Genomic DNA, 51411 nt, shown 5'->3' with positions numbered 1-51411 from the left:
TTCGGTAATTGTTCTACTTGTTGGCATTCCGACTAGCTCGGGGTAGCGTCTCGCATTACGAGAGTTTGGAGATCGGGGTGGAGAGAATTCCTAATTAATGTATTGTTCCGTAATTGTTCTGCTTGCCGGCATTCCGACCAGCTCGGGGTAGCGTCTCACATTACAAGAGCTTGGAGATCGGGGTGGAGAGAATTCTTGATTAATGACGGTAAAAGAGGAGAGAGAGAATTGACAAAACCAATCAACTACTCGTAACTCTTTTCGATGAACATGATGGCTTGTAGAGAACTTGTTTTTACCATCGGAACGCTCCTAGAGTAAAATAATAGATAACGACAACGAAAGGTCATTAGATGATGAGGTTTATTAATTAGCGTTGTCGTGATGTGGCAGGCCCGAAGGTGGGAAAGTGGCTAAAAAGAGGATAACGAATGGAGTGAAAGCGTGTGTGAAAAAGTAAGAGAGAGACAATGTGTACCATGTGGGAAAAGAGGCAACACAAGGGAAGCGACAAATTGTAAATGTATAAATATAAAATTAATAAAAGTGAATGACCTAATGGTTTAGGGCCATTCAATGTGTGTAGAAGGTGTAGGGTTATTCGACTTAATGCAAATGAGGTGCCCTCCTCGTATAAAAGGATGAAGGGAGCTCATTTTAAGGGGTTCAAAATTTGGAAGAGATTTCGGGATTCTAGGGTTTCTTGAGTTCTTTTTCTTCTTCTCTAACTCTTTTTGGTTTTTCTTGTTTGAGGAGTGCTCTTCTTCTCCCTTCTTCTTCGTCGTGGGTGGTTACTGTGTTCATTGTTGGTGGTTCGTGTGTTCATCGTTTGGTGTTCGTGTGCTCATGTGCTCATGTTATCTTCGATGTTTGGGTAAAGCCTTCGTCATGTTGTGAGGGCCTATACTATATCACACCATTCATTTCCTTACGCTTGTTGAGCTCATGGTTAACTTGAAGTTGCCACCATTGTAAATCCCCCCCTTCCCTTTGTAATCGAAAACCCCATTTTATAAAGGGCATTCTTTGTACTTGTAATCCAATATTTTGTTACATCGGTTAACCATACTTCTAATATTTGTGCGTTACCCTTCTTGTCATGTGTTCGATTACGGAATCGACGCTTCGATTCACCTTCACCACTCGGCCACAACCGAGTAATCGCGGATCAATGCAGCAGAAAATAGGAACCAAACGAAGAAACAAACGCGAACACAAGGATTAACGTGGAAAACCCTAGATGGGAAAAACCACGGGAGTACAAGACTCCAAACCAACACTATACAAAAGAAGTATACAATGGCGAGCTGCAAGGCGACGACCTTGAGCTCGTTGTCCTCGCCACAGGCGGCGGAAATACATAGAGGCGTCGACCTCTTCCTCTCTCTCTCTCTCACGGCTGCTCTCTCTCTCTCACGGCTGCTCTCTCTCTTCACTCCTCTAGAGTGGAAAAACAGAAAAAAAGGGTAGCAACACTAAAACTGTTTGCCCTAAGTCATATTTATACATATATGACTTTAGGGCTATTTACAACTATAGCCTCAGAGGGGCCCTTAGCAGACATATTCACGGATATGTCCCTGCATCCGGATTTCTTCTTCGGGTACATTCGTCATCCGACTCCGAAGTCGGGGTCTTCATCATCCGGTTCCGAAACCGAAACCGGGCTTGTCGGCATTGGCCTCCGACATCCGACCATCCCATCCGAAGGGACCGAAATCCCAACAAACTCCCCCTTCACTTCGGCATGGGATGTCTCTCCAATCCGATCCTCTTCCGGCATGCTTCCAGCTTGTCGGGTGTGAGCACCTTGGTCAGCATATCCGACCCGTTCTCGTCCGTGTGGATCTTTGTCAGCACGAACTCCTTGTCTTCTATCCTTTCCCGGATCCAGTGATATCTTCGCTGGATGTGCTTCGTCCGGGAGTGATAGGCCGCGTTCTTCGCAAGGTGGATTGCACTCTGACTGTCGCAGTAGAGTCGGTACTCCTCCTGCCGGATACCGAGCTCTCTAATGAAGTCCTTGATCCATATTACTTCCTTGCCGGCTTCAACAGCTGCCATGTACTCCGCCTCCGTGGTTGACAACGCAACCGTCTTCTGCAGCCTCGACTGCCATGAAACAGCTCCCCCTGCATACGTCATCACATACCCTGATGTGGACCGGCTGGTATCTGCATCAGCCGACATATCCGAATCGGTGAAGCCGTCGAGTTCGGGCTTACCGGAGCCGAATCGGAGGCACACGTTTGTCGTGCCCTTCAGGTATCGGAGTATCCACTTGGCCGCGTTCCAATGCTCTTTGCCGGGATTGCTCATGTACCGGCTCACCACTCCGACTGCATATCCTATGTCCGGTCTCGTACACACCATGGCGTACATCAAGCTCCCGACGGCTGAGGCATACGGCACTTTCATCATATCCTCCTTTTCAGCCTTTGTCTTGGGACTTTGCTTGCTGGACAGCTTGCAGTTTGCCGGGAGGGTCGATCCGACCGGTCTTGCTTCCGCAATGTTGAACCGGTGAAGCACCTTCGTCACGTACTTCTCCTGTGACAGCCACAACAGCTTCTTCTTCCGGTCCCGGATGATGTGCATCCCTAGTATTTGTCTCGCCGAACCCAGGTCCTTCATTGAGAAGGTTCGGTGAAGAGCCTTCTTCAGCATCCGTATCTTGACCTGGTCCCGTCCGACGATCAACATGTCGTCCACGTACAGGAGGAGTATTAGAAAGTCTCCTCCTTCGAACTTCTTCACAAACACGCAGTGGTCGGACTGCGTTTTGAGGTACCCTTCGTCGGTCATGAAGGAGTCGAACTTCCGGTACCATTGCCGGGGAGCCTGCTTCAGTCCGTAAAGGCTCTTCTTCAACCGACATACCAGGTGCTCCTTTCCTTTCTTCTCGAATCCTTCAGGTTGTTGCATGTAGATCTCTTCATCGAGGTCACCATGAAGGAATGCCGTCTTCACGTCCATCTGTTCTACCTCGAGGTCCATGCTTGCCGCTATGCTCAGCACCGTCCGGATGGAGGTCATCTTCACTACCGGGGCAAATATCTCGTCGAAGTCGACGCCCTTCTTCTGCTGAAACCCCTTCACCACGATCCTGGCTTTGTATCTCGGGGGGTTTTCGGCATCTCCCAGTTTCAGCTTGAACACCCACTTGTTACGGAGTGCCCGTTTTCCTTTCGGCAGCTCCACAAGTTCATATGTGTGGTTCTCATGCAGGGAATCCATCTCGTCCTGCATGGCACTCAACCACCTGCGGCTCTGGGTGTCATGTTTTGCTTCTTCAAAGCTCTCCGGCTCCCCCTCGTCGGTTAGCAGCACGTGCTCTGGTTCCGGAAATCTCCGGGGGGCCCTTCTCTCTCTTAGAGGATATCTCCGTTCCGGAGCTTCGGTAACCGGTTCTTCCGATTCTTCTTCATCCGAATCCATTTCGGGATCGGGGCCGGTTCCGGTATCATTTTCATCTTCTTCGGCCGGTTCTGTTTCTTCACCGTCTTCGGCCGGATCCTCGAGTGCTAACCGGTCCCTTGCCGGTCGGGACTACTCCTCGTAGAGTTGATCCTCACCGGTCGACTTGGAGCTCTTCATCTTCTTCTCCGATTCCCAGTCGGCGAGTGTCTTGTCCTCCATGAAGATGATGTCTCGACTCCTGAATATCTTCTTGTCGACCGGGTCCCACACTCGGTAGCCGAACTCGTCGTCGCCGTAACCGAGGAATATGCATGGCCGGGTCTTTGGATCTAGCTTTCCTCTCCGGTCCTTTGCCACATGCACGTATGCGAGACACCCGAACACCTTCAGATGCCGGTAGGATACTTCCCTACCGGTCCACACTCTCTGCGGCGTGTCTCCGTCCAAAGGTACTGAGGGTGATCGGTTTATCACATATGTCGCCGTCGACATTGCCTCAGCCCAAAACCCCTTGGGTAATTTCGCATGCGCCAGCATACTCCGGACCCTCTCCATTATGGTCCGGCTCATCCTCTCGGCCAGCCCGTTCAGTTCCGGCGTCTTCGGCACAGTAAACTCGAGCCGGATTCCCTTCGAGCGACAGTACTCCTGGAACTGTCCCCGGTATTCCCCTCCGTTATCCGCTCGTATCGCTTTCAGCTTCTTGCCGGATTCTCTTTCCACTCTCGCGTGGAGATCTTTGAAGACGGACAACACGTGGTCCTTTGTCTTCATCGGTGCCGTCCACAGTCTTCGGCTATGATCATCTATGAATGTTACGAAGTACTGGGCTCCGCCATGTGACTTCGTTTCTACCTTACACACATCGGTGTGCACCAACTCCAATGGTGCTCTACGTCTCGTCGGTGGCCTTGAGTGGAAGGAGGTTCGGTTCTGCTTACCGGCCAGGCAATCGGTGCACTTCTCCAGGTGCACATGCTTCACTGGAATGAGGTTGTCTTCTGCAAGCCTCTTCATCCCCTTCACACTCATGTGGCACAGTCTCTTGTGCCACAACTCACCGGCAGTGTCGGCTGCCACATTCAGCTCTTCCGGACATAACCGGGCATTCATCAGGTACAGTGTGTTGTCTTTCCGGGCCCGAGCCACTATCAGGCTCCCCTTGCTGAACTTCATCACGCCGTTCCGGATGCTACCTGTGTAGCCTTCATCGTCCAGCCTCCCGGCCGAAATCAGGTTCAATCGAACCTCCGGAACGTGTCGGACATCCTTCAGCAGCATTTTGCATCCGGTCGGGGTTGTCAACCACACGTCTCCTATGCCGGCAATCTGGCACGTACCTTCATTTCCCATCCGAACACAGCCATGCTCACCGGCTGTGTAGGATGAGAAGTATCTTCTCTCCGGGGTCAGATGGAACGATGCTCCGGAATCGACCACCCAGGTCGTCTCATCGCCGGCAATGTTTAGTTCACCTTCTTCGATGATGACCATGATTTCTTCCTCACTTGCCGCGAGTGCCGTCGTTCCTTTCCTGTCCTGCCCTCGCCGATCCGAACCTCTCCGGTCCGTGGCTCCCCGGTATGCACCGTTTCTCTCCGGTGACTTCTTCGAATCGGTGTCGTCGGCTCCGTTGTCTTTTCGGTAATGCCGACAATTCTTTCGGAAGTGCCCCGGCTTCCCACAGTGGAAGCATGTGGGCCTTCCTCTTGACTGCGACCGGGTCCCCGACTTCTCCCGTCTTTGCGGACTCCGGTTCCATTGTCTTCCCCGATCCGATTCGGTAAGCAGCGCCTTCGGGTCGGAGGCCGGTTCTTTATCTCTCCGACGCGCTTCTTCATTCAAAATACTCGTCTTTACCGTTTGCAAGGACAAGTTATCTTCTGTGCAGGAGGTGCTGAGAGTCACCACCAAGTTCTCCCAGCTTTCCGGCAATGTACACATCAGGATGATGGCTTGCATTGCATCCTCCAACGGGAACTTGATCGCCGCAAGCTGATTCACGAATCCCATGAACGTGCTTACGTGTTCCACCATACTCTCGCCGTCTCGATACTTGAGGTTCACTATCTTCCTCATCAGGGAGGTCCGGTTCAAGGCATTCTTCCTCTCGTAGAGGCCCGACAGCTTCTTCCACATCTCATATGCGTTGGTGTCGTTCGCCACATGTTGTAGGACGCTTACATCGACATATTGTCGGATCGTCGCTACGGCTTTCCGGTTCAGGAGCTTCCACTCCGACTCAAGTACCCCTTTCGGTATTTCCGACCTGTCAATCGGTTCGTACAGGTCCCGAACAATCAGAAGATCCTCCATCTTGATCTTCCAGTCGGCGTAATTCTGCGCATTCAGCACCATCATCCCCGGCTGCCCGCTGCCGCCGCCTTCCATTTTCTGCAGCAGTTCGCTCTGATACCAGTTTGTTGGGAATCGACGCTTCGATTCACCTTCACCACTCGGCCACAACCGAGTAATCGCGGATCAATGCAGCAGAAAATAGGAACCAAACGAAGAAACAAACGCGAACACAAGGATTAACGTGGAAAACCCTAGATGGGAAAAACCACGGGAGTACAAGACTCCAAACCAACACTATACAAAAGAAGTATACAATGGCGAGCTGCAAGGCGACGACCTTGAGCTCGCTGTCCTCGCCACAGGCGGCGGAAATACACAGAGGCGTCGACCTCTTCCTCTCTCTCTCTCTCACGGCTGCTCTCTCTCTTCACTCCTCTAGAGTGGAAAAACAGAAAAAAAGGGTAGCAACACTAAAACTGTTTGCCCTAAGTCATATTTATACATATATGACTTTAGGGCTATTTACAACTATAGCCTCAGAGGGGCCCTTAGCAGACATATTCACGGATATGTCCCTGCATCCGGATTTCTTCTTCGGGTACATTCGTCATCCGACTCCGAAGTCGGGGTCTTCATCATCCGGTTCCGAAACCGAAACCGGGCTTGTCGGCATTGGCCTCCGACATCCGACCATCCCATCCGAAGGGACCGAAATCCCAACACATTCGTGCCTTAGGATTCATTCGGGCTTGCCCATGCATCTCCCCTCAACAAAGACATCTTTGTTCGACTAGACGAACATTCATGCCTTGTGATTGATTCAAGCTTGCTGATGCATCTCCCCTCAACAAAGGCATCTTTGTTCGACTAGACGAGCATTCGTGCCTTGGGATTGATTCGGGCTTGCCCATGCATCTCCCCTCAACAAAGGCATCTTTGTTCAACTAGTCGAACATTCATCCCTTAGGTTCGATTTGGGCTTACCCATACATCTGCCCTCCACAAGGGTATCTTCCTTCGAAGAGGCCTTTGTTCAACGAAAAAGGTTGACGAGGCCTTTGTCCGACGAGAAAGATCAACGAGGCCTTTGTTCGAAAATAAGTTTTGGCTGAGACCTTTGGTCAAGTAGAGAACTTTCGACGAGCTCTGATCAACAAGTTTGTCCCTTGGGATTGATTCAGGCTTACCCATCCATCTCCCCTCAACAAGGGTATCTTTCTCTAACTAGTCCCTCGATGAGACCTTTGTCCAATGAAAAAGGTCGACCAACCTTTGTCTAACAAGAAGCTTTCCCTGAGACCTTTGGTCGAGCAGAGAATGTTCAACGAGCATTGATTGACAAGCGCAAATCCTCGACTTCCTCTTCCCTTTCGACTCCTTGGTCTAAGACCCCCTATGGTCCCACTCAAGTTGCACGCGTACGCACATCATCGTGACAATGTGTTGTAATTTCCACATGTCACCATATTGATTAGATGACATTTAAGATTCAACGACACACATTTTGATCATTTGGAAATGGATGTCGCGTTGCTTCCATATCAACATGTTTCCCACACACCAATCACCTTATTTCCCTTCAAGTTCAAGAGTCCACTCACAATTCCTCTTCGTTTATATTGTCCGCAACATTTGTAAGTTGATATGGCCAAAGTGTTTGTGCCCTATTTCAATATCGAAGAACATGTCTTTTTTTTCTTTGGAAAATAGCATAAATTTTGTTAGGTTACTAACAAGGATGAACATCTACCCTTATCTCATCTACCCTTATCTTTTTTTCCCAAGTGACCTTGCAGACCCTTGTAATTGAGGTTTTCAATGAAGTTGTTGAATCAAGCTAGCATGCCTTGATTCACAATTTGCCAAATCGACATTATACTCTTTGTAATAGTGGGAGTAAGCAATATAACCTTGATGACCTCTAGCCTCCATAGACACTAAATGGGATGTTATTGATGTGGCACATCAAGTGTGTGGTATTGCCCAAGTTATCGTATGGTGATTATACAAGATTATGTGCTAGTGGGGAAGAAATCACTTGATCTCTATACGAGTGAGAGAGATGGATATGAAAAATTCAAGAAGGCAAGTTTGGTTGAAAGAAAGAGATATGATAGAACAATGTGTTTGTCATGGGAGAATAACGTATTGAGGATAACATAACTTAGGGATATATATCCACTTCAAACAAGCTCTTAAAACGAATAAAGATCATAATGTGTGAGATAATATTAAATATATTAAAACATTGCTCAATGGGTGTTGGGTCTATATATATTATGTAAGCCCTTGCATGGCCGCCAAGTGTTGTTACACAAGTATTAAGTTTTTCTACATGGCTAGCAGGTGGCATATGACTGTTATGAAAACGATTGCTAATAAAATAGCCTACAAGCTAATGTTAGATGCTCTAGGATATATAAAGAGTGAGTCTGGTTTGGGCCCACTAATCCATTTTGATATTTTAGTTTGATTTTGCAAATACTTAGTTTGTTATTTCGTGGAATTTTATAAATTATCATAAACTCTACTTATTTCACAAAGTCATTTTCATTTAGTCGGGTTGGTTAAGTTGGTGTCTACAAATGATCAAAAACCATTCTTCATATTTTATTGTATGATGCATCGAGTCCACGAACCATAGGTCATTCCCCCAATGTCATGTTGCCTTCAATGTATGGTGTGAACCTCAAAACCGCCTCTAAACTAACCATTCTTCCAAGGGACAAAACTTTAAGTAAATAAAGAAACATTTGAACATATGTACAACGAAACAGTTCAAAGTGTACCTATAATTTATGAAGCATTGGAAACTCCATGAACAAATACATTGATCCTTATCTAGAAACTTAGGCAAATACATGATTTCCATGTAGTGCCATGTGTGCACCTATCCCAACATGGTTGGACTTGTGCAAAAACGCTAAATGTGGGTCATGGATCGTGAGTTGTAATGGGTGGGAAAAGACAAGGAAGCTTGAACTACTATCCTAGGTAAGTTCAATTTTAACAATAAGCAAAGGGTTCAATTTGAATTTTGATCTATTTTTTCATTTACTTTTTTTAAGCTTATGTATGTTTCCTAGCTAAGTCTATCATGATATACCCATTTCTCCTTTGCTCCAAGTGTATAGTTCATAATCCGTATGTCTACATCAATGCATCTCCTAACACAAGTTCCACCCACACATGGACAAGATGCAACATGCTTTCATACGACATTGTTAATGATTGTCGTCATACAATTTGCTTCATGATTTATCACAAACATTTTGTCGTAATTGTCATAGTTGAAGTTGACAATGTAAGCCGTGAGTTGCTGAATGTGGTTGGACAACAAGCTTGCCACAAAACCAAAATTCCAATTTGTTTTGGTGGTTTTCTTTGAGACTCTCCCTTCTTTTGGAGTTTCGTCTTCTTCTCCCACTTTCATGCTAAGTTTGGGTGTCCACATGTTGTGTCAAGAATGGTGGCATGCTCCTCTTGAACAGAACCTTGTTGGTGATAGTTTCATCTTCTTCAAACTTCACAACACATGGACTACGACAGAGCTCTTCCACCACAAACCAACTACAATACAGTTGCCAAACCCTAAACCCTAAACCCTAAACCCTAAACCACAACAATGCTTAACAACTTGTTTTTCTTGAACGACGACATCAAGGATAACACACAAACAACTAAGAGGCTATAACGGAATAGTTAGGAACAATCTAATAAACAAGAATGAGCATACTGTGTGATATCCACCCATTCTTTAAGTCAATCGTGGTCCTGAAAACACGCATGCCACAAGGAGTTTGTGTGCTTGAGCTTGTTATCTCAACGATTGCCAATGTGATGATGAAGATTATTAGAAACAATTAAAATGTGTGCATAGGTTAGTGAATCCATAGCCCTCTAATTGTTTCGGAAATGTAGGTTGTGCATGTGTCTAAATTATATTAGTAGTTACATTATAATTACTTCTACATTGATGCATATCTTTTTCTTTAACCACATGAACTCACACCCTTACTTTAAATTGGTTGTTTGAAATCAATATCGATATAATTGGTTACTTTATGATCATTGCTTCAATTGATAAACGGAAGAAAATAATATACTATCTTATTGTAAATTGTGTCCTACAAAATTATTGTACAAGATTCTTCCACAAATGACCATAACACATTATAAGTACAACATGCACTCCTATGTTGCATACTTTAAAATATACCAAAGCAATATTATCAACTACAGTCCTATAAAGTTTATATAATTGTTTATTAAAAAGGGATTCCAGACTTCTTCAGTAAGGTAGATAGAACAAGTGGAGAGCATCATACATCATGTGTTGCAAGTGTGAATAATCAATTGTGTAAACATACATATATATACATGTTAACATGTTTATGATAGAATATCTTATTGGATTTTCAAAATGCATGATGGGTTACATCGAACATCACCACAAGGATTTATGAAGCTCTTTGAAATTTGAAACTCTATTCAAAGACCATTTTAATTAAGTGGGGTTCAAGCCATGTTATTTCCCTAGAGATTCAAAAGAGGATAAAAGAAACACGAATTGTATTAGTGCTTTTCCTTACGATGTGAGAATCTTGTCATTGTGATCATGGGAAAAAAGGGAACAAGATAATGATAAGATCATGTGCGTCATCATGTACTTGAAAGGGGAAATCTTGTAACGGTCATTAAAATTGTGACAATATGTTGATTCCCCTAAACACTTCGATAAATTCCAAAGCTTATGTTACTAAGCTGTTCATAGATGAGTAAGGATAAGAAATAAATATTAGTTTTCATTGGTTCGCCTAACTCGACATTGACATGAACCCAATGTCCAATTGCACTTTGGAACATTTTGAAAAATTTAGAGGGCAATTTGTGTTGTTTGTACTATCTCTTACCAAGTGTCAATGCCACATGGATTACTGGTGTTCAATCTCTTTGTTCATAGAGCAAGAGGGTAGGAAACACACCAAGAACCATGCATACTATGTGCAAACATTTTTAGGTATGTACATACGTAATATCTTATGGACCACAAGAAGCATTCATGATTGGTGTGAAAGTTATAACATGCCTAGAGAAAACACACACATGGTAACAACTTTTGCCAATATGACCAAGTATAGCATGCCAAATATTGATTGGTCTAAATACAAGCATGAACAAGTTGTGTTTTTACATATAGTGGATTTTTTATGCCAATGGTTTTTGGCCAATCCTACTATTTACTTTTTGGGCCCCTTTTGGCTTCATAAAAATTACACAACAAAAATGCCCCCCCAATGGGATCGCATGGGTCATGCGATAAGGAACCTACATAATTTCACATTATACACTTGGCTAATATTCTCCGACCTCAATTTGAAGTTTTCAATGAATTTGAAAGAGTGGCATTCAACCTAAATACGGTGAAGAACTTATCGCCACCATATAGAAATAAGAGGGTATCAAATTATGAAGTCATATAAGTGATGATAATCTTATTTCATCTAGAGACCCTTACTACACGCTATGATTACAAGCGATATATGTATGAGATGTGTGTGTTTGTGTGTTGTGAGGTACTTTGAAAGCATTTTAGCTCTCATCATATGGGTAAGTTTGAGAGAAAGTGTTACGGGGTCATGAAGATTGTAGAGGAGATGTTGGCTTTGAGGTAGATTCTCCCGCCCTATATGTTTGTCATGTGGATTGACGTATGTTAGAGTGGCAGAGATGCAAATATTTAGAAGTAGGTCTCACCAACCCTAATCTACATACTCTCCTAGCTATTAATCTCCCTCTTAACATTATTATGGACGTGACAAGTTGGCGAACTTTATAACATTCTAGCTCTAGTTTAGTAATAACCAATGAAGCAACAACCCTTTCCCATAAATGGGTGGCCTCATATACACATACACCTCACAAAACCAAATTGAATGCCTAGTGACTAGAGTATTGACTAGCTATATACCTTATCCCCAAATGGCAAGTCACCTTAACAAGTGAGTGGCATTGGGAATAAGTGATGCTCCAAAGGGTCAATTCCTCATGCACTAGTACACTTTTGCCTAGCATGCACAACAAGACAGTGTGTACATGCATAAAGAATCATTAGTGCATATTGTTGAATCTCATTTGAATACCTCTTATAGAAATTGTAAATTTGTTTGACCTTCGAACGAGCTATATGAGAATTTATAACATAGAGAATTTCTCTTTGCCCAATACCTCTCATGGATTGTGGAAGGTACACGAGTTCTTGGTAACAGCTTGGCAGCATGGTTCCATTTCTAAACTATTTCGATTCGGAGAAACTCTTCATCCCCTTTTACAAAAGTGTTTGTACATTGTTTAGATCTTGTTATTATACCTATTACAACAATTATAAACTTCTGAATTCATTACATGGAATTTATCTTTGCGCAATACTTCTCATGGTTTGTAGAAGGTATACAGGTTCTTGGAGAATAGCTTAGCAGCAGTGGTTCCATTTCTTAGCCATTTGAATTCGGTGAAACAATTCATCACCTTTTGTAAAAGTGTTTGTACATCATTTAAATCTCATTTGCATGCTACAGATACTGTAAACTTGTTTGAACTTCAAACAAGCTATCTGAAAAATCATGACATAGAAAATTCTTTTTGCCCAATCTGTACAGATTCATACCTACACTACCTTATCACATATTGTACATGTACCCAAATGAGGGAAACTCATCTTCTGAGTTAGTACCATGGTTGTTAAGTTGTGCTCTAGCATATCATCCAATACTTTATAAACTCTTTTTGCTGGCACATTAGGTTAAGGACGGGAGTACTTGGATTGATCAATTTTTCAACTCTTTGTTTGAAGTTCCTTTTCATCTCCCTATTGGCCTTTTTCCCACATATTTAGCCAAGGATTGTGTATATTTTAAGGCAAATATGTTATATCGTTTCTTTGAACATGCATGATTACACCTTTCCTTTTGATAATGTATTTGCATTTCCAATAGAGAAATTTGAGCGAATGTTATCACCTTGCACCAACCCACACATGACTTCCTGGATTCTTCAAAGCACGTCTCATGCCTTCCAACATCTCTGCATCTTTTTGCATGCCAATATTGGCATAAATATCGGCCATCATCACATAAGCAGCACCACAATCACTACCGCATCGCACCGACTGATCAAAAGCAAATATTCCAAGCCTTGAATTGCTCCATTTTCTACAAGCACCTAGAAGTGCAAGCCATATTGCACTACAATCACAAGACGGCATTGTTTCAACCATTGACATTGCCTTGTCAAACTGGCCCACACATCCAAAAACAGTAACCATACACATATGGTGCTCTAGAGTTGGTACAATGTTATATTTCCTTGTCATACTTTCATAATGCCTTTCAGCCTCCTCTACAAGCCCCGAGTGACTGCAAGCACTCAAAACACATAAAAAGGTGATGTTATCAGGACAGAGGCCCTCAATTTGTAACTTATTTAAGCATTCTACTGCAATTTGGCCTTGCCCTTGCTGAGCATATCCTGCTATCAATGCATTCCAAGCAACAATGTCTCGAATAGGAAGGTGTTCGAGCACTTCAGCTGCTTTTGGAAGAGCACCACATTTAGCATACATATCTACCAAAGCTGTGCCAAGCATTGTATCTTTATCGAGCAAGTCCTGACGTATAATCTCCTCATGAATTTGTTTGCCCTTGTCAATAGATCCTGTAATACCGCATGCCTTCAAAACGCAAATGAAAGTGGACGCTATTGGAAAGGAGCCCTCATTTTGCATCCGTTCAAAACAATCTAAAGCTTCACGACTTTGGCCTTGTTCAGCATATCCTGAAATCAGAGCATTCCAAAACTTTGCTTCGCCAATAGGAAGCTCTTTGAGCAGTTCTGCAGCTTTTCCATGAAGACCACATTTGGCATACATATCCACCAATGCAGTACCAAGAATAATGTTTTTATCCAGCATGCCTCTCCTAACAATCTCATTGTGAATTTCTTTGCCTTTGTGAAGAGAACCTATGGAACTGCATGCCTTTAACATGCAAATAAAGGTGACTACATCAGGAGAGAAACCTTCATTTTGCATTTGCTCAAAACATTTCAATGCTTCATGGCCTTGCCCCTGTTGGGAATATCCTGAAATTAAAGAATTCCAAGAGATGACACTCCGGAAACTTATGTTATCATGACATTGTTGTGCTTTTGCAAGCATACCACATTTTGCGTACATGTCCACCAAAGCACTGGAAAGCATGAGGTTTTCCTCTAGCAATCCCTTATTCACAATTTCATAATGAATTTCTTTGCCCTTCGCAGCATCTCCTGTGCTTCCACATGCCTTCAAGATGCAAACATATGTGATTACGTCTGGGGAAATGCCCTCAATTTCCATCAATTTAAAGATGTTCAAGGCGTCATGCTCTTGCCCTTGTTGGGCATGTCCTGAAATCAACGCATTCCAAGAGACTACCGTTCGGATAGCAAGATTATCATGCAACTGTTGTGCCTTTACTAGCATACCACGTTTGGCATACATATCCACCAAAGCAGTGTCCAGTATTATGTTTTCCCCTAACAAGCCCCTAGTAGCAATCTCATCCCGTATTTTTTCTCCCATGTCAAGAGCTGTGATGCTGCCACAAGCTTTCAAAATGGAAACAAAAGTTACTTCATTTGGAATGAATCCCTCATTTTGCATCTGTTTAAGACACTCGAGAACTTTGTGACCTTGCCCATGTTGAGCATAACCACCGATTAAAGCTGACCACGAGACAACATCTCGAATAGAAAGGTCTTCAAACACTTCTTGTGCTTTAACAAGAACTCCACATTTAGCATACATATCTAGCAAAGCAGTGCCAAGCATCATATCGCTCTCCAACAAGCCTCTACTCAGAACCTCCCTGTGAATTTGTTCACCCTTACTGATAGCTCCTGTGCAAGCACAAGCCTTCAAGATGCAAATGAAGGTAACTGCATTTGGAGACAATCCTTCATCTTGCATCTGTTTAAAACAGTTCAAGGCTTCATAACATTGCCCTTGTTGGGTATATCCAGAAATTAATGCTGACCAAGAGTATACATCTCGAATGGGAAGCTCTTGTAGAACTTCTTGTGATTTTCGAAGCATGCCAAATTTAGCATACATGTCCACCAAAGCAGTCCCGAGAACCACACTCTTTGCAAGTAACCCCAGACAATTGATCTCATCGTGGAACTGTTTTCCCGTCCTAAAACAGTTTATGCTACTGCAAGCTTTCACAATGCAAACAAAGGTAATAGTATCTGGAGAGAAACCCTCTCTTTGCATCTGATCCAAACAGTTCATTGCTTCATGCCCTTGCCCCTGTTGCACATACCCTGATATCAATGCATTCCACGATATTACACTTCGTTTGCAAAGTTCATCGTGAAGTTTTTGTGCTTTTCCAAGCACACCACATTTTGCATACATATCCACCAAAGCAATTCCAAGCATAACATTGTTACGCAACGTAGCTCTCTTCACAATCTCTTCATGAATTTCTTTTCCTTTGTCTATAGCTCCAATACTACCACATGCCTTCAAGACACATACATATGTCACCACATCCGCTGAGATGCCCTCACATTGCATCTCTTCAAAACAAGTGATTGCTTTCTCACCTTGCCCTTGTTGCGCATACTCTGCAATGAGAACCGACCAACAAACTACATCTCGGGCTTGAATCTCTTTCAGCACTTGTTGTGCTTTTGCAAGCATACCACATTTAGCATACATGTCCACCAAAGAAGTGCCAAGGGTGATATATTTCTCAAGAAATCCCCTGATAACAATCTCATCATGAATCTGTTTACCCATAACAATATCACCAATGCTAGCACACGCCTTTAAGATAGAAACAAAGGTGACTTCATCCGGATGGAAACCTTCATTTAACATTTGTTGAAAACAATTCAATGCTCCATGACCTTGTCCGTGTCTAGCATACCCTGAAATAAGTGTATTCCAAGAGACAATGTTTCGAACATGAAGTTCTTCATGTACTTCGTGTGCTTTTTCCAACATACCACATTTCACATACATATTTATCACACTACTAGCTAGATAAGGGTTCTTTTCAATTAAACCCCTCTTCACAATCTCCAAATGTATTTTAGTTCCTTTGCCTAGATCCTTCTTCTTGGCACAAGTCTTCAGTTGGGCCACAATTGTGAAATCTTGGTCATAACTTTCCTTGAACCTGTCCTCCTCATGAATTCCTTCTGGTTTTCTTCTATGTGTGGACAACGTGGCGACCCTGTTCCTAAGCTCATCAGGTTCTTGAATCCTTCTGTGGCATTCCAGAATTCACACACACTCTCTCTCTAAATGCATACATAGATATAGATATAGATATAGATACATATATGCAGATACATATACGTATACCCAAACATACATAATGAATACATGTATACATATATACACGTATACAGACATATATGTGACATCCAAATGCACACATACATGATCAATAGGCGTATAAATATTCACACATATACGTACATATAGCATAACATAATTAACATGACATGTATGTATGCATGTATGCATTTTCAATACTGCATTGCCCACCTGAGAGGAAACCCAAAAGTGGTTCTGATCCATCCTTTCAGTAGAAACATTACTTGAATAGTCTCGCCACGGAAGCTGCATCTCTCAGAACATGAGTTCTATTACATGAACCCAACATTCACTCAATAGAAGAAGACAATACATTCCTCTGTTTCCAATCCTCCAATTTAAATCTTCAGTATGTATATATAATATACATGTAACATCACGATCAAAATTCATTCCCATCTACTTCTCCAAAATAATCTTCATGAAGTTTATTCCAAATTATTCCCTTTTTAACTTCCAAAACTTCCCTTACAAGTTTTGGTGGCAATTCAAACGATCGAACCTCAGTAATGTTTAGTTGATGATCCAAATCGTGGGACAACACCAAATCTTCATAAGTTTGATGTCATTGTTCATGTTAGGGGGAGATTTGGGTCGTACAACATCAAAAATGTTTGTTAGGTTTGACGAGATCTTCGTTAGGTTTGACGGATTATGACATCAAATCTTCGTTAAGTTTGAGGTCAATGCGCTAACACAATTGCAACTAGTAAAGTAGTATTGTATGATAGGACTCTTTAAAGTCGTTGGTTCAACATCAAATCTTCGTTAAGTTCGACATCATTGTTTCATGTTTTAAGGGCAATCCAGATTATCACACCATTGAATGTTACCCAGTGGGACAAGTATGACAAGTGTGAAACGAACCAAAGGGAGTCGAGCACTAATAGTTGAATGTCAAGGAAGAAGTGGGTGAAAAAACACCAAGGGGAAAGAACGTTATATATATCGAGGAGTGACAAACACAGAAGGATGCGGGAAATCTCAGAGTAGACTAAGCCTAGGTCTAGATTAGAAGAGTGAATGAGTGTTACCGATTCTACTCAGTACTCTATATGTAATTGCATGCTACAGTAATCAAATATACTTATATACTTTGTGGGCAATTTCTGTGTCTGTCTCATCTCGATATATCTCTATCTACCTAACGTTCGGTCTGTGTAAGACGTAATTATGAATTGTTTGTAGCCAAATCCGTTGTGTGTCATTCTCATTATTTGAAATGATCCGATCAACGTTCGTTAGTACTTGTGACCCGAGTCTCTATGCACCATGATTCCTTGACCCGATTACTTAGGAGGAGCAATCAAAGGTGTTCTCCAGGAGGGAGTAACATTGAATCATCATAAGTTTGATGACATTCTTCATGTTAGGGGTAATTTAGCGTGCTAACACAATTGCAACTAGTAACAGTCTCAAAGTAGTTTGTGTGGTAGGAGTCTTCAAAAGAGTCATTTGTAATTAAAACAAGATTGCTAAGACAACTATTTGCCCATCGTCTATTTCATAAGTTTTAAGTTTTTGTACCTTCATTCGCTCTATTTTCATAACCTCCAAAACTTCACATAACTTAGTCATCGCTCTATAATTGCTTGCCATAGTTGTCATAAATACTCTTTTTTGTCCACTATGTTGGATATCATGCAAGTAACAGGGGGTTCCAAACATATACCCTTTGTGAATTGATATTGTTCTCTTATTGGTTGAATGCAGTTTCTTGACATGTCGCCTTTAGTTTGAAGTTTAAACCAACCATTGGTTTCTATCTTCCTTATTTCCATATCATTTGCTAATATCATTTTTTTTGTAGTTTCAAACCTAATCCTCTTCAATTTCCTAAATAAAAAAAACTGGACCCAAACATGAAGCTTATGGTTTCACATAACTATATAATACTTAATTTTGTACCGTATTGTTAGAGATTATTCCTAATGTAAGCATGAAATAAAGAAATAAGTGATAGATAAATAAGAGAAAGAGAGAGAAAGAAGGGTGCCAATCCACCCAACCACCCCTAAGTGAAGGGATCGAGACAGACTCGAACCTTGATCGGCATCCCATACCACCGCCATGACATCGAGTCGTACCTGGCACTGGCGTGCTCGCTACAAGAGTCTGTTCACCACAAGGTCACAGTCTTGACGTAGTCGAATAAGGTGACTAATGAGAGTAGCTAGGACTCATATTTATAGCCAAACCTAAAGCCCCCAAGTAAGGTCACACTTGGCCCTTATGGGTTGTCTTGATTCTTAGGATTAAATGTAATCCTCCCATTCTTTACACTCTCGATTAACCCTCGCAATTTATCCTTGTATGTAGAATACCATGGTACAACTTAACACAAGATAAACTATGGTCATGCTAGTAAGACATATGATTCCTAGTTCTCTATCTCTAGGACAATTCATCATCAAAATGATTCGTCTAAACTAGTGGTGCATATGATCATGCAAACAAGTCTAGATACTCATTTGTAACTTCCCCAACATCATTGCATAACATAAAGTAAGGATGTCATTGCCACATGGGCAAAACTAAATAAATAAATATAGTAAAATGATGTTGTTGATATGTTGCATATCCTCTTGACGTTTAGGGAGTTACATCTAGGGGGAGGTAGACTCATATGGCACTTGAAGCCTTTGTTCTCGTATGTTAATGTATTGTGCATTCATGCAGATTTAAGCTTAACCACATGTTATTTTGAATTAACGGGTAACAATTGATATATCTAATGTAAACTAAGAATTTTAATTGTGAATGTGTTTGTGATATATCCATATGAGACACAAATGCCAAGGCACATGAAGTATCCACTGATGGGATGATACACACTAGTATACTACAACAATTAAAACTCCAACTAATCACTTCCTCACTAAATGAATTATGATTGATTGTTGATTGATTACATGTTTAAATTACTCGTTTAGTATGTATGACTTCTTGCAATCACACATAATGAAAAGAAAATAATGTTCTTCACCACGTGGAGAAGAGAGGGACATGGGCCCAATGTAGTGTATTTATATGATTAGCTTAAAACCCCAACATCGTAAATTTTAGAAGGAATGGAAAAAGCAAGCATGTAGTTTAGAGTGTGTCTCTGACCATGCACGCTTTTAGGAGTGGCTAATTCTACTTCATATTTCCTTCCTAGTTTCTCTTTTGATCTAAGTTTACCATGGAGATGAGAAAGATGAAGTATACAAGCACAATCAACTCAATGCAAGACATCATCCTTTTTGCACAAAAAACATTACTATATGAGCCATTCCTTTAAGTGGTATACAATTTACAAATGAAATTCCCTCATCAAGTGAAAACCCTAAACTCATCCAAATTAGAAAAAACGATAGTTTAAGAATGAGATTCTAGCTTAACATCATTTCAAAAGCGCCTAACCATAACATCATTTATATTCATTATATCGTAAAACAATTCCATGTCATGGTCACTAAAAATCTTTTGTTACTTTTGTGTAAGTCTATTGGGATATCTATCGAGGGGGTATTTATGAATCAAAATCCACCATCAACCAAAACATTAAACTCGTTTGTTCTTAAATAAGTTCAAACTTCAACTACTTCAATAGTTGAGAAAGGAATTTCAAACTTGAGGCCATTTGAACTTTGAACCAAGTGTTACCATAACATCATTGATGCTTTAAAAAACTTCTTGTATGTGCAACATTTACAAGACCCCAAAAATTATGAAGACCTAGGTGCCATACTCCAAGGAAAAGGTCGGGCACATGTTTGCTATGTGTTGCATTATTTTCTCAAAGAGAATTTTATATTACAAAGGTAATCTCTCTTATCAAGAAGGAGACGCATATAAGATGTATGTATCAATCCCATGGGTCAATTTTGGCCTCCTTGATGCCAATAATTCTAATTCCAATATTGTTAGCACATCTAAAGAAAGAATATTGTAAGCCCACTGCCCAAGGACAACCAATAAAATGTGTAGTGGAGAAATTAGTGTTGCATTGGAGAACTTATCCGACTAGGATACAAGCCATATCAAACAGTGGCCACATAGTGCCCAACTAAGAGTGTTGCAACCAAGATTGCTAGAGAATTAACCAAGCAAGGAATATTTGTGTACTCTAATCATCATAGTAATCCATTCAATGTGTCTCTAGTATTGAGCACAATCATAGTTGCGTCATATTTTTGTTTGCATAAAATTTGAGCATGTGCGAGGCACTTGCTTCTACCTCAGCATGACAATGTTACATGGCTAGATAAAAAAATATCTGGTTAAACCTATGTAATTCCAAAGTGAAAATGTCATGAATATTGATAAACCTTTGGATGTTTCGATCTAATAGTCCATAGTTTGGGGCTTTGATGTGATCATTACGTGTGCTTCACCAAATATCATGTTGTAAGACCAAAACATAACATGGATGCATCTTTATCTCTATGGTTCGCTTCTCTAGGAACACATGATGATGTAAGTAGACATGGACAATGCTACGAAGAAATTGTATTGACAAATTAATTTAATCATTAGAGTTTGCTTGATAGAGGACTTCAAATTATTAGACGCATTCAAACTAACTCAAACCTTCAACTTCATGCAAGGAATGACTCCGATCTAGCCTCTCAGTCCAGTCTTTAAATGCACACATACATAACCTAACTAGCAAAGATGATGATAGTGATGTACACATGTATCAATTTGCATACACATACATTATATATATGCATTAGTAAAAAGAATGTATGTATAATTGTAAAGCTTGACAAGATACGACTCAAATCTCCCAACACGTGGGGTTTACAACAAGAGACCATACCACTAGGCCAATCTCTTAACCTAAACACCATTGAAAAAGTGTTAATAATGTTAAAAGAACACTATATTTCACCATCTTCAAAATCAGTAATTTTGTGCCTCATTGATTCGACCTTTTCGGCATCTTCTGGCATTCCAGAAATGGCATAAAGATTTTCCATAAGTACATAGCCTCTCAGTCCAGTCTTTAAATGCACACATACATAACCTAACTAGCAAAGATGATGATAGTGATGTACACATGTATCAATTTGCATACACATACATTATATATATGCATTAGTAAAAAGAATGTATGTATAATTGTAAAGCTTGACAAGATACGACTCAAATCTCCCAACACGTGGGGTTTACAACAAGAGACCATACCACTAGGCCAATCTCTTAACCTAAACACCATTGAAAAAGTGTTAATAATGTTAAAAGAACACTATATTTCACCATCTTCAAAATCAGTAATTTTGTGCCTCATTGATTCGACCTTTTCGGCATCTTCTGGCATTCCAGAAATGGCATAAAGATTTTCCATAAGTACATAGGCCACAGAACAACTACGATCTAGTTGTAGTGCTTGATCAAAAGCCAATGCTCCAAGCTTTACATTTCCCCATTTCTTACAAGAGACTAATAGTGCAAGCCAAATATGTACAGAGTCACAAGAACATGGCATTGCTTTCATTACCGCAATAGCCTTATCAAAGTGTCCAGCAGATCCGAAACCAACCACCATGCAAGCTTGATGCTCAAGTCTTGGTATGATGCCATATTTTTGGTCCATATTCTTAAAATATATCTGAGCTTTATCCAATAGACCTGAATGACTACATGCATTTAGAACACAAAGAAAAGTAATGGAATTTGGTGAGAGGCCATCATTTTGCATCTTTTCAAAACACTTTGCTGCTTCGTGACCTTGACCTTGTTGGGCATATCCGGAAATCAACGCATTCCAAGAGACTATATCTCGGACATGAAGCTCATCAAGCACTTTCTGTGCTTTCTCGAGCGCACCACATTTGACATACATATATATCAAAGCATTGCCTAGTGCAATATCAACCTCCATGAGGCTTAAGCCGACAATGTCATCATGAATTTGTTTGCCCTTGTCTATGGCCCCAATGCTTCCACATGCCTTTAGAACGGAAATGAAAGTGGTTGAATTTGGTGAGATGCCTTCATCTCGCATCCGTTCAAAACATTTCAATGCTTCTTGACCTTGCCCTTCTTTGGCATATCCTGAAATAAGTGCCGACCAAGAGACGACATCTGGAGCATATAGCTCATCATGCAATTGTTGTGCTTTCTCAAGCATGCCACATTTGGCATACATATCCACCAAAGCCGTGCCCAGCACAGTATTTTTCTTCAACAAACCATCCCTCATTATAATATCATCATGGATTTTCTTGCCTTTAGTGAGGTCTCCAATGCTTCCACATGCCTTCAAGGCGCATGAAAGGGTGAATGCATCCGGGGAGACACCTTCAGTTTGCATCCGCTCAAAACAATTCAATGCTTTGTGTCCATGTCCACATAGTTGTGTATACCTTGCCATAAGTGTGGACCAAGAAACAACATCTCGGATCGGGAGGCCTTCAAGGACCTGTTGTGCTTCCGACATTATACCACATTTGGCATACATATCGACCAAGGCATTGCCAACCACAATACTCTTCTCGAGGAGATCTATACTCACAATCTCCTCATGGATTCGTCGGCCCTTGCCAATCAATCCGATGTCACCACATGCCTTCAAAACACCGGAGTAAGTGATAGCATTCAGAGGGATGCACTCATTTCGCATTCTATCAAGACAATCCAAAGCATCATGGCTATACCCTTGTTGGGCATATCCCACAATCAATGCATTCCAAGATGCTAATCTACGGGCACAAAGCTGTTCATGAACATTCCTGGCTTTTGCAATCATACCACATTTCGCATACATACTAATCAAACTGCTACCCACATAAGGGCTTCTCTCCAGTAGACCTTTCTTTGCCACACTAGAATGCAGTTGAATGCCTTCTTGCACATCCTTCTTCTTGCCACAAGCTTTCAGCAATGATACAAAAGCTAAATCTTCCTTATACAATCTCCTTTTCATTCTGTTTTCTTCATTTTGACTGTGACAAATACATCATAGATAATAATAGTACAAAAAAGCCAGGTCACTGTTAACCACATACAATTTATGCATCTCATCTTGCCCTTGTCATCACGACTGAGATTTCACAGCAGCACTAGGGTTTCAAAAAAAAAACCTGATGATTAAGGGTTCCTTAAAAAACCTGTCGAATTTACAAACTGATGACTTGAAACCTTAAATAGAGTTTGAGAACCTGCTGATATAGAACGTATTAGAAATTTCAGAAACTGATAATGAAGCCCATTAAGTTTTTCAACTCAATGAATTAGGCTTTCAAGGATTGATGAATTGAAACCCAATTGGGATTTTTGATCGATTAGGATTCCAAACGATGCTGATGTGAAACCCAAGTAGCTGAAACCAGATAAGGGTCTCGAACAAGTACCGTGAAACCGTTAATAGGGCTCCGCGCAGCTATTACACAGAGACATAAATAGAAGAAATTACAATAACTGATCTTCTCTAGTTCACCCAATGCAGCTTCCCCCCAGAAATCTCAGAAAGATTCGGCCATGTTTGATATAGCTATGATATTGAGAGAAGAAGAAGAGATGGCCATGGCTATGGCCACATATCCTTCTCTGTAAGAACACAGAATAAGGAACAGAGAGAAGCAGAGCTATGGCTTACTTCTTAGAATGTTGCTTGGCACCATTAATCGAACAACCATTGATTAGCATGGACAAAGCAGTGATTAATGATATGATTAGCATTAATCACACCTCCTTGATTAGCGATAATAAACGACTGATTCGGTGGCACTAATCACGAAACGCGGTTCACATTTAAACTCTTTATTGCAACCTTAATCAAATGTTGATTACCACTAACCTAATATAGATTATTGTTAATGATCGAACAAACGATAATGTTTAAGGTGTTGCAGTTAGTTGGAACCAGAACCTGCCGACAATGGCCATTTGGCTATGCATAGCAAATTGCACATTATTCGTAAAGTCGACCAATCGGGAAAGGAAACCAGGGGAAAGGAAACCAAAGGAGCAATTCACGGCCAGAAGCTAGTGACATGGTTAGTTGGAACAAGAAATCGCCGACGGTGAACAAAGGGTTGGTTGGGACGATGGTGGTTATGACTGTATGTATATTCTCTAGCATGCAAGGGCTACACCGCTTGCTGTAGGGACATTAGGGTGCTCGATCTATAATATATGTATATAGATAGGTATGTGTCCTAAGGAGTCCCATAGTACATAAAATTCGTGTTCGTCTGGCATAACATTCGTTTTCCTACGTTGGAAAACGAATGCGAATGTTATTCAAACATTCTTGTGTTCCCCCACCCCCCCCTCATTTTTTAGGCTTATTTACCTCATAATAAACAGTTAATCCAAAAGTATGGTATTTATCATTCTTTGAAGCGTGTTTTTCTTACGCGAATGAGAATGCACATACTATGCTAAGGACAACAAAGAACTAGTCCAAGTTCGATGTATGCGGGGGACAAGCATCGGATGGACACACAATAACTAGTCCAAGTTCAATGTATGCGGAGGAGAAGCATCAGATGGACACACACAGATTGTGACATTGGTAATGTATATGTGTTTTTTATCGTAGGGGGTTGGCCCGTATATGTATATATATAGATATATGTGCGAGGAAATTGCAAATCAATGATAAAAGTTAAAGTCGATGAGCATGTCGATATTTGTCGCTAGCTTTTTTGCATGTGACAGTGTCTCGAGTGTTGATGTCCTCCTCCTCCTCAACTTTGCCTGATCGGCCACCTCTGACTGGTTGGCCAACCGATTGATTGACCGGCCTCCTGTCCGACCTATTGATAGGCAATCCGCTCGATCGATACTTCTCGCTAGTTTTTTTTTGTTTGCGCGTGTTTTTGGTTCTTGATGCGTGCAGTGACGACCTCCATTCTCTCGTCTGTACGCCTGGCCGGTTGACCGATCGATTGACCATTCGTCTATCCAATTAACAGATCGATTGATGTGTCCGTCTGCCCGACCAAACGACAATCCACCCGGTTGCCTGGTCGATGGACCGTCTGTTTGACTGAATGACCAATCGATCGGCCGTCTTTCTACCCGACTAACCGATCGATCGATCGACCGTCCGCCCGCCCCACCGACCCATCGACCATATGCTGCCACGTGGCACTGCTGAATATATGGATGGAATGAGAGTGTAGAGCTGAGGAACATTCCAGAAACAGAGAGACAGAAAGTCAGAGAGAGAGAGAGAGAGAGAGAGAGAGAGAGAGAGAATGAAAGCCATGAGTGGTATGGCAAACGCCATAGCTTCTTCTTCTGTTTCTGTTTCTGTTTCTGTTTCTTCTTCTCATCAGCGAGCCCACCTGCTCCCCCTCCTTCTCCCTTCTGCTTCTCCTCGCTCTCTCTCTTCCTCTTCCTCTACCTCTCTCCTTTCCCCTCTCTTCTTGCAGAGGAAGCTCCATTGCCATAGCCACCTCTCAGTTTCTTCGTCTTCTCTCAATTTCAGAGCCCTGGCGAACACGCCTGAGCCCGTGGAGGTCCTTGTGAAAGCTGCAGCCGGTGAACCGGAGAAGCTCGGTGATTGTGAGTTCTCCTTCCACTCTTTTTTGCTTCTTTCCGAGCTGTGTTATAGCCCTGCAAAACTATAGTTAGGGTTTTGAATCATCCATTAATAAAACCTACTTGGGTTTCAACACAGTCAGGTTCTAGAAACCAAACTCATCAAATGAGGTTTCATCATGAAAATCATGAAATCTTGATTCATTAGAACCCTGCTAATTGTTTTCACATGATCAGGTTTGGAAAGAACCTTAATTTCCTCCGGTTATCGGGAGAACCCTAGTTAGTTTATACATCTAGAGATTTCAAATCCTTGTGTCTTCATAACGTCTCTTTTCTTTCTGTGGATTTAGGTCCTTTCTCTCAAAGAGTTCTTCTAACCCTTGAAGAAAAAGGAATTCCATATAATGCCAAATATGTTGATCTCACCAACAAACCAGATTGGTAAGTGTTTCCAGCTCAATAATCAATGTTTAAAATAGTTTTTTTCTCCAATTTTTTATGAATCCAATTCAGTTGTGTGGTATGGATTGATTAGTCTGCCTATCTCAGCTCGTAGAAATCGATCCTAGGTCCCAAAAGTTTGCGGCAATTACAACGAGCCTAGTTTAAAATGTGGTCTTGTAGAAATCAATTGTTAAAAATCTGGCGAAATTACAATTTGTAAATTTAAAGGTGTGGCATTTTTTATTGATTTATTGGTAATCCTAGTTCAAATTTGGTGCAATTGTGTTGAATTTAGTTAATGTTTAAAATATACCCTTATGGATTGATCCCATTAACCGTTCAAAACTTGCTAAAATTTTAATAAATCATTTAAGATGTGATGCGGTGGATTGATCTTTGAATCAATCTATGCTCCAAGAAATCAATCCTAGGTTTCAAATCACATCTGGAATTATGATAAACCTAGTTGAAATGTGGTGCCGTGGATTGATCTGTCCCCAGAAATGAATCATGGTTCAAATTTTGCTTCAACTATAATGAATCCAGTTCAAGTATGGTATGGTCTGTCCCCAGAAATGAAACATAGCTCAAAATTTTCTGCAACCATGATGAATCTAGTTAACCTTTGGTACAATGAAATGATTTATTCCCCACTTGAGGCCTCCAGGAATCAATCCAGGTCAATAACAATGGATCTAGTGAGATTTTGGTGCTATGGATTGGTCGTTTCCTTGAAATGAATGAACAATAAATCTTGTTAAAATGTGGTATTATGGATTGATCTGTCTCTCAGGGTTTCTAGAAATTCATCCTGAAACTAAATCTTGCATAAATGTGGTGATGTAGACTATTTTTCTCTGTCGTTATAGGTTCTTAGAAATCAATCCTGAAGGGAAAGTGCCTGTCATTAAGCATGAAGGGAAGTGGGTGCCTGATTCTGATGTTATCACAGGCATCATTGAAGAGAAGTTCCCTGAACCCCCACTTAAGACACCAGAGGAGAAAGCATCTGTGTAAGAACTCGAGCTCTTTTGGTATCTCCTTTCTTTGTATTTCCCTTGATGTAGGAATACCATGTATTTTATTGATTTGAAGACATGTGATTTTGGCTTCTTTAATTAGTCATTAGAATCTAAAAATCTCCTTAATGGATTATTATGATTGCCTATTAAACCAAGCAACTGTTGGCCACTCAATCGTTTTTAAGTAAAGCGAACAAGATAGGTGGCAGCAGCTTATGTGCTTCAAACGGGAAAATGTATATTTGCCTCAGAATGTCTAATAATGTGTTCTGTTTAGAGATATGCTTTCTGGATTAGAAATATGTTTTGGAACTCAGGTATCATAGAAACAAGTATAGGTTGGTGTTCTAATTGGGTTCTATATTACACAGAGGCTCCAAGATATTTCCTAGTTTTGTCAAGTTTCTCAAGAGCAAGGACCCAAGCGATGGATCAGAAGAAGCGTTGGTTTCGGAATTGAGTGCATTCAATGACTACTTGAAGGATAATGTGAGTTAATTCTTAATTATATGCTGGTTGTACATCCAGAATCTTAGGTAACTCATTTTCTAGGTGTAGATTCCAATCGTCTGATGATTCCTTGGAGGGTAATTGAGTGAGTTCTGTAGTGTATGGCGATTGAGCACGAATAACCAGATAAAATCACTTGATTAGGTGTGTATAGTCAAAATTACTTACGTCAATTGCTGATCAGGAACCGTAGGTGCTTATCATGAAGTGTAGGAGTTCAAATTACCAGTTAAATTTATCCATTGATCGGATGTGTAGAGTTGGCAAAAGTATGTGGGAATTTTCAACTCAAGTTTTGTCTTCTTAAGGCTGATGTTGGGTGTTGCAGGGCCCTTTTGTACATGGTGGGGAAATAACAGCCTCAGATTTGAGCCTTGCTCCGAAGCTATTCCATTTGGAAGTGGCATTGGGACACTACAAGAAATGGGCACTTCCAAGCAATCTGACATACTTGAAAAGCTACATTGAGGTGCAACTTGAGGATGCTTTTTCTTCTTTCCCTTTATGATGCTAAAATGAAAATTTGTACTTCATATCATCAAGTTATGTTTTTAATGGGTCTTTTCCATGATGCTAATATGATGATTATTAATAGTAAACCTTTTATTGCATACATATATGGGAAATGGTGATTCTATGGTTTGTGGTGGTTGATCTTTCAGGCACTTCATTCTAGAGAATCCTTTGTGAAGACCAAGCCAGCCTCAGAACATGTCGTTGCTGGGTGGCAGAAGCATGTGTCATGAGGAGAGTGTAAAAATGTTATGGTTTAACATCAAAGAGTTGTTTCAGGTGGATATCTTCTTTCAGGGTTCCAAGTTCTAATACATACTTCTTTTTTTATGTAGGTGTGCCTATTACACTCATACGTATAGATTTAGATTTAATTTGATGGTTTGTAAGCATAATAATATCTAAATCACTCTGTGCTTTTACAGCTGCGATGGATGATCCTTCTTTTTTATGGAGCTTGAATTGTAAATGATTGTATTTGTTGCAATGTATTACGAAACTTTGGAAATCAAAATAGATGTGAATATTTGTGCTTCGGCTCATTAGAGCCCTTGACAAAAACAAAGACTTGAGAAGATTGAAAACTTCAGTGTTGAAGGAACTTTAGTTTCTATTCGGAAGAAAGAATAAGAAGACTTTGTTGAACCATTACACTTACGAAAGAAGTTGAATCATTACTATTATTGGTTGGGTAATGACTATTCGGAAGAAAGAATCGAAGAAGACTGTCTTGAACCATTACACTTACGAAAGAACTTGAATTATTACTATTATCGGTTGGGTAATGAAATGGGGATATACATCATCAAGGCAAATGTTTAAACCATTATATCATGAAAAGTAAGATTATTTATCAGATAATAAATCGAATGAATTGTCTAGTAAAACTGTCACATGATGCATTTCCACCATCGTTGATCTTTCTATTTGAATAACTTTCTAGCATTAACGAGAGTTAATACATATTATAGCTAGCAGAAATGTGTATATACATAGTGACATGGTTTGTGATGCAAGTGAATATATTATATGATGCCAAAATTGCATGCAATCTTTAGCTCCATCATGAGGCACTACTTCTAGTGGTTCCTATTTGCAAATGAATGTTTATCTATTGCTTTAGGGTTTATATAAGCCTGAAAAGCATCATTCTGTGATTGAAATAGTAGAGATGAGGGATTCTAGCTTGTGCTATTCGGTACTTCACTTTCTTCTCCTCCTAGTGGGTAATCCATGTTATAACTAGAAGAAATGCATACATCCTTGGACAATGATATACTTTAAGATTACAAAGTGAGTTTATTTTTAGGGACTTGATTTGTGATGCAAGGGAATACATTATATGATGCCAAAATGACATACAATCTTTAGATTCATATGGCATTACTTCCAATGGTTCTAGTTGCAAGTGAATGTTTTTATCTATTGCTTTATGTAAGCCTTAAAAGCATAAGTTTGTGATTGAAATTGTAGAGATGAGGGAATCTAACTTGTGCTATTTGGTGCTTCACTTTCTTTTCCTCTTAGTGGGTAAACATCCATTGCCTTAGTATCTATTGGAGTTTTACCAACATCTTAGCCATGGTTATGTGGGAGACATAAGTGTTCCCCCCCTAAATCATGTTGCCAATTGCTTGGATGTTAATATTGTGGTGTGCATGTGTTCCTTTGTGCCACCCTTTTAGCTCACCCTTTTTAGGATGCATGTACCCAAGTTGACCCACCCTTTTAGCACACCCTTTTTAGGATGCGTGCACACCCTTTTTAGCCAAGCCAACCCAAATGGGTTCCGTTGTATCAACCATAAATTGATTAAGAAGTAAGAAGCTAAGTAGACTGGTTTTGATCTCTTATGTGCATTTCACAATATATCCTCCTAGATTTTTTGTTGGTGAATTTACTTTTAGTTGCCAACTTGATTTTGCAGTGAAATAAGTGATATTTTCGGAAGGCTATTGCAATGCTTAAAATTGCATCCATCAAGGTTCAACCTCATCAAAAGACTATTGTAGAATGTAATGCTTTAATCTTCTAATATGAACAACCTTTTCATAGGTATTGACAAACTTTTTTGGTGGCTTCTTACCAACTTGTGATATTGAGTGTGATGCAATGAGTTTGTAATAAAAATTTGCTTCCATAATTAATTAAAAGATCATCATTGTTTCCATCCATCGATCATCACATTGATTCCATCCATGAGTTATAATGTCATGACTTTTATGAGTTATTGATTTGTAATTTAGATGTGTTGATATGGTCCTACATGTATTCCAAATGTACATCATGCATGGGCGATTGACATAATCTTCTCTTTTATGTCAATCTATTGAGTAATCAAAGTAAACAACAATTTGCTCGGAGATGTAGAAATGAATAAACCTTCAGTAACTAATTAGAAATGGGGATTTTATAGAGATCGTCATGCCATGAATATTGACTAGAAATATGAATTTTGTGTGACCTCAAACCGTAGAAAGAAACAATAATGAGAGAAAAATAAGACATGACAAATAAACAGTTAGCAACCATCTTGTTGTCCTTACTTCCTCTTGAATTTGAGATTGTGCTTGGGGTTGTTATATATGTGCCATAGAGTCAAGTGGCCTCAAATGTTTACTATCCAATAGGTTTGGCATAGGGTGGTTTGTATAAGGGGAAGTTTATTGTGTGCATTGTGTGATGAGCGATCCTAATAATAAGTAAGAAACCTGCAAGTTTGATGAATAAAGTGGCAATACTTCGAGTGATTTCTATTGGTGTTGCTTGGCCAATAAATGCTCCCCGAGTTTGACAAACGTAATTGTTGATATAGAGCCATGATAAGGAGATCGGTAGTTTTGAAATTGAAGACACAAGGTTTTCTTTACATGTTCCCCTTAATGAAAAAAGAAACTTACCAGTGGGTGCAATTTATCTTAATAAGTTCCTTTCATATAAGAGTTCCATCAAGATCTCAAAAGTGCGGTACAAAAAGTGTTGAGATATATCACACAAAACTGCAAGGGATGGGATTGATGATGGGGGTATGATAAACGTTGTTTTCCTAGGATATTCAAGTGTTAGAGATTTCACGAAAATTGGAGTGTAGTATAGGAAGGAAAAACTCATGAGAAGGGGCTAGCTTGGGTCGGACCTTCCGATGATTATTATGTTTGAGTTTCAGAAACATTGCCATTCACTTGGGCGAAACATGTTTGTGCTTTGGAAACCCCGCCCATCACTTCGGACGATACACGTTTATGCTTCGGAAAACCCTGCCCATCACTCGGGGCGGTATATGTTTGTGTCTTGAAAACTTGGTCCCATCACTAGAGTATGGTGTAGATAACAATTGACAATGGTTCGGTTTGGTTCGGTTCGAGAGTGTCAAACTTAGACCGTTTAAAACCGAACCATTTAAAAAAATTGAAACTTAAACCGAACGGAATTGAACCACGAAACTGTGTAAACCAAAATAGTTTAATTGAACCATTACAAAAAATTCAAGCTCAAACCAAACGGTTTTAGAGACTTTCAAACCTTTAAACCGTTAAAACCACGGTTTCACGGTTCGGTTTTGGTTTTCACAAAACTCAAAATTTCACATTTTAATTTAGAAAATTTAAAAATTTAAAAATTTCAATTAAAAAAAAACCATTGAAACCATTTGAACCGTGGTTTCAAACATTTAAACTGGAAACCGATAAAGGCTCGGACCGAACCGAACCGAACCGGTAAACCCCCCAAACCGAAGCGTTTACAAAAACCTGAATTAAACCGTTAACCCACGGTTTCGGTTCGGTTCATTGCCGATGGTTAGGTGCAGGCAGTATGTATGTACTATGTATAAAGAATAGGTGAAGAAGAACAAGACAAATTTGAGTAAATACATAAATAAACAAATACTTACGCCTCTAAGAGAGAAGAAAATCATGGTACTATATGCATAGATCGTCACCTTTTTAAGATATGATGAGAAACAGAGGTTTTTTGATGCAAAAATGTCACAATTTCATGAAGAAGACCACACTTTCTTGTCCTTACTCAAAGCTTGTGCAAAGAAGAAAGACATACATAGAGGTAGTTGGCTACATTCAGAGATCCTCAGAAGAGGCTTTCTTGAAAGAAACCCTTATCTTGGAAGCTCCTTAATTAGTATGTATGCCAAATGTGGCGTCCTTTCGAAAGCTCAACAAGTGCATGACGAGCTTCGGGTTCGAACCTTAGTCTCTTGGAATGCCCTCATCTCGGGATATGCCCAGCAAGGTCAAGGTCTTGAATCTCTAAAATGTTATGAAAAGATGCAAAAGGAAGGTCTCCCCCCAGATTCCATCACGTTCACTTGTATATTGAATGCATGCAGTCGAATTGGAGCTCTTGAAAGAGGCAAAGCGATTCATCGTGAAATTGCTAATATTGGTCTTTTAGAGAAAAATGTGGTGCTTGGTAATGCATTGGTGGATATGTATGCTAAATGTGGTATGCTTTGCAAAGCAGAGCAAGTGCATGATGAACTTTGTCATCAAAGTGTAGCCTCTTGGAACGCACTAATTGCCGGGTATGCACAACATGGGCATGGTCATGAAGCCTTGGCTTGTTTCGAGAGAATGCAAAGTGAGGATGTTTCCCCAGATGTGGTCACCTTTACATGCATCTTGAAGGCTTGTGGCGACACGAAAAGTATAGACAAAGGCAAAGGGATTCATGATGTGATTGTTAGGAAAGGATTCCTTGAGAGGAATGCCGTGCTTGGCAATGCTTTGGTCAATATGTATGCCAAATGTGGTGTGCTTGTGAAAGCCTTGCAAGTGCTCGAAGAACTCCCCATCCGTAATGCTATCACATGGTCGTCGATAATTTCGGGATATACTGAACATGGACAAGGAAATGAAGCATTATATTGTTTTGAACGAATGCAAAGTGAAGGTATCTCTCCAAATGCAATCACCTTCACGTGCATTGTAAAAGCTTGTGGAAGTATTGGAGCTATTGATAAGGGTAAGGAAATTCACGATGAGATTGTGAGAAGGGATTTGTTGAGAAGAGATATGGTACTTGGAAGTGCCTTGGTGGATATGTATGGTAAATGTGGCATGCTTGCAAAAGCACAAGAGGTGCATGATGAGCTTCATGTCCGAAACATAGTCTCTTGGTCAGCACTAATTTCTGGTTATGTGGAGCATGGAAAAATTCATGAAGCACTTAACTGCTTTGATCAAATTCAACATGAGGGCCTTTCTGCTAACGTGGTCACGTTCTCTTGCATCTTGAAGGCTTGTGGTGACATAGGGGCCATTGAAAAGGGCAAACAGATTCATGATGAGATTGTAAGAAGGGGATTGTCGGCCATTAATATTACGCTTGGAAATGCTTTGGTGGATATGTATGCCAAATGTGGTGTGCTTATTGAATCACAACAAGCTCTTGAAGAGCTTTATATTCGTAATGTAGTTTCTTGGTCCGCACTAATTTCTGGTTATGCCCAACAAGGGCAAGGCCATGAAGCACTAAAATGCGTTAAACGTATGCAAAGCGAGGGTCTCTCTCCAGATGAGATCACTTTCATTTCCATCTTGAAGGCTTGTGCTAGCATAGGAGCTATCAACAAAGGCAAAGAAATCCATGTTGATATTATCACCAGGGGTTTGTTGGAGAAAGATACTGTACTTGGCACTGCTTTGGTGGATATGTATGCCAAATGTGGTGTGCTCCCTAAATCAAAACAAGTGTTTGAAGAGCTTCCTATTAGAAACATAGGGTCTTGGTCTGCATTGATATCTGGATATGCACAACAAGGACAAGGTCACGAAGCACTAAACTGTTTTAGAAGGATGCAAGATGAGGGTATCTCTCCTGATGCAATCACTTTTTTATGTGTTTTGAATGCATGTAGTCACTCAGGGCTGTTAGACGAAGCACAAATATATTTTGGAAGGATGAGCGAAAGATATAGTATCAGACCGAACTTAGAGCATCATACGTGCATGGTGGTGGTGTTTGGATATGCAGGACTATTTGAGAAGGCAATATCAGTGATTCATACAATGCCATGTTCTGATTACTCTAGTGTTTGGCTTGCTCTTTTGGCTGCTTGTAGGAAATGGGGAAATGTGAAGGTTGGGAGATTTGCGTTTGATCATGTGATACAACTAGATGATGGCTGTCCTACAGCGTATGTCTTTATGGCTGACATCTATGCAAGTTCTGGCCTTCAAGAGGATGTACAAAAGATCGAAGCCATGAGATCAGAAATCATTGCCCTGAAAAACAATGTAAATAGTTTCTCAATACATCTTGAAGGCTTATGTTAGAGCTATCAACAAAGGCAAAGAAACCCATGTTGATATTATCACCAGGGTTTGTTGGAGAAAGATATCATACTTGGCATTGCTTTGGTGGATATGTATGCCAAATGCGGTGTGCTATCTAAATCAAAACAAGTGTTTGAAGAGCTTCCTATAAGAAATATCAGGCCTTGGTCTGGATATTCACGAGGACAAGGACCAAGGTCACAAAGCAGTAAACTGTTTTAGAAGAATGCAAGAAGAGAGTCTCTCTCCTGATGTGATCACTTTTCTGTGTGTTTGAGTGTATTTAGTCACTCAGGGCTGTTAGTCACTCAGACCGAACTTAGAGCATCATATGTGCATGGTAATGGTGATTCATACAATGTCATGTTCTGATGACTCTAGTGTTTGCACGCTCTTTTGGCTGCTCATAGGAAATGAAGAAATGTGAAGGTTGTGGGATTTCTGTTTGATCATGTTATACAACTAGATGATGGCTGTCCTACAGCGAACGTCGTTGTGGATGACATCAATGCGAGTGCTGACCCTCAAGAGGATGTACAAAAGATCAAAATCATGATCAGAAACCATTTCCCTGAAGAACAATGTAAATAGTTTCTCAATTGATAGAGACAAAATTATTGATCCATTTTTTTGGAGGGGATAAGAACTATCCTCAACTTACAGATGGTGAGCTGATGTCAATATCCATTTTATGTTTCAATATTTCTTGGGCTCTCAAAAAGAAAAGATATTGCTTTTCATTGTGTGACGAAGGATATATCCCAAGTCAATGTTGGGATGGCTCATTAGTTTTTGTGATATCTTATCGAATTGTGTTAAGAAGGATGTATCTCAAGTGAAACTTAGTGTGGTATCAATGTTCTTAGACGTCCTTGTTGATCCTGATATATCATGATTGTGATCATCAATCCTTATAAGGACATCTTTTATCCCCACTTATGATTTTTCATGATTGATCATACCTCCTAAGTCAAATTAAAGTCGATTATTTGTTTATGTTGAATGATGCCATGATATTTTTATCATTCACAACATTCGAAGGAATTTGAGATTGTGGACCTATCATGATGCTGCAAGTCGGTGCAATATGGTTCGCAATGCATATTTTGCGGCTATCAATCTGATGGATTTATGCTTACACATTGGGAGTTGATCAAACCAACTCTTTCTTTCTAAACGATTGAGTTGGAATCAGGATACCACAAAATCTACTATTTGCATCGAAACAAAGGGACACAATAATCTAATAAAATTAACACTCGACTAACAATAGGCATTAATATAGAGAAAGAAAAAATCTAGCATGGATGAAGTATCAAAAGATGACAGGACCAATGCTATCATTTCAACAGTAGGGTGGTGTAAAATGCCTTTGTAAAGCCAGTTCCAGCATGTAAGTACAAGATAATTGTTTGAAATAATTAATAAATATACAAATGTTTTTTACAGTTAACATAACATTGGAATTGTTGGTCTGGATTAGAATCTGCAACCCCATGGTTATAAAAGAATATATTTACCAATGCAGAACATCGTATTTATACAATTTAGTTGTAATTATAATTTGTAATGTAGGATTTTTTATTCCCAAACCTTATCCTTTGTTTGGAGTCAGCCCTTCACATGCATGCATATGAAATGCTACAATCTTTGCTCTGATGCTCATATGTAACCAAATCCACGCAGAATGTATCCATCACTATGTCAAGGAAAAAATATTTCTCTGCATTTTGAATTTGCTGTTCGTGAATATATTTGCTCTTGATTCTCATTTAATATACGTTGACAATGTTTTGCATGCTTAACAAAAAAATGCCATCAACATCCTCAGATCCACTTCAATTAAACCAAATACGTTTTTATTATCACTGAGCATTTTTTAGCTCCATGGCTTTAATCTTGCTTGCATCTTCTTGCATGCCAGAAGCCGCATAAATATCAGCCATGAGGACATAACCTGCAGCACAGTTTTTATCTAGATGTATTACATGATCAAAAGCTAATCTCCCAAGCATGATATTTCCTGATCTTTTACAACCACCTAATAATGCAAGCCAAAGCAGAGGATGCTTAGAAGGAGGCATGGTCTTTATCACCGAGACTGCCAAGTCAAAGTGACCTACACATCCAAAAACCAACACCATGCAAATATGGTGCTGCAAGTCTGGTGTGATTCCATGTTTTGTGCTCATATTGCTGTAATATGTATTGGCATCATCAATTAACCCAGTGTGATTACATGCATTTAGAATTGAGAGGAAGGTGATGGCATCTGCAGGCACACCCTCCCTCTGCATCTGTGCAAAACAAGTTAATGCTTCTCGCCCTTGTCCTAGTTGGGCATGTCCTGCAATTAATGTCGACCAAGACACCACATCTCGAACGCAAAGTTGGTCATGTACTTCTTGTGCTTTTGCAAGTATGTGACATTTCATGTACATATCCACCAATGTAGTGCCAAGCATGACATTCTTTTCGATAAAACCCCTATGAACAATCTCATCATGAATTTGTTTGCCCTTGTCAATAGCTCCTATGGAGCCGCATACCTTCAAAATGCAAGTAAATGTAACTTCATCTGAGGTGATGCCTTCCCTTTGCATCTTTTCATAACATGCCAGTGCTTCATGACTTCGCCCATGTTGAGCATATCCTGCAATTAGTACATTCCACGAGACTACACTTTTGATACAAATTTCATTGTGCAATTCTTCTGCTTTAGTGAGCATTCCAAATTTAGCATACATGTTTACCAATGCATTGTTAAGCTCAATATCCTTGCCTAGGAGACCTCTACTCATAACTTCATCATGCATTTCTTTGCCCTTATCTATAGATCCTGTGCTACCATAGACTTTTGCCATGCAAGTGAATGTGATTGCATCGGGAGAGTGGCCTTCACCTTGCATCTTTTGAAAACAGTCAACTGCTTCATGAATATGCCCATGTTGAGCATAACCTGCAATTAATGTATTCCACGAGGCGATACTACGAATGGGAAGTTTATCATGAATTTGCTGTGCTTTTGCAAGCACACTACACTGCACATACATATCCACCAAAGCAGAGCCAAGATCAATATCTCTCTCTAACAAACCTCGACTAGCAATCTCATCATGAATTTGTTCGCCTATCTTTAAGTCTCTTATACTACCACATGCCGCCAATACAGAAATCCAAGTAATCGCATCTGGAGAGTGGCCCTCTCTCTGCATTTGTTCAAAACAATGAAGTGCTTCATGGCCTTGTCGTTGTCGTGTATACCCTGCAATTAGAGCAGACCAAGAGACTACACTCCGAACACGAAGTTCATCATGCACTTGTTTTGCTTTTATAAGCAATCCACACTTTGCATACATATCCACCAACGCAGTGCTGAGCATGATATCTTTCTCTAGCAAACCCCCTCTCACAATTGCATCATGAATCTGTGTGCCTATGTGAATAGCCCCTAAACTTCCACACACTTTTAAGATGCAAGTGAATGTTACAGCATCTGGGGAGAGACCCTCAAGCTGCATATGTTCAAAACAACACAATGCTTCATGACCTTGGCCCGAATGAGCGTACCCTGTAATTAGCACAGACCAAGACACTGAATCTCGAACACAAAGCTGATCATGAACTTCTTGTGCTTTTATATGCAATCCACACTTTACATACATGTCCACCAAAGCAGTGCCAAGCTTTACATTAGTCTCAAGCAAGCCTCTAGAAACAATCCGATTGTGAATTTTCTTGCCTTCTATGATTGATCTCATGCTGCCACATACCTTTAAGACACAAATAAAAGTTACTTCATCGGGAGAGAATCCATTGCTTTCCATGTGTTCAAAACAATCTAGTGCTGAACGACCCTTCCCTTGTCGGGAATATCCTGAAATCAATGCATTCCAAGAATCGACGCTTTTTATGGGTAGCTCATCATGTAATTCTTGTGCTTTTCCGATGAGACCACATACAGCATACATACTGATTAAAGTTGTTGCTAAATAAGAATTCTTTTCAAGAGGCCACTTTTCCCGAATAAGGGCATGAAGTCGAGTGCCTTCATGTAGATCCTTCTTCTTGGCACAAGTCTTGAGTAAGGCCACAAATGTAAATTCTTCATTTCTAAGCTCTTCATAATTTTCCTTTGCCTTCCCTCCATGGGTTACTATGTCTATTCTTTTTTGCAGTTCTATAGAAACCCAAGAGGGTTTGAACCATCCATCGATCCACAAACACTGGTGAGTGATTCTGTGTTTAAAGTCTGGCCATCTGAAATGTGTCTGTATCACAATGGTATTTTCTGTTTCTTTAAATCATAAACCGAACATCATTCCCAAAACCCTCTCTAAAACCTAACCTCTAATACTCCCTCATTCTGGAACTGGGGTTTGGCTGAATATCGAGAAGACAAAGAGAATATGTGATCTATGTTGCATCCATATACCATAAACAGAAGAATATATCACTTTGGAATGCCTAACATCTGAGGACACCGGTGTGATTTTCAAGAATTCCTACAAAGCTGCATTGACTTTCAAACAGAATAATCGCCGACAACATGAGGAATGTTGCAAACACTTGACCACTATGTCATTTTCGTTTAAACTTATCCCCTAAATCTCTCTCTCTCTCAAAATCCTAAATCCTATATATCTCTGTCTCTAAAACCTAACTGTAAGCCTCTCCCTCTCTCCCAACCTAAAACTATTGTTGTCTTAGCTCCTCAAAATCTCTTTTCCTCTCTAAACCCTCAAACCTCTCTCCTAAACCTAACCAACACAAAACTACCCTAAAACCATTGCTGTCTCTAAACCCTAAATCTCTCCCTCTCTCCGAACTGTAAAATTCTTGCTCCCTATTAACCGTCAAGCCTCTCTCTCCAAGCAAGACAGAACAAAAACAAACCAGCACACAGCAGAACAGAGCAGTTTAGGTAAGTGCCATTTTCCCCTCACCTTGTATTAGAGGAACTACTGTATGTGTAGGCGATGGCTCACCTTGTTGAAGGAGCGATTGTCATGCCATAGGTGAGGCTCTCTAAAGTAGTCTTTCCACAGAAGCTCCAAGGTTAAGCTTCCATTTGAGCTCCCCTGTTTCCCCACCATGACCAAGACCAAGACCAAGACCAAGACCATCCATAGAGCTTATCAAGGGCCTTGTCTATCTCTCTTTTCTGAGCTCCTCTATCCCATCATGACCATGACCATGGCCAAGACCATCCATAGAGCTTATCAAAGGTCTTGTTCACACTCGTACATCTCTCTTTTCTGAGCTCCGATGTCCCATCATGACCAATACCAAGACCAAGATCATCCATAGAGCTTAGTAAGGGCCCTGCTCGTCTCTCTTTTTGAGCTCCTCTATCCAATCATGACCAAGACCAAGACCAAGACCATCCATAGAGCTTAGTAAGGGCCCTGTTCGTCTCTCTTTTTGAGCTCCTTTGTCCCATCGTGGCTATGGCCATGACCATGATCATCCATAGAGTTGATCAATGGCCACGTTCACACCTTGGTCCATCTCCTTTTGTGATCTCCTCTCTCCCATCATGACTATGACCATGATAATCCATATAGTTGATCAAGGGCCATGTTCACACCTTGTCCATCTCCCTTTGTGAGCTCTTTTGTCCCATCATGACCATGACCATGACCAAGATCATCCATAGAGCTTATCAAGGGCACTGTTCACACCTTGTCCATCTCCCTTTTTGAGCTACTCTATCCCATCATGACCATGACCATGACCATCGATAGAGCTGATCGTAAACCCTCTTCACACCTTGTTCATCCCTCTCTTTGAGCTCCTCTATCATCCACCATGACCATGATCATCCATAGAACTTATCGTGGGCTATGTTCACACCTCGTTATCTCTCCCTTTTCTTTTCCGCCAGGAGTAATGTATTCATTACGAAAGTCAAATAGAATATGACATCCTATTGGCTTACATACAAAATCAATCAATCAATCAAGGGTTCCCATGACATCCTTCATGTCTATGTACATCTCGCATAATGGACCTACCTATATTGTCCCATGTGACAAAGGCCAATGCAAATGACAAATATGATGATGCCATGCTAGCCTACAAATCCTTGATTCCTCTTATGACCACCTCCTTGAAGTTTCTAACAAGGAAAACTATCATACCAACATTTACCTTTTAATCACTGAATGTGTCTTTGAACCCCGTATTGAGCATAACAAGTAAAGGGATTCCATATACGCTAATTAGGCCATAATGAGGACATGTTGCCTTGCCAAACTACAAATCCCTAATTCCTAATGTGACTACTTTCATAAAGTGTTAAGTGGCACAAGTAAGAGGTGCCTTACATTGAACCACTACCTTATTGGCATAGACTTACCTTGAGGCATATGTATTTCTATCTTGCAAGGTTAGGATCCAATAATCAATATGTAATGCAAGTTTAACCTAGAATCATAGGTTGAACAATGATGTCAATTGTACACATAAATTGTGAACAATGTAGCATTTAAGACTAAGTGAACTGTTGAGAATCAAGCCCAACTTGGTCTAGTGTGTGAACTCACCTTGAGAGTGAATAGACACTCCAACGGCCGAGAGTCACCATTATGTCACCACTTTGTATTCTAGCATTTAGTATGAGTCATAGAATCATATTCTATGACACATAACTTATGAGCTTTCGCATTCCCCATGCTCCATGAGTCTTGTAGTTAATGAAGAGAGAGGGTGACTATATAAAGCACCCTCCTCCCACCTTGTATAATGTCGAGTCTTTCTCCTTTGTTAATATACTTTTACTTTGCGTATTCTCTGTGTCTTACTCCTTGTCTCACTCTCTCTCTCTCTCTCTCTTTCTCATACACACACACACACACACACACACAATTCACACCTATTCCGCTACACAAGAATCATACCCGATTATTTACATGGTATTAGAGCGGTTTGGTAGATCCATCTATCCCATCTGTGTGTGTTGAGTTCTACACCGATGTTCAAGAAGAACCGACTCATCGCTATCGTAGCTTCGCTACATAGCTCGCATTTGAAGAGAGAAGAAGAAGAAGAATCAACATAATGAATACTCAAATGGGGAGCGCTCTCCCTACCAAGAAGTTGGATCGAAACAACTTTGCATCTTGGGAGTACAAGATGCACTAATACCTTGTCGGACAAGGCTATTGGAGCTACATCAAAGGAGAGCACGAAAATCGACCCGCCGAAGCGGCTCCCGGATACGCGACATGGGAGCAAGCCGCAAGCCGCAAGCCGCAAGCCGCGTGATGTATTGCTTGGCAACATGTGTTCACGATCACATGCTTGGCTACATTCGCGAAGCCAAGGCGCTGAAGGAGGCATGGGAAAATCTACGAAAGATTTTCGCGGCGAACACAACCGCAAGAAGGCTTCAACTCCGCCAAGAGTTGAACAACATTCAACAAAGGGACATGTCCATCACGACATACACCTCGAAGATCAAGGAGCTTTGCGACTCGCTCGGCTCGATAATCATAAATATCGATGATGATGAGATGGTGCAAATATGCCTCGGTGGCCTCGCACCACGGTTCGGCACGATGCGAACTGCCGTTCTAGCACGGGAGAAATCTCCCTCCTTCTTCGAGCTCCAATCAATGCTATTGGTCGAAGAAAACCACGTGCGTACAAGGAGCAATGAGTCGGAAGGCCACATGCTCTACACGCACTCGAACAGAGGAAGAGGACGCGGACGAGCGAGAGCCCGATTCGGCCAAGGACAAGGCGGATGAGGTCTGACCTATGACAACAACTCCCAATTTCGGCCGCAAAACGGAAGTCAACGAGGAACCTTTGCAAGAAGGGGGAGCTTCCACTCCGGCCCGAGCCGTCAAAACGCAACCGAATGCGGATATTGCGGAAAGCTCGGTCACCACGAAGAAGAGTGCCGAAAGAAGATGCGTGAATCGGCTTCCACAAGTCAACAACTCACGAATTACGTGCACAATTCCGATTACGAAGAGTATAGCAGAATGTACGGGCATAACTCTGACTACGAAGATCGTGGTGGAATGTATGCACCCAACTCCGACCGTGGCGGAATGTTCATGATGAAACATAGAGCAAACTCTATGGCGGCCTCTACCTCAACTAGTGCCCTCAATTCGGAGGACATATGGTTTGTTGACTCCGGAGCCTCAAACCATATGACATCCCATAAAGAATGGTTTCTCGAACTTCGAGAGCCGGAGCGACTCGGTTATGTCGAAACCGGAGATGACACTACGCTCCCGATTCGGCACATCGGCAATGTTCCATTCAGCGAAAGAGGTAAGCAAACATACATTAAAAATGTCTTGCATGTTCCCACCATCACGAAGATTTTGGTCTCGATCGGCCAAATGGTTGAGCAAGGGATGCAAGTACGATTTGACCAAGAAGGGTGCCTCATCGAAAAAGAGGGCCGAATCATCGCGCATGGAAGAAGAGAGGGCCGGATGTTCATTCTCTATTCACACGAGATGAAATCCGCCATGTTCGCAAAAAGCACGAAAGCCGACTCCGACATAGAGCTATGGCACTAGTGAATCGACCACATCAATCTCAACAAACTGAAAGTAATGAAATCGAAAGGTGTCGTTGTCGGACTTCCGACATTCAAAGAGAAGGAGATTGAAGGTGTATGCGAAGCGTGCCAATTCGGCAAGCAACACCGACACCCATTCCTGAAAGAGTGGAACGTGAGCAAAGGTCTACTCGATGTAGTCCATTCCGACGTATGGGGACCGACGCAAATGGCTACATTCGGCGGATGCCAATATTACGTGCTCTTCATCGACGACTTCTCTAGGCACACTTGGATCTACCCGATGCGGCAAAAGAGCGAAGTGTTCGGACACACTTCAAAAATTCAAGAATGAAGTCGAGAAAGCCGCGGGCCGACATGTACGATGTCTCCGATCGGATGGCGTCAAGGAGTACTTCTCAGATGATTTCACGGCGTATCTCCGAAAGGAAGGAATTCGGCGAGAATTCACTTGTCGACACACTCCACAACAAAATGGAGTAGCCGAGCCCATAAAATCGGCACATCCTCGAAGTAGCGCGGGCCATGATGAACGAGAAGCATATGCCAAAGTCATATTGGGCCGAAGTTGCAAATACGGCCGTCTACCTAATGAATTGATGCACAACATCCGGAGTGCACGAGGTCACTCCGCACAAAAAATATTTTGGAAAGAAGCTGGACTTATCGCACACCCGGATATTCGGCGCGATAGCATACGTGCACATACCCGACGAAAAGCGGCAAAAGCTAGATCCAAAGTCGGAGAAATGTATCCTCGTAGGATACTCACTGGAGCAAAAGGGGTACAAGTGCTACAACCCCTCAACTTGAAAATCTCGAGTAAGTCGAGACGTTGTTTTTGACGAGTTTGCATCTTGGTAGGCACTAGAGACAACTTTGACTCCGACTTCGCTCGACCCGGAATCCGCCGAACAAGAGATAGAGGATGAAGATCGCCTTACGCGCATGTTCGAAGAAAGTCCGATCACGACCCGACTGAGTGGACCACAAGAGCCTTTTAGCGATCAAAGCACATCACGGCCTAGCCCGAAGATGGACAAAGCCAAGGCGAAAATGTCGGAATACGAAGACGATCGCTTCGATGACGATGAGTCGACTCACTCACTCGACAGTGAGTTCGGCGGCTTTGATGTACCAATCAGAGCTAAGAAAGCCCTCATCTTTGCAAATGAAAAGCTTCGTCGCTCCACCCGTGAAAAGAATCCAGTTAGCCGATTCGGCTACAACGACTACATGGCATATCACTATGCCTTTATGATGAAGGTGGCGACAATACGCGAGCCGGAAACATTTTCCGAAGCAGCTAAGGATCCGCGATGGATCGAAGCCATGAACGAGGAGATGCATGCACAACGCAAGAACGAGACGTGGGATCTCGTTCCCACCTCACCACACAAAAAGGCGATTAGATGCAGATGGATTTACAAAGTGAAGTACAACATCGACGGTTCCATTAACCGCTACAAAGCGTGACTCGTAGCGAAAGGCTACGCACAAATGCACGGAGTTGACTACAAAGAGACCTTTGCTGCGGTGGCAAAGATGACGACGGTACGGACTGTAATTGCGCTTGCCGCGGCGAAAGGGTGGCACCTCCATCAAATGGATTGCAAGAACGCCTTTCTACAAGGCGAATTAGAAGAGGAGGTGTACATGATACAACCACCCGGCTTCAACTCAAGCACCCATCCGAAAGCTGTATGCCGAGTCAAGAAGCCAGTCTACGGCCTCAAGCAAGCACCGCGTGCTTAACGGCCAAGAGTCACCATTATGTCACCACTTTGTATTTTATCATTTAGTATGAGTCATAGAATCATATTCTATGACACATAACTTAGGAGCTTTCACATTCCCCATGCTCCATGAGTCTTGTAGTTAATGAAGAGAGAGGGTGACTATATAAAGCACCCTCCTCCCACCTTGTATAATGTCGAGTCTTTCTCCTTTGTTAATATACTTTTACTTTGCGTATTCTCTGTGTCTTACTCCTTGTCTCTCTCACTCACTCTCTCTTTCTCATACACACACACACACACACACAGTTCACACCTATTCCGCTACATAAGAATCATACCCGATTCTTTACATGAACAATGGACAAAGAACAGAATCAATTATTGGTTAATAATTACATAGAAAAGTGAAATGAGAGAAATCATTACAAGTATCTCTCTCTCTCTCTCTCTCTCTCTCTCTCTCTCTCTATATATATATATATATATATATGATGTATATATATATATATGATGTATATATATATATATGATGTATATATATATATATATAGATAGATATCCATCTATGTTATATCAAGCTAAATTATACATGATTGGTTGGTTGCTATCTTGTAGTTCAACTTTGAAGGTTTAAATGTTAATAGGCAAACTTGTCATCTGGCCATGTACATACTTGTCAATAATATGGGACGTTGTCGTGACATGGCGTGTCTGAGGGTATAACGAAATGAAAAAGTGTTGATGTGGACTTAGGGAGATACTACAGTAAGTTAGTAAGTTGGGTGTTTTCTCTCTTTTGGGGGCCTTGGGGAAAAAGGGGGATGGTTAGGTTTTGTGTTTTGGGGGAGGAGAGAGCAAGAGAACGCTTGGGAATCTAGGATTTTAGGATTTGGTGTTAAATTTGATGGGTTTTCTGATTCTTCTGTCTTCTTCTCCAATTATTTTCTTAAAGATATTTAGGGCGGGGAATTTCTTGGTCTTGATGGGTATGTAAGAATTTATTAATTGATTTGGTGGTTGGAAAAATGATATTTGTGGGTGGTCAAGAGTTAAGAGACAACAAAACGAGGGTGCGTGGATCCTACAACAAAAGGCAACATACTAGTTGTTCGTTGGCGGGCCTCACCGAAACTTGACCAAATGTTTTTTTTTCAATACTTATAAACTTAATTCATATTAATCTTACTTTCTCATTCCTTATGAGAAATGGGTTTACTTATATTATTTGGAAGTTGTTTAGATTTTTTCCATAAACTTCAAGCTTATTAAAACTTGGAAGGTTTTATTGATGCCCACTCTTTATTCCTACACTAAACTTTCTTAAGAATAACTCTACTAAAGTTTATCATGAAAATAAAGGGTAAAAAATAGAGTTAAGTGTGGAAGGGAGATGGCAATGATGAGAACAATCACAAGGAAGTAGGAAGACAACCATGTAATTAGAAAAAGAAAAAATAGGTGTGAGTGAAACATTACACATGTCCTAAGGTAAGATGCCCTAGGGTGGTAGACATGCACCTCATGATGACCATCACGTCCCATAGAATCAACCAACAAATAACTCAATAGAGGGGAGAGTGGTATAAAAAATGCAATTTGCAAAACGGTTATGAATTAAGCATGTGGGATTAGTGGAAACACACTTTCCCCAATGCACGATGATAATTATTATCATTGGTACAATTTCACATACTACAAAACATGTCATGCAAACATAAAGAAGAAAGAAAGAAAAGAAGTTGTAATACAAACTTTCATTCAACCAAGAATAAGTCATTATAGAAAAGAAGAGATATTGAGAAAGAAGAATACCGGGTTTGAAATGTTATTTTGAGCTTGAGAAGACCATGATGAGCCATGCTAGATCCCCATCGCTCACACAAAAACATCACAAAAAATTTGCTAGTAAACACTTTGATACTAATATTAAAAATTTATTACTAATCAATAGACCAAATTAAAGTATAAGAAAGGTAAATAGATTGGACATAAGAAACCATTCCTGTCGATCACACTCGCGCCATGATCAATACATAACTAGCCTACCACTCCTCTCCCATACCGACAGATATTAAGATGACTAGAACCTTGGAATAGGTAACACGATTTTAGCGACAAAAGCCTCAAAACTTAGAATCTTGATATGGAATGTAGCATCCAATTGTAAAGTGGATATATCATTTCTTGTTTCTATTTGAATGAAAAATTGAAAATGTGGAGGCTTGTATACAACAGATACAACCGGTTGAGCCAGACAACAGTAGACAACTAGGCATACATAGAGAATGAAGTACACAGACACATGGAGAGAGATTGAGTTAGCAAACAACAAACTTCTATTGAAAAAATAATAGTGCTCAATACATGCAATGTGCTCATCGAGCAATTTTTATACAAGCCCTTGACAATGGGCAGACACAAGTACTGACAAAGTACTTAATACTCACTTATGAGCTTAGAAACTAAACATAGTATTATATTCCTATTACTAAATTAGGAATATAGAACCTAACTACTTCTTCAATTGGTTTGGCTTTTGGCTTCTTCAACCACCTCGGCCTTTCAGCCTTTAGCTGATTTTGCTCATGTTGAGCTTGTCACTCAACATTGAAGCTACAGGTAAAATTTATGCTCATATTTTTTTATGATCAAAACATATTTTCCAATTCCCTCTTAATCAAATGTTATCCCTCCTTGTCTTGTTCATTGTCTTCCTTTTCTCACCCATATCACGGAGTGTACATTATAGTTTCCCAATTTTTTATTCTCTAAGTATCGTTCTCCCAAGTTTCAATGAGAATTATAATATCTTATTCATTAATAAACTCATTTGTGCTAATCCCACAATCCATAGGCATCCATTGCAATTCCAAAAAACTTGTCATAGAAGATGTGAGTTAGTCTCATAGGTTTTGTAGGCCCTATTGCCTTTTATTATTATCTTTGGGCACATATCCTTCACCTTATTTTTCCAGTTTTCTTCATATACTTAACTACAACCATAATAAGGAGATAGTACAATCTTCACTTCAAAAAACATTACATACCTTTGAGGTAAACCCAATTTTCCTCAAGTATGATTCCCAACTTGGTATCGTCCCGGTATCGTTGACCATTGTGCATACAATAGGACGTTCTCCCAAACGAGTAACACCATGTTTTCCAACTTAGTGTTTAGAACAATTCTTTCCCCTTGACTCTAGGCTCCCTTCAACTTTGGGGTTCCCTCAAGTTTGGGCTCCCCTCAACTCTGGGCTACATTCGACTCTAAGCTCCGTTCGACTCTATGCTCTGTTCGAGTTTAGGACCTATCCTCTGTGCCATCGCAAACCTTGTGACCTCCATAATCCAATATCCACATGGTCCCGCCCGAGTCACCATTATGTCACCACTTTGTATTCTAGCATTTAGTATGAGTCATAGAATCATATTCTATGACACATAACTTATGAGCTTTCGCATTCCCCATGCTCCATGAGTCTTGTAGTTAATGAAGAGAGAGGGTGACTATATAAAGCACCCTCCTCCCACCTTGTATAATGTCGAGTCTTTCTCCTTTGTTAATATACTTTTACTTTGCGTATTCTCTGTGTCTTACTCCTTGTCTCACTCTCTCTCTCTCTCTCTCTTTCTCATACACACACACACACACACACACACAATTCACACCTATTCCGCTACACAAGAATCATACCCGATTATTTACATGGTATTAGAGCGGTTTGGTAGATCCATCTATCCCATCTGTGTGTGTTGAGTTCTACACCGATGTTCAAGAAGAACCGACTCATCGCTATCGTAGCTTCGCTACATAGCTCGCATTTGAAGAGAGAAGAAGAAGAAGAATCAACATAATGAATACTCAAATGGGGAGCGCTCTCCCTACCAAGAAGTTGGATCGAAACAACTTTGCATCTTGGGAGTACAAGATGCACTAATACCTTGTCGGACAAGGCTATTGGAGCTACATCAAAGGAGAGCACGAAAATCGACCCGCCGAAGCGGCTCCCGGATACGCGACATGGGAGCAAGCCGCAAGCCGCAAGCCGCAAGCCGCGTGATGTATTGCTTGGCAACATGTGTTCACGATCACATGCTTGGCTACATTCGCGAAGCCAAGGCGCTGAAGGAGGCATGGGAAAATCTACGAAAGATTTTCGCGGCGAACACAACCGCAAGAAGGCTTCAACTCCGCCAAGAGTTGAACAACATTCAACAAAGGGACATGTCCATCACGACATACACCTCGAAGATCAAGGAGCTTTGCGACTCGCTCGGCTCGATAATCATAAATATCGATGATGATGAGATGGTGCAAATATGCCTCGGTGGCCTCGCACCACGGTTCGGCACGATGCGAACTGCCGTTCTAGCACGGGAGAAATCTCCCTCCTTCTTCGAGCTCCAATCAATGCTATTGGTCGAAGAAAACCACGTGCGTACAAGGAGCAATGAGTCGGAAGGCCACATGCTCTACACGCACTCGAACAGAGGAAGAGGACGCGGACGAGCGAGAGCCCGATTCGGCCAAGGACAAGGCGGATGAGGTCTGACCTATGACAACAACTCCCAATTTCGGCCGCAAAACGGAAGTCAACGAGGAACCTTTGCAAGAAGGGGGAGCTTCCACTCCGGCCCGAGCCGTCAAAACGCAACCGAATGCGGATATTGCGGAAAGCTCGGTCACCACGAAGAAGAGTGCCGAAAGAAGATGCGTGAATCGGCTTCCACAAGTCAACAACTCACGAATTACGTGCACAATTCCGATTACGAAGAGTATAGCAGAATGTACGGGCATAACTCTGACTACGAAGATCGTGGTGGAATGTATGCACCCAACTCCGACCGTGGCGGAATGTTCATGATGAAACATAGAGCAAACTCTATGGCGGCCTCTACCTCAACTAGTGCCCTCAATTCGGAGGACATATGGTTTGTTGACTCCGGAGCCTCAAACCATATGACATCCCATAAAGAATGGTTTCTCGAACTTCGAGAGCCGGAGCGACTCGGTTATGTCGAAACCGGAGATGACACTACGCTCCCGATTCGGCACATCGGCAATGTTCCATTCAGCGAAAGAGGTAAGCAAACATACATTAAAAATGTCTTGCATGTTCCCACCATCACGAAGATTTTGGTCTCGATCGGCCAAATGGTTGAGCAAGGGATGCAAGTACGATTTGACCAAGAAGGGTGCCTCATCGAAAAAGAGGGCCGAATCATCGCGCATGGAAGAAGAGAGGGCCGGATGTTCATTCTCTATTCACACGAGATGAAATCCGCCATGTTCGCAAAAAGCACGAAAGCCGACTCCGACATAGAGCTATGGCACTAGTGAATCGACCACATCAATCTCAACAAACTGAAAGTAATGAAATCGAAAGGTGTCGTTGTCGGACTTCCGACATTCAAAGAGAAGGAGATTGAAGGTGTATGCGAAGCGTGCCAATTCGGCAAGCAACACCGACACCCATTCCTGAAAGAGTGGAACGTGAGCAAAGGTCTACTCGATGTAGTCCATTCCGACGTATGGGGACCGACGCAAATGGCTACATTCGGCGGATGCCAATATTACGTGCTCTTCATCGACGACTTCTCTAGGCACACTTGGATCTACCCGATGCGGCAAAAGAGCGAAGTGTTCGGACACACTTCAAAAATTCAAGAATGAAGTCGAGAAAGCCGCGGGCCGACATGTACGATGTCTCCGATCGGATGGCGTCAAGGAGTACTTCTCAGATGATTTCACGGCGTATCTCCGAAAGGAAGGAATTCGGCGAGAATTCACTTGTCGACACACTCCACAACAAAATGGAGTAGCCGAGCCCATAAAATCGGCACATCCTCGAAGTAGCGCGGGCCATGATGAACGAGAAGCATATGCCAAAGTCATATTGGGCCGAAGTTGCAAATACGGCCGTCTACCTAATGAATTGATGCACAACATCCGGAGTGCACGAGGTCACTCCGCACAAAAAATATTTTGGAAAGAAGCTGGACTTATCGCACACCCGGATATTCGGCGCGATAGCATACGTGCACATACCCGACGAAAAGCGGCAAAAGCTAGATCCAAAGTCGGAGAAATGTATCCTCGTAGGATACTCACTGGAGCAAAAGGGGTACAAGTGCTACAACCCCTCAACTTGAAAATCTCGAGTAAGTCGAGACGTTGTTTTTGACGAGTTTGCATCTTGGTAGGCACTAGAGACAACTTTGACTCCGACTTCGCTCGACCCGGAATCCGCCGAACAAGAGATAGAGGATGAAGATCGCCTTACGCGCATGTTCGAAGAAAGTCCGATCACGACCCGACTGAGTGGACCACAAGAGCCTTTTAGCGATCAAAGCACATCACGGCCTAGCCCGAAGATGGACAAAGCCAAGGCGAAAATGTCGGAATACGAAGACGATCGCTTCGATGACGATGAGTCGACTCACTCACTCGACAGTGAGTTCGGCGGCTTTGATGTACCAATCAGAGCTAAGAAAGCCCTCATCTTTGCAAATGAAAAGCTTCGTCGCTCCACCCGTGAAAAGAATCCAGTTAGCCGATTCGGCTACAACGACTACATGGCATATCACTATGCCTTTATGATGAAGGTGGCGACAATACGCGAGCCGGAAACATTTTCCGAAGCAGCTAAGGATCCGCGATGGATCGAAGCCATGAACGAGGAGATGCATGCACAACGCAAGAACGAGA

At 41.3% G+C, this 51411-nt stretch overlaps 5 protein-coding genes across 6 annotated transcripts; 2 read left to right on the top strand and 3 right to left on the bottom strand.

Moving 5' to 3' along the window:
- Window positions 1–12175: 12175 nt before the first annotated feature.
- Window positions 12176–16501, bottom strand: LOC147862148 (pentatricopeptide repeat-containing protein At2g33680-like). The gene is made up of 2 exons (XM_087322754.1): window positions 16319–16501; window positions 12176–16034 (listed from the first exon to the last, which is right to left on the bottom strand). The coding sequence occupies exons 1-2, from the start codon at window positions 16366–16368 to the stop codon at window positions 12734–12736; spliced, it is 3351 nt and encodes a 1116-aa protein (XP_087178880.1). The 5' UTR covers window positions 16369–16501; the 3' UTR covers window positions 12176–12733.
- A 4725-nt stretch (window positions 16502–21226) lies between these two features.
- LOC147862147 (pentatricopeptide repeat-containing protein At5g16860-like) lies at window positions 21227–23718 on the bottom strand. The gene has a single exon (XM_087321964.1). It carries the CDS (start codon window positions 23061–23063, stop codon window positions 21384–21386), a length of 1680 nt encoding a protein of 559 aa, XP_087178090.1. The 5' UTR covers window positions 23064–23718; the 3' UTR covers window positions 21227–21383.
- A 1613-nt stretch (window positions 23719–25331) lies between these two features.
- LOC147862146 (putative glutathione S-transferase DHAR1, cytosolic) lies at window positions 25332–28658 on the top strand. Its single transcript, XM_087322797.1, has 7 exons — window positions 25332–25654; window positions 25984–26074; window positions 26947–27090; window positions 27471–27588; window positions 27938–28078; window positions 28272–28401; window positions 28548–28658. Exons 1-6 carry the CDS (start codon window positions 25345–25347, stop codon window positions 28353–28355), a joined length of 888 nt encoding a protein of 295 aa, XP_087178923.1. The 5' UTR covers window positions 25332–25344; the 3' UTR covers window positions 28356–28401; window positions 28548–28658.
- Window positions 28659–31972: 3314 nt separating this feature from the next.
- LOC147862145 (pentatricopeptide repeat-containing protein At3g09040, mitochondrial-like) lies at window positions 31973–35894 on the top strand. The gene has a single exon (XM_087322161.1). The coding sequence runs from the start codon at window positions 32106–32108 to the stop codon at window positions 34413–34415; it is 2310 nt and encodes a 769-aa protein (XP_087178287.1). The 5' UTR covers window positions 31973–32105; the 3' UTR covers window positions 34416–35894.
- Window positions 35895–35912: 18 nt separating this feature from the next.
- LOC147862144 (pentatricopeptide repeat-containing protein At5g27110-like) lies at window positions 35913–39825 on the bottom strand. 2 transcript variants are annotated; one of them, XR_015530012.1, is made up of 4 exons: window positions 39782–39825; window positions 39699–39740; window positions 39404–39561; window positions 38543–38831 (listed from the first exon to the last, which is right to left on the bottom strand). XR_015530012.1 is itself a non-coding variant. In XM_087322160.1 (2 exons), exons 1-2 carry the CDS (start codon window positions 39539–39541, stop codon window positions 36281–36283), a joined length of 2544 nt encoding a protein of 847 aa, XP_087178286.1. In that variant the 5' UTR covers window positions 39542–39561; the 3' UTR covers window positions 35913–36280. The 2 variants fall into 2 exon arrangements, 1 of the variants encoding a protein (XP_087178286.1); XM_087322160.1 differs by lacking the exons at window positions 39699–39740; window positions 39782–39825 and having other exon boundaries at window positions 35913–38686.
- Between the last annotated feature and the right edge of the window lie 11586 nt (window positions 39826–51411).

This window comes from Azolla caroliniana, unplaced genomic scaffold, assembly GCF_043228905.1.
Source record: "Azolla caroliniana isolate FFs.n. ecotype wild unplaced genomic scaffold, voAzoCaro1.0.p SCAF_7, whole genome shotgun sequence".
Taxonomy (NCBI): Eukaryota; Viridiplantae; Streptophyta; class Polypodiopsida; order Salviniales; family Salviniaceae; genus Azolla; species Azolla caroliniana.
This window is presented reverse-complemented; position numbering and strand designations above follow the sequence as displayed.

Excerpts from the sequence above, each read along its gene's own strand:
- LOC147862148 (XM_087322754.1), bottom strand. The coding sequence starts at position 16,368 with ATGTTTCTACTGAAAGGATGGATCAGAACCACTTTTGGGTTTCCTCTC. Across the intron at positions 16,035-16,318 it reads ACTTTTGGGTTTCCTCTCAG|AAGGATTCAAGAACCTGATG; the intron begins GTGGGCAATGCA and ends GGAATGCCACAG.
- LOC147862147 (XM_087321964.1), bottom strand. The coding sequence starts at position 23,063 with ATGAAAAGGAGATTGTATAAGGAAGATTTAGCTTTTGTATCATTGCTG.
- LOC147862146 (XM_087322797.1), top strand. The coding sequence starts at position 25,345 with ATGAAAGCCATGAGTGGTATGGCAAACGCCATAGCTTCTTCTTCTGTT. Across the intron at positions 25,655-25,983 it reads ACCGGAGAAGCTCGGTGATT|GTCCTTTCTCTCAAAGAGTT; the intron begins GTGAGTTCTCCT and ends CTGTGGATTTAG. Across the intron at positions 26,075-26,946 it reads CTCACCAACAAACCAGATTG|GTTCTTAGAAATCAATCCTG; the intron begins GTAAGTGTTTCC and ends CTGTCGTTATAG.
- LOC147862145 (XM_087322161.1), top strand. The coding sequence starts at position 32,106 with ATGTCACAATTTCATGAAGAAGACCACACTTTCTTGTCCTTACTCAAA.
- LOC147862144 (XM_087322160.1), bottom strand. The coding sequence starts at position 39,541 with ATGGTCTTGGTCTTGGTCTTGGTCTTGGTCATGGTGGGGAAACAGGGG. Across the intron at positions 38,687-39,403 it reads ACAATCGCTCCTTCAACAAG|ACACATTTCAGATGGCCAGA; the intron begins GTGAGCCATCGC and ends ATTGTGATACAG.